We start from the raw sequence: 70,298 nt of genomic DNA, 5'->3' as shown, positions 1-70,298 counted from the left end.
GTCCACTTCTGGTCCCTGGCGGGCGTTTACTGCAGTTTCTCCTTGCCCGCCGTCTCAGTTCTTTTACAGGAGTTTACTGGATGTCGTGGTGGTTCCAGGGATTCTTTCCGGACGATCCTCTTCATGGTTATGATACCTTCGTCAGATTTATACTTCAGATGCTGGATATTTTTTGTTCTGGCTGGATTGCGATCTTCATTTTGCTCTTCTATCGTCATTGTACAGTGATTTCCTGGCCTTATCTTATTTTGACTGCTGGGATTCATACAGTTACTCGGTTTCAGATTAGAGTCGTTTTGACATATTGGATTCTTCAGGGTGACGGCTTAGAGATGAGAATTTCTTCATGGATTCTGCACTCATCTCCCAGTTATCATTTGGTCTTCTTCGGCATGTTGACTCTTAGCGCAGCTCGTATTTGATTAGTTTCTGGCACACTTTTTGTCGTAGTCTAGGGTTATTTTTGCTTAAGTATTTATGTCCCTAGGCTACTTAGTATTTATGTTTTTACTGCTTTAGCCTTTTTGAGGAGGTCTTGGTTAGTCCCCTTACTCTTTTAGGTTTTCTTTCTGCTGTTACTTTTTATTTTGTGGATATATACAGGTAGGGGTCTGCCTAACCCCCCCGCATCCGGCGGTGTTTTCGGGTAAAAAAAAAAAAAAAATAAAATAAAATAAAAACCCTAAACCCGAAACCCGAAACCCTAAACACCAAACCCCGGTAAAAAAAAAAAAAAAAACCCCTAAACCCTAAACCCTAAACCCTAAACCCCTAACCCCTAACCCCTAAACCCTAAACCCTAAAAAAAACATTTGCCCCCAAAAAATTTTCTCTGAAAAAACACACAGTAAAAGGTGAGAAAAAACACACTAAACCCGTCACTATTCACGCCCTACCTGCCGCCATGCCGCCGCCGCCGGATCCCGGCCGGCCAACCACCCCACCTGAACCGCCTCCTCACGGCGACCAACATACTCAAATTTCACAGTCATCGGAGTCCGGCAACCCACCTATTTTTCCGATCGAAATTGTGCCATTTTCGTCCAAAATCATGCCGTCGCCGACCGCTGCTCCTCATGGCGTCGGACACATACCAGTAGACGCGCCTCGACCAGACGAAGGCAATGGTACCAGCCCCGCTCTCAACCACTCGGTATTTTCACCGGAATCGTCTTCTGAGTTGCGCCTGCACTGTTGCTCGCGGCGGCGAGCACTATTCCGCTTCGTCCGGCCGATTCCGGTCACCATTTTCCACAACAAGCCCCGATCTGGAATCGCGAGGTCCAGACGATTCCATTGCCACAGGCCCCGTTGTCAACGGTGTTCCCCTCCTCCGGAAATTTCAGATCTACCGATTTTTCACCCAAAACCCTAGCTGCGTCGGAATGTTTCTCAAATTACTCCGGCGTCGCGGCTCCTTTTCCTAATTCCTCACTACCGTGTACTCATCTATCCATGGGTTCTCCAACCATTCCATCAATTTCAGAAAATTCGCCGCCGATCAAAAACGCCCAAATCGGTGGGTTTCCGTCTACTTCACCGCCGATTTCAGGTACTGTTCCGGCTTATTTTTTCAATTCCTCTGGCCAAGATCTTCGTCCAACCATGGGTCGTGTTTTGCCTCAATCAATTTCTGGATTCCGGCCACCGGTCGGAAACCCCCAAATTCTAGGGCAAAATCGATTTTATTCACATCCTTTGATGCAATCGGACCCCCTGCTGCCCGGTTCTAGTGGATTGAAGACCGGTTCCGTGATCTCCTCGCCGTCGCCGATCTTTGGTACATCTCCGGTGGTCAACTCGCCGGTCAACTCGGGCGGTTCAACTCAGCGAGTTGACCGAGTCAACTCAGCGGTCAACAACTCGGGTATGGCTTCTAAATCTGATTCTCGTGCGACTAAGACGTTTCCGGTGTCATTTAGGGATGCTCTGGCTCCCACTTCGCCTCGCTCGGGGAAGAATGGCTTTGGAGATGTCTTGAATTCTATGGAAGACATGCCCCTGCCCACTTTAAAGAATGGGAAACCGGGTATTTTATTCCCGGATGAGGTAATGTCTTCTCTGACCGAGCCTTTTAAGTTTTCTTTAGTCGGGAAGATTTCTGGTAATAGATCCTTAGTCCCAAACTCGGGTATTTCTGCGGCATTTGCTCGTTTGGGATTGAAGCGATCTTTTGATTTGAGGTTCTTGCCTCGGGGTTTTCTGATCCTGTCTCTTCAGTGTGAAGAGGATTATGCGCTCTTTTGGACGCGTGGGCAGATGATGGTGGGACCTCTGGGGATCCGTTTTTCCAAATGGACCCCGGAATTCAATCTTCAGGAAGAATCTCCTATAGCCCCGGTTTGGGTGCGTTTCCCGGGTTTGCCCATTCACCTGTTTAACAAGAAAAGTCTTTTTGCCCTTGCCAAGATTGTGGGCAACCCGGTGAAAATGGATAACTTTACTGCTGACTCCTCTCGGAGTGCTTTTGCTCGAGTCTGTGTGGAGTTGAATGTCTTGGAACCACCTGTTCAGCAAATTTGGGTGGGCTGGGGTGATCATACCCAGGAGATTGATGTTGTTTATGAGAAAATACCTGGGTATTGCTTGGATTGCAAGATGTTGGGCCATTCGACCAATGTTTGCTATTCCCATGGGAAAAATCCTAGACCTGCTCGATCCAAGCCTGGTGATCGAGATCCTCCTCAGCCAGAAGCCCCTCCTGCTCCGGCACCTCCTCAGGGTTCTGTTCCTGTCATTGTCCCGGCACCTCCTCAGGGTGTGTTTCAGTTGCTCTCCACAGATTCCATAGGACGGCGATTGTTCGCTGGCTGCGACCGCCGTCCGGGTGCTTCAAGCTTAATGTGGATGGGAGCTCGCGTGGTATTTCTGGGGACTCCTCTGCTGGTGGTGTTGTTCGGGATGATTCCGGGAGGGTTGTGCTCTCATTCAGCGAGTTCATCGAAGCTGGGTCTTCTCTTCGGGCTGAGCTTTGGGCGGTTTGGAGGGGTCTTCTCCTTTGTTCTGATCATTCTTTTTTCCCTCTTTGGATCGAGCTTGTTTCTCTGACTTCTATTCAGCTCATTCGTTCCCGTCGATGTTGCTGGGGTCTTGATCACATTGTATCCAGGATTCTGGTCCTTTTGAGGGGGCGGTCTGTTCATATTTCGCATATATTCCGGGAGGGTAATTCGGTGGCGGATGCGTTGGCGGCGAGGGCCCATACCCTTAGGCACTTTACCTTAGAGTTAGGTCCCTCCCTCCCTAGGCACATTTCCATACTTGCACGTTCGGATACCTCCGGACTTCCCTACCTGAGATATAGATGTTCTTAGCTGTTTGCAGCCCTTCCCTTCACTTGGATCCATTTCTTCTGACTTTCTATCTATATATATATATATGTTTATTTTTTCTTTGCAGGTACTGTTCTTTTGGGGGGTTCTCTTCTCCCCCGTCTTGCCAATCTGGTGTGAGTGGGTCCAAACACTCCCACACTACATGTTTGGTCTCCTAGGGATTGGGTGGGCTCTTGCACTTACCCTATTGGTGCTTTTCTTTGGCCCTCTCATATTCCCTGGAGCGCTATTTCTGTTTGTGGCTCTCTTTGGTCCATTTCTGGCTCCTGGCGGGCGCTTACTGCAGGTTCTCCTTGCCCGCCGTATCAGTTCTTTTACAGGAGTTTACTGGATGTCGTGGTGGTTCCAGGGATTATTTCCGGACGATCCTCTTCATTGTTATGATACCTTCGTCAGATTTATACTTCAGATGCTGGATCCTTTTTGTCCTGGCTAGATTGCGATCTTCATTTTGCCCTTTTATCGTCATTGGACAGTGATTTCCTGGCCAGATCTTATGATCACTGCTGGGATTCATACAGTTACCTGGTCTCAGATTAGCGTCGTTCTGACAGACCGGCTTCTTCAGGGTGATGGTTCAGAGATGAGAGCTTCTTCATGGATTCCGCACTCATCTTACAGTTATCATTTGATCTTCTCGGCGTGTTGCCACTTAGCGCTGCTCGTATTTGATTAGTTTCTGGCGCACTTTTTGCCGTAGTCTAGGGTTATTTTGTTTACGTATTTATGTCCCTAGGCTACTTTGTCTTTATGTTTCCACTGCTTTAGCCTTTTCGAGGAGGTCTTGGTGTAGTCCCCCTCCTCTTTTAGGTTTTCTTTCTGTTGTTACTTTTTATTTTGTGGATATATACAGGTAGGGGTCTGCCTAACCCCCCCGCATCCGGCGGTGTTTTCCGGAAAAAAAAAAAAAAAAAAAACCCTAAACCCTAAACCCTAAACCCTAAACCAAAACCATAAAACCATTTGACCCCAAAAAATTTTCTCTGAAAAAAACACACAGTAAAACGTGAGAAAAAACACACTAAAACCGTCACTATTCACGCCCGACCTGCCGCCATGCCGCCGCCGCCGGATCCCGGCCGGCGAACCACCCCACCTGAACCGCCTCCTCACGGCGACCACTCTGTCCAAGTTTCAGTTCAATCGGAGTCCGGTAACCCCTCCGATTTTCCGATCGAAAATACGCCGCTTTTTGTTTCTATTTCGTCGCCGGCGAACACTGCTCCTCCCGGCGCCGGCTGTACTTCCCCTGACTCGGAATTTCCTCAGCTTTCCAATGGTACCCTTGCGCGATCGGTTCTTGTACCACAGCCACCGGAATCTGCATTTTCTTCCTCGCCTACACTCTTCATCGCGCCACCGTCTGGTTTTCTTCAGATTCCGGCGACCTCAGGTAACCTCTTTGCAAATGGAACCCCGATCTTGAATCCCCTCTCCCAGACGATCATTTCGCCTCTGGTATCAGCCCCAACGCCGTTCGCTTGCGACGGCAATTTCAGATCTACGATTTTCAGTCACTGTTCACCGTCTGCGACCGCTTCTTCGCTCAATTACTCCGGCGTCGCTTCTCCTTTCCTTAATTCGTCCATGGCGTTTACTCCCCATGTCATGGGTAACATTTCCATCCCTTCAATTTCTGGAAATAGCTTGGCAATCGGAAATGCCCAAATTCCGATTTCATCTCCTTTTCCGGCGACTTTTCTTCCCGATTTCTTCCCTCCGCCGCCCGGTTCTGCTGGAATGGTCACCGGTTTCAAGTTCTCCGCTGCGTCGCCAGTTCACGGTGGTACTCCGGCAGTTAACTCGCCAGTCAACTCGGGCGAGTCACTCGGTCAACTCAATGGAGTCAACTCTGCAGTCAACTCTCCTGTTCCACCGGCCAGTTCAGGTATGAATTCTGTGGCTTCTTTTCCTGTGTCTTTTCGTGATGTTTTATCACCACCTTCCCCTCGTACGGTGAAGAAAAGCTTCGATGATGTCCTCAATTCGATGGAAGAGATGCCTGCACCGTCTTTGATGGATGGTAAGCCGGGTATCAGATTCCCGGTTGAGGTCATTTCTTCATTGACCGAGCCCTTCAAATATGCTTTGGTTGGAAAAATTTCAGGCAACCGGTCACTAGTTCCTAATTCTATGATTTCTGCGGCTTTTGGTAAATTGGGGCTTGTGCGTTCTTTTGATTTAAAATTTTTGCCCCGGGGTTTTCTTGTTATCTCTCTATCCTGTGAAGAGGACTATGCGCGTATCTGGACGCGTGGGACCATGATGGTGGGACCACTGGGGATCAGATTCTCTAAGTGGACCCCTGAATTTCAATTACAAGAAGAATCCCCCATTGCTCCAGTTTGGATTCGTTTTCCAGGTTTACCCCTGCACTTGTTTGACAAACGCATTCTTTTTGCTTTGGCTAAACTTGTGGGTAAACCGGTGAAAATGGATGACTACACTGCTAATGCTTCACGTGGATCTTTTGCTCGTGTTTGTGTGGAGGTTAATGTCTTAGAGCCTCTCACTAAGCAGGTCTGGGTTGGTTGGGGAGAACATACCCAGGTTCTTGATGTTGTTTATGAGAAAATCCCTACGTATTGCACCGATTGCAAGATGCTGGGACATTCCACTAGTGTTTGTTACTCTCATGGGAAGAACCCTAGGCTTGCTAGGCCTAATCAGGCTTCTTCTAATCCTAAGCAGCCAGTTGCTCCTAAAGTCCAGACACCCCAGGAGGGTGTCACTCCTGCTTTTCCTACGGGACCACAGCCCCAGCTTCAAGAAATAGGCTTCGGTCCCAGACGGAGGAGGAGGAGGCGTCCTGTGCGTCGGGGTCCCCCTGCTGGAGTTACCCCTCCCGACACTGTTGTCCCGCAGGGATTGGTTTCGTCTAATGCTTTTGAAGTCCTATCCCCCTGGCGTAATGAGGCCCAGCGTTTTGACCCTGATGATTTGGTTGGACAAAATTCTGGTTCTGGGCCCCATTTGGGGGAGGTGGGTGTTGATATCACCGGTAGTCCTCCTTTGGAGCTTGATCCCTCCGGGGGTATGGGTTCTCAAGATGTGTGTTCACCCACCGTTGCTGTTTCTCCGTTGGCTTTAGGTGGTATGTCAGCCCAGTCTGGGGCTAAAGTTTTGGAGGAGGAGGATGTCACTCCTTTTGTGGACTGTGCGGAGGTTTTGGGATCTCCGCATGCTGGTATTGACACGGTGTTTTCTGAAACACCCGTGATCTGTTTGGAGAATCATAGTTCTCACTCGATACCTTCTGGCCCTCCGTCCCCTGCCGATGCTTCTTCTTTATTCTCTCACTTGGTTGATAGGCAGGGTTCTCCTGTTGCTGAGAGGGTTGTCTGTGAGAGGCTTGTTGAGGATCTTGACCAGGGTTTTGATAGACATTCTGAACCAGGTGATGGTCGTGCTTCTGAGGACGGCATCCTGGACTCAGATATGCCAGATGTTAAGAAAAAGAGGGGGAGGGATGACCTCCCCGGGTCGCTCCGGAAGCGATCGGGCATTTCTGTTGCCCGTTCATCATGAATTTCCTAATCTGGAATATCCGGGGACTCCGGGGTTCGGAGTCCCAACAGAGGCTTCACGCTTTTGTTAAGGAGAAACAGATTAAGGTTCTGGCTGTTTTGGAGCCGATGATCGATTTAGATCAGAGATTCATGACCCGTCGTCTTGGTTTTTCTCGGGTCATTTCGAATCTTTCTGGTCACATTTGGGTTTTTTTTGCTGCTGATGTGCAGGCTGAGTGTGTTCTTGATCATGCTCAGTTCCTTCACATTAAGGTTTCTGCTCCTTTTTTGCCCACATCTGTTTTTTGTTCTTTTGTTTATGCCAGATGTGATTATATTGAGCGTCGTGATCTCTGGTCTTCCCTGCTTCATGTCAAGCCTGTTCTGGGTCCTTGGCTGGTGGGCGGGGATTTCAATGTTGTTCGTGATGCGTCTGAGTGTTTGGGCACCCGTGGTGGTAGATTGCTACCCATGGAGGAGTTCAACACTTTCATTATGGATTCTGGTTTGTTTGATGCTGGTTTTGAGGGGTCTTCGTTCACTTGGACGAATAAGACCATTTGGAAGCGGTTGGACAGGGTTATGGTCTCCGTTGATTGGGGTGATCATTTCAGCTCCATTCGAGTTGAACATCTTCCCCGTACTGTTTCTGACCACTGTCCGCTTTTGGTCACCGCTCCGATTTTTGCCCGTGGGCCGAGCTCGTTTCGCTTCCAGCGTATGTGGCTTCGGCATCATGGTTTTTTGCAGACCGTTAGGCTCAATTGGTATTTGCCTTGCAGTCAGAGCGGTATGTCGCGCCTTTTTGTCAAGTTGAAGCGTCTTAAGAATAACCTCAAGTGGTGGAATCGGGATGTTTTTGGTAACATCTTTGATAAAATCACCGAGGCTGAGAGTGCAGTTCGTTCTGCTGAGCTTGTTTGTGAGGCCGATCCTTCAGATTCGAATTGGACTGCCCTGTCTGATCGGAATGCGGATCTGGCTCGTGTCACCGCCATGGAGGCGGATTTTTGGAAACAAAAAGCTGCATGCAACTGGCTTGAGGATGGTGAGCGGAACACCAAACCCTTTCATAACATGGTTAAGAAGAAGCGTGTGGCTAATAAGATTTTCCGCATATGGGAAGATGGGGTTTGCCTGACGTCTCCTGAGATGATTCAGCAGTCGGGTGCCTCGTTTTTTCAGCACTTACTCACTGGGGATCCCTTTGTGCTTGATTGTCCCGATTTTTCGGGGTTTCCTTCGGTGATTTCTGATGAGGATAATTCTGGGATTACTACCACCCCCTCCCTTGAGGAGGTGCGTGCGACGGTTTTCTCCATTTCTCCTGATAGTGTGGCAGGCCCTGATGGCTTCTCTTCTGCGTTTTTCCAGCATTGCTGGGAGATCGTTCATCAGGATGTGTTGGATGCGGTTTTGGATTTTTTCCGAGGCTCTCCCCTACCCCAGAGCTTTACTGCCACCACGATTACTTTGATCCCAAAAGTCGAGGGTGCTCGGGCTTGGTCGGATTTCCGTCCGATCAGCCTGTGTAATGTCACGAATAAAATCATTTCTAAGTTGTTGTACTCTCGGTTGCGGGCTGTGGCGGAGAGACTCATTTCTTTGAATCAGAGTGGTTTTGTTCCCGGACGGATGATTTCTGATAACATCCTCCTTGCTCACGAGCTCACTCATAGTCTCACTCTCCCCAATCGTGGTGGTAATGTTATTTTGAAGTTGGATATGGCTAAGGCCTATGATCGGGTCCAATGGCCTTTCCTTTTTGATGTTTTGCGTCATTTTGGTTTCTCTGAGCAGGTTGTGGCTTTGGTCTCGGCCTGTATTTCTCATTGCCATTTCTCCGTTAATATCAATGGCTCTCTCTCGGGGTTTTTCGGCTCTACCAGGGGCCTCCAGCAGGGAGATCCATTGTCTCCCCTTCTCTTCATTTTAGGGGCGGAGTATCTTTCGCGTGGCCTTGACAGACTCTACTTGCGTTATCCTGCTATTAGGTACCGTTCTAGTTGTGATCTTTCGGTTTCCCACCTGGCCTATGCTGATGATATCATTATTTTTGCCAATGGTGGGTCTCGTGGGATGCAGCGTCTTTTAGACTTTCTGCATCACTACGAGAACTGTTCGGGACAGCTCGTGAATGCTGTCAAGAGTTCCCTGATTTTACCTCCGCGATGCTCTGAGCGTCTTCGTTCTAGATTTTTGCGTATCACTGGCTTTGCGGAGGGTCATCTGCCGATTAAGTACCTCGGAGTTCCCTTATTTCGAGGCAATAGGTCGTGTTCTCTTTTTGAGCCCCTCTTACAGGCTGTTAGGAGGCGGCTGGAGGGTTGGGAGATTCGTACTCTTTCTCCGGGGAGCCGCATGACTCTCATTCGTAGCGTGCTCCTCTCGATGCCCATATACTTGTTTCAGGTTGTTCAGCCTCCGTTGGCTGTCATGGAAAAACTTGAGAGAGCCTTTAATGCCTTTCTTTGGGGATCTAGGCCCTTGGAGAAGAAATGGCATTGGGCTCGCTGGTCTCGGGCTTGCCTCCCTGTGGAAGAGGGGGGTCTTGGCTTCCGCAGATTGAAAGATCTTGTGGATAGCTTCTCTATAAAATTCTGGTTTCGGTTCAGGCAGGGATCCTCCCTCTGGGCCAAATTTTTGATGAGGAAATATTGTCTCTTGGCACACCCAGCTTGTGTTTCTTCTCGTGGTCTTATCTCTCCCACTTGGCGGCGTTTGCTCCAGATCAGGCCTCGTGCGGAGAGTGGTATTCGCTGGCGTGTCGGCCATGGAGAGGCTTCTTTTTGGGATGATTGTTGGTTCGGTGATGTCCCCTTGTCCAGGCAGACTGAGGTCTGTGGGGATCGTGGGGCCCGGGTTTCCCATTTTCTTTCGGAGGGAACCTGGGATTTTGACCTTCTTTGTTCAGTTGTGGCTCCTTCTATTGCGGAGCAGATTATGTTGGTCCCGATTCTTTCGGGAGAGGTGGATTCGGCTCGTTGGATCCATAGCTCCGATGGTGCTTTTTCAGTCAAGTCCGCTTGGGAGTTGATCCGTTTGCGCGCCCCGATCTCTGATATAAATCGGCCATGTTGGGGTAGTTGGTTGAGGCCTACGATGTCATTTTTTCTTTGGAGATTTTGGCATCAGTGGCTCCCAGTTGATGATGTGCTTCAGCGCCGTGGCTTTGCGTTAGCGTCTCGCTGTCAGTGTTGTGATATGTCTGAGACATTCACACATGTGTTTATTCGCAGCCCGGTGGCCCGCCATGTTTGGCATTTTTTTGGTGCTGTCTTTGGGGTTCGTATCCCTGACACTGAGGATTTCAGGTTATTCCTTAGTGCGTGGAAGAGAGATCTGGTCTGGGCTCCAGGGGGCCATGTGAGGGAGTTTCTCCCTTTCATTATTTTGTGGTTTCTCTGGACTGCTCGGAATGATGCGAAGCACCGCCAGCTCTCCATTTCTGGAGAGACGGTGAAGTTCCAGATCTTGTCTTACCTGCGCCTCGCCCATTCTGCGCGTACTGTCAAACCCAAGCATTGGGTGGGTTTTTTCCAGGTGGCGCGATCGCTGGGGATTTCAGTTTGCTTATACAGATATCATCGGACGGCGATTGTTCGTTGGCTTCGACCGCCGTCTGGTTGTTTTAAGCTGAATGTGGATGGGAGTTCGAGAGGGAATCCTGGGGATTCCTCGGTTGGCGGCGTCGTTCGTGATCATTCTGGGTGGGTCTTGCTTTCGTTCATTGAGTTCATTGGAGCTGGGTCTACTATCCGGGCGGAACTCTGGGCGGTCTGGAGGGGTCTTATCCTTTGTTCTGATCTTTCTCTTTTCCCTCTTTGGAGCTTGGTTCTTCCTTTTGGCTCTCTTTCTGTATCTATATATATATGTATTTATTTTTCTTGCAGGTCTTCTGTCCTTGGAGGTTGTTCTTTATCTCACTTTTGAGCAGTGCAAGTTGGCCCAGACACTTGCACTTTCCGTGTTTTGTTCCTTCGGATTTGGATGGGTCCCAGTACTGTCTCCGTTGGTGCATTTCTTTGGATTATTTCTGTTTTCCGGCTGGCGCTCACTGCACGCTTCTCCTTGCCCGCCGCTCTCTTACTTTTATGTTCTCTGGTCGACATTTATGGTGGTTCTGGATGTTCTATTTCAGTGGTTTCTCTGGCCCGGAGCCTCATTCATGTCGGGATTTACATAGTTTCTACTATCGTTCCATGCATTGGTGGCTCTGGATGATCTGTTTTGGTTGCTTCTTATTTCAGAGCTACAGTCATGTTTGGATTTCTGATTTTATGTGCTCCGTCAGCTTTCTCCCTCTCCTTAGGTCTTCGAGCTTTACTGACTTGAGCTGGATTATGGTCCTCCTTTTGTGTTTCGACCGTTTTTGCACAGTGACTTTCCAGCTGCTTACTATTTTGACTGCCAGATCGGGTACAGCAGATCGATCTCGGTGTAGGTTATATTCTTCAGTTTGGTATTACACTGGCAGATGGCTCAGAGATGGGTACCATCGGTGGTCTTTTGCACCTATTTCTGAGCCGGATCTCTACTGCTTAGATAGATTTTGTTTTACTTCCATGTATTTAGCGTTGCTTCTTGATCTTCATATGTATTATGTGCTTTACCTAGGGATTAGCTCTTGGCTTATTTATTTGCCACCCTAGATTTTTGTTTTTGTGTGTTGTGTAGTAGCTTTTCGAGAGGTCTTGGTATAGTCCCCCTCTCGTTAGGTTTTATGTTGTATCACTGTTTTGATGATATATACAGGTAGGGGTCTGCCTAACCCCCCCGCTTCCGGCGGTGTTTTTTTTTTTTAAAAAAAAAAAAAAAAAACCCTAAACCCTAAACCCTAAAACCCTAAACCCTAAACCGAAAACCAGACTCATTTGCCCCCAAAAAATTTTCTCTAAAAAACACACAGTAAAAGGTGCGAAAAAACACACTACAATTTGACACTATTCACGTCCAAACCCGCCATGCCGCCGCCGCGGGATCCCGGCCGGAATAATATACCATTAGAACCGCCTCCTCACGCTGATCAACATACTCAAATTTCAGGTCATTCGGAGACCGTTTGCCCCGTCAAATCGCCGATCGAAAATACTGTATTTCCGACTGTTTCTTCGACGTCGCCGGTTTCTCATTTTTTCGGCGATGACTGTCCTCCAATTTGTTCGCCTACTCCTCCCCTTTCTTTTCCGACCCTTGCCGTGACGTCTTGTGCTACCATTTCACCGGAAATTTCGAAAAACCAGTCGCCTCCACTGTTCATCGTCTCCTCCACTGGTTTTTGTCCGATTCCGGCCATCTCTGGTAATCTCGTTTCAAATGGAGCCCCGATCTGGAATCCTCATGTTCAGACGATGATAATGCCTCAGGTTGGAGCCCCAACGCCGTTCTTTAGCGGCGGGAATTTTAGATCTACGTTTCAAGGTCACTATTCACCGTCTGCGATTTCTTCGTCGTCCAATTACTCCGGCGATATGGCTCCGTTCTTCAATTCCTCTTCAGCGTACACTCCTCATGTCATGGGTAATGTTTTCCTTCCGTCAATTTCAGCTAACTCGCCGGAAATCGGAAACGCCCAAATTCCGATTTCCTCCCCTTTTCCGGCTACTGTATTCCCCGATTTCAGCCCTCCGCCGCCCGGTTCTGCTGGTTCCGACACCGGTTTCTTGTTCACTGCATCGTCGCCGGCCCTTGGTGGTGCTCCGATGGGTAAGGACCGAGTCAACTCGGTGGAGTCTCCTAGTCGAGTTCAGTGGGTCAACTCGGCAGTCAACCATGGTGCTTCTGCGGTCAATGTAAGTCCAAAAATTGCTGTTTCACCTCATGTGTCTTTTAAGGATGTTTTGGCTCCCCCGTCTCCTCGTACGATGAAGAATAGCTTTGACGATGTTCTGAACTCGATGGAGGAGATACTCGAGCCTTCTTTTTTGGATGGGAAACCGGGTATTCTATTCCCGGATAAGGTAATTTCCTCCCTTGTTGAGCCATTTAAATTTGCATTGGTGGGTAAAATTTCTGGGAATCGGTCTGTGGTCCCCAATTCGATGATATCTGTTGCCTTTGGCAAAGTGGGTTTGGTCAGACCGTTCAATTTGAAATTTTTACCCCGTGGTTTTATGGTCATTACTCTCTCTTGTGAAGAGGATTACGCCCGCCTTTGGGCGAGGGGTAATGTGATGGTTGGCTCACTTGGTATCCGTTTTTCTAAATGGACACCATAATTCAAGTTTCAGGCGGAGTCGCCTGTTGCCCCAGTTTGGGCTCGACTTCCGGAATTGCCCTTGCATTTATATGAGAAAAAAAGTCTTTGTGCTATTGCCAAGCTCTTGGGTAAGCCTATCAAAGTTGATGACCACACAGCTGAGGTGTCTCGTGGGGCCTTTGCTCGTGTGTGTGTGGAAATTAATGTGTTGGAGCCTCCAGTCAAGCAAATTTGGGTGGGCTGGGGTGATCACACTCAAGAGATTGAGGTTATGTATGAGAGGATCCCGGCATATTGCACTGATTGCAAAATGCTAGGACATGCGACGAGTGTTTGTTACTCGCATGGCAAGAATCCCCGGCCGATCCGGGCTAAGTCTAGTGGTCCAGTCCCTCCGTCACAGACGGTTGCTTCGGGTCAGTCACTCCAGGAGGGTGTCATTTATGGTGATGTCCAGGGATCTCAGGACCCCACTGTTGAGACTTTTGTTGGTCCTAAACGTCGCAGAAGGAGACGGCCAGCGCGTCGTGTCCCACCTGCTGCTGTTCCCCCTCAAGGACAGGCTCCTTCACAGTCCAAGAGTAATTCGAATACTTTTGCTGTCCTTTCTCCTTGGCAGAAGGAGGCGCAGCTTTTTGATTCCAGTGCGTTAGTTGGTTCCACTTCTGAGTTTGGGACCACCTTGGGGGATGTGGGTGTTGATACCACCGGGGGTCCTCCTTTGGAGCACGCCCCTTCTGAGGGTAGGGATACTGCAGGTTTGAGTTCACCCACCGTTGTTGTTTCTCCGTTGTCTTTAGGTGGTGTGTCAGCCTTGTCTGGGGCTAAAGATTTGGAGGAGGAGGATGTCACTCCTTTTGTTGATTGTGCGGAGGTTTTGGGGTCTCCGCATGCTGGCATTGACACGGTATTTTCTGAACCCGTAATTTGTTTGGAGAATCATAGTTCTCACTCGATTCCTTCTTACCCTCCGTCCCCTGCTGATGCGTCTTCTTTGTTCCCTCAGTTGATTGATAGGCAGGGCTCTGCTGTTTCTGAGAGGGTTGTCTGTGAGAGGTTAGGTGAGGATCTTGACCAGAGTTCTGATAGACATTCTGAACCGGGTGATGGCCGTGCGTCTGAGGATGGCGTTCTAGACTTAGATATGCCAGATGTTAAGAAAAAGAGGGGGAGGGATGATCCCCCTGGGTCGCTCAGGAAGCGATTGGGCATTTCTGCTGCCCGTTCCTTATGAATTTCCTAATCTGGAATATCCGGGGACTCCGAGGTTCGGAGTCCCAACAGAGGCTTCATGCTTTTGTTAAGGAGAAACAGATTAAGGTTTTGACTGTTTTGGAGCTGATGATCGATTTAGATCAGAGATTCATGACTCGTCGTCTTGGTTTTTCTCGAGTCATCTCGAATCTTTCTGGTCATATTTGGGTGTTTTTTGCTGCTGATGTGCAGGCTGAGTGTCTTCTTGATCATGCTTAGTTCCTTCACATTAAGCTTTCTGCTCCTTTTTTGCCCACATCTGTTTTTTGTTCCTTTGTATATGCCAGATGTGATTATATTGAGCGTCGTGATCTCTGGTCTTCCCTGCTTCACGTCAAGCCTGTTCTGGGTCCTTGGCTGGTTGGTGGGGATTTCAATGTTGTTCGTGATCCGTCTGAGTGTTTGGGCACCCGTGGTGGTAGGTTACTACCCATGGAGGAGTTCAACACTTTCATTATGGATTTGTTAGAGTAGGTGCCCGTCGAGCCAAGTGTTGGCCGAGTGTTCACAATGAAACTCTATGTATAAGCAGTCTTTATTTTAATAATATTTAAAATTATTACTTTGGCAAATCTTTATCTGTATACCCATGCTAGCTGCATAGATAAAGCCCTTGAATATACAAATAGTAGAAAGAATATGAGATGCTCATATGATGAGTATCATGAAACTCATATTTGTAATACTGTATATTCTAAACGGTTCCTAGTCGATTCAGCCGCCACTAAGAAGGATATAGGCCGCTCGAGTTAGAGACTAGTATCTGCGATGTGAGTACCATGTTTCATTGGTAGGGGACATTGTGATGTCCGAACATGCAGATAGGTGCTCCTGGTAGAGTGCACTGAACAACCCTCCATAAAAGGACTTTCCAAGTAGTTCTCACTTATCGAGTGGAAAAGTCCTGGTTTATGGTTGTACAGAATTAGTCCTTATGACCCGGGACAACATTGAGACTCTATGTGCTAGAATTACACTTTGACTTGTTTACCGACTCTCATGGGGTCATCAGGTGGCAAGGTTGGGTGTTCTGTCGAAATACATAGGAGTCGATGCATTGTAGTCGGGGATTCACCGCTTACCTTTGGGTATGGATATCCTATGTGTTATCATGTGTATGTAGATCGAAATCTCTGGCCAGAGTATGGTTGTAATTATAAAAGGGGTTTCATAGATTACACCATCGATGCAACTACGACATGACACATAGTATCGATTCATTGACAACTCTCGATAAACCAATGGTTGTCGAATCGATCGGGATATATGAGTTGAAGGGACCGTACTGTACGCTAACCATAATTGAATGGTTCTTGCAGGCACTATCATGTGATACCTAGGGAATCACGTAAGCGATGCTGCTAGGCGTTTAACGTGATTGGTTGGGTACTATCAGACTTGAGTTCTGACGTTCTTACTATCAAGGAGTTGATAAGTAAGAATGGAGCAATTGGGGTATGCTCGAATAAGGACATGTTTAGTCCGAATCACATGGAGATGTGAACCCACGGCTAGTTGTATCAATGAACCATTGAGGGCCACACAAGTACTAGCTTTGTAAATCCCGATGAGAAGTAAAAATAGTTCAATGTGTTGAACGGCTTATAAAGGAGTTTATAAGCGTAAGGAAAATTAGAAGTATGACTTCTATAAAGGAGAAAATAGTTCAATGTGTTGAACGACTTATAAATGAGTTTATAAGTGCAAAGAAAAATAGAAGTTTGACTTCTATGAGAGAAATGTAAATTTTGATTTATGGAAGTGTTCCTAAATCAAAATTTGGCCAAGAGAATAATGTATTTGAAAATTGTGATTTTCATAAACATTATAATGGACTAAATTAAATTAATTCAAGTGTTGAATTAATCAAACACTAGTGGGCCTTGTAGAGCCCAAATGATTAAATTAATTCAAGTGTTGGATTAATTAAATAATATTGAGTCTTGTAGAGCTCAATTAAAATAATTATTTAACTAGTGAGACTTGGGTAAATTCAAGTAATGTTTAATTAGTCTCAAATATGTTTGAGATAATTAAATTTAGTCCAAAGTTTTTAATTTGATTAAAAACTATATTATATGCATGCATGGGAGGTGAAGAGTTGGGGAATACTTTTGATTAAAATAATGGTTGGCATGCAACTTTTTGTATCAACTTTTTGCAACCCCAAGACTAGATTCTCCTCCCTCATTCTACAACATACATGGCCGAAACTCATCAACCTATTCTCTCCATTTTTTCTCTTCTTTTGTGTTCTTCAATTTGTTGGAGAAAACACACACTTCTCTTTGAAAAATCCTCACATTTTTCTAGTGCAAATTGTGAGGGGATCTACCTAGTTGGTGGTGGGCCTAATTTGAAGGAAAGATTCAAGAAGAAAGGAGGAGAGCTTGTAGATTCATCTTCCATTCAAGAGCTTTATTGTTCAACAACAAAGTTGGAGCCACAATCAACTTTTTAAAGTTGATAGGTACATTTCTTTAACATCCTATATATGGTTTTGATTTTGTAAATATTACACAAGATTCATTTGGGGTGGCCGAAATTTCCTCCTTAAAATTTCGAATTTTTGCTTCCGTTGCGGCTTCCGGCCACCGTAACCGGTCCGCTTTCAAGTGGTATCCAGCTAAGGTTACGGATTTTGTGTAATATTTACGTAATATTATGTTGAGATCGATTTCTAACCGCTTGAGAAATTTTTTGGTGCATGTATGGTGAAGGCCGAAATTTTTTGAAGAAAAACAAAAAAAAAAAAATGTTTTTCGGGCAGCCCCTCGGCTGCCCGAAAATTTCGGGCAGCATAGGGCAGCCCGAGGGGCTGCCCGAAATGTTCAGTTTTTAAAATAAAAAAAAAAATTTTTTTGTTGTTGACGGAATCCGGCGACGGAGCTCCGGCGACGGCGATGACGGCTAGGGTTTCCTAAAGTGTTTTGGACAATCTTAGTGTCATGGGCCTTGAGATGTTGGGCCATTGGATGGACAACATTATTTGTGAAATTTAAATGGGCCTAAGTATTTTTGGTGAAAAATGGGTTTTGGGCCCTTAAGTTTAAATTTACAATTGTTGCACATATTTTCTCATAAAATAAATAATTGAAGTGAGACTTTAATTATTTATAGTAAATGGTGATTTACAAGAAATTCGATTATAAATAAATTAATTTGAAAGTAGACAAAGGTGTTTGTATACTTTGTTAATTTAATTTATAATTGTGGCGGTTAGTGATTGGATCAAGATATATAATATTGGATCAATTAATTATAGTGATAATTAATTGATGGTGTATGATATGTGATATTATGCATGAAGGATGATCAAAAGCCCAAGCCCAATTTGCTAGGTGTATGCTAGGATATTTGTGTTGAATGATTGTAATAATTATCAATTTATCAAGTGGGCTTGGTTTATGGCCCGTTCCCACCCCATGAGATGTATCCCTATGTGCCATGGATATTTATTTGTAAATATTAGAATAGGGGAAGATCAAGATTGGAAGATGGTGGCCTTGGTGATTATGAAGATCGAAGACATGTAATATTGGATGCTAATGTAATAATTTAGTTGCATTGCATCCCGTGCATTTACCCTAGGATTGGACCTAGGCCCGTGTTTGGCTCACACGGGCCATTAGTTTTGGGGCGATTGATCATCCTTGTATTGTTTTCTATTTATGATATATGCATGATATGTTATAAATAATGAGTATGTGCGTTATTATTATGATAATAACAAAGTTGCATGAATCCGGCAAACATACGATCAAACATGGCGAGCTTTTAAAATAAAATTAATGATGAGACCTTTCAAAATTAAAAACACTCATTTTGAATAAGATTCAAAATTAATATCAAGCCCGAAAAGGGGAATTATAAATTTGTTTATAATTTCCTTGTCTTCCATCGACAATGGGTGCATGATGAACGCTACCCGTACTCGGGGCTCGGCTCATATTATTGGGGGGGCCCTGGGTGCCGGAAAGCTGTGACATCCATTGACATGGTGATGTGAACTACGTGGAACTCCCATGATTTCGGCTCATATTATTGAGGGAACTCATGGCGACCGTCCATTAAGGTTCAATATCGATGGGTTAGGCTTGACACGTAAAGATGAACGACGTCATATTATTGGGTCCTAATCAAACGTGAGACAAAAGTTTACGTTAAGGGTTGCATTGTGATGCAATTGGAAACTACCTTTTAGGTTTTGTGATTGGCTGATATTATTCGGGATCATAATTCGCTAATTGGACCTTACGTACCTACTGAGGAAAGGAGTTTCCCGTTTTTACTAGAGGGTAGTGAAAGATGTCAAAACAGTGGGAGCAAATATTTATGAAGTATAAGTCCAAACTTCATATCTTACTAAATATTTAAAATAGTCATCAACATTTATCTGTTTTTACTTTTCAGTACAAATCGACAATGTCTTCGATGCGCAATTCGATATCTATAATACTCGACAAACACATATTAACTGGACCTAATTACCTCACTTGGCTAAGAAATTTGAAAATAGTCTTAAATTCGGAAAGGGTAACATATACACTAACTCAGTCGCCCCCTGTTGAGGCTCCGACTGACTGCAATCCTGAGGAATTGCAGGCTTACAAGGAATGGTGTGACCATGACTTGATAGCCAGGTGTTATATGCTGACTTCTATGAACGATGAGCTACAGAGGCGTTTAGAGGGTGCAAAGAGTGCTGCTGACATTCATTTGCATCTCAAAGAGCTCTTTGGAGAGCAAACGCGTCCTCTTAGGCATGCTACCGTCAAGGAGCTGATCACTTTGCGCATGCGAGAGGGGACCTCGGTCCATGAGCATGGCCTAAAGGTGATCGGGCTCGTGGACAAGCTCGTTGGCATGGATCTGATCCTGCCTTCGGAGTTGACCACCGACATGTTGCTGTTATCGTTGCCTAGCTCATTTGATCCTTTTGTGGTGAACTTCAACATGAACAAGATGGAACCGACCCTTGAGGAGTTGGTGAACATGCTTGTTACGTTTGAATCCACCATCAAGAAAGAGAAGTTGGTTCTTTATGTGGGTTCTTCATCTGGTACGAAGATTGATCCACATGGGAAGGGAAAGAAGAGTTCTTTCCAACGTCCCGAGAAGAACGTGCCCTTGTTGAGGCAATCTCCGAACCCTGTTGAGGCAGCCAGACCAGTTAAGGCTGACAAGACTAATGATGTATGTCATCACTGCAAGAAGCCTGGACATTGGAGGCGTAATTGCAAAGAATATCTTGCCCAGAAGTGTTCTGGAAACGGTATGTTCTAAATTTAAGTAAACATTTCAATTAACTCTACTTCTTGGGTATTAGATACCGATTGTGACTCACATCTCTGTAATGGGTTACAGGTGATGGGAAGAAGTAGGAAACTTAAAGAAGGTGTGACCTTCTTGAGGATGGGCAATGGAGCAAGAGTTGCTGCCAAGGCCATTAAGGATGTTTACTTATTATTGAACAATAGTTTAAGTTAATTTTATGAGATGTTTTGTTTGTACCTAATTTTGTAAAACATTGTTTCCATTTCTATTGTGATAAAAATGGATATTCTTGTTTATTTAGCAAAGGTGTTTGCAACATTTACAAGAATGAATGTTTAATTGGTACTTGAGAACTTGAAAAACGATCTCTATAACTTAAAAGTAAAAGATATTCTACTAAATGTCCATTCAAAGGCAGATACCATATGAGATATGGATGGGTAAGCCTCCCAAATATTCTTATCTTAGAATATGGGGAGCCCTGCTTATGTGAAGCAGGTAGTGGGAGATAAATTGGATTGTTGATCCATTTTATGTTACTTTGTGGGATATCCAAGGAATTAAGTTGGATATCATTTCTATCATCCCCAAGAAACAAAAGTGTTTGTTTCTAGGAATGCAACCCTTTTGGGAAAAGGATTTTCTATTGGATAGAAAAAGGGAGATGATAGAACTCGAAGAGGTTCGAGAGAAACCCACAATTATGGAACCCACACCCGATGAGCCAAGAGAGGAGATACAAGCTCCTAGCAGATACGAGAAAGTCTCGAGACCACCTATGAGGTATGGTCAGCTTCTTGAAGAAGGCCATGATGAGCCTAACCATGGATGTGATCCATGGACCTTCAAGGAAGCGTTATCTGATGCCAATTCATCCAAGTGACTTGAAGAAATGGAATCTGAGTTGAATTCCATGCATTCGAACCAAGTGTAGGATCTTGTGGATCCACCTGAGGGAACTGTTCCCATAGGGACTTGGGGCGGATGGGAAGGTATTGACTTTCAAGGCGCGATTGGTGGCAAAAGGATGTACTCAAAGACAAGGAGTTGACTTTGAGGAAACCTTTTCCCAGTCGTAATGTTCAAGTCCATAAGGATTTTGCTAGCCATAGCTGCATGGTATGACTATGAGATATGGCAGATGGATGTTAAGACAGTCTTTCTTAATGGGGATTTTAAGAAAGTGATTTACATGTCTCAACCTGAAGGGTTTACATCTATCGGAAGTGAGCATATGGTATGTAAACTTCAGAGATCTATTTATGATCTAAAGCAGGCATCAAGGAGTTGGAACCTCAGATTCGATAATACAATCAAAGAGTTTGATTTACTAAGAATCATGAGGAACCCTGTGTGTATAAGAAGGTCAGTGGGAGTGTTGTGACATTCCTGGTGCTTTATGTTGATGACATTCTACTCATTGGGAATGATGTAGGAATGTTGCAATCAACTAAGATATGGTTAACGAGTAAGTTCTCGATGCAGGACTTGGGAGAAGCATCTTTTGTATTGGGATACAGATCTATAGAGATAAATCGAAAAGATGGCTTGGTCTCACCCAGTCCACATACATGATACCTTCGTGAAGCGGTTCTCGATGGATGCGTCCTTGAGAGGACATCTACCAATGTGTCATGGCGTGTCCCTATCCAAGTCTGTCTCCTGAGACTGATGCAGAGATAGTGACGATGACACGCATTCCGTATGCTTCGGCAATTGGTAACATCATGTATGGGATGATATCTACACGTCCTGACGTGGCGTTTTCACTATGTGTAGTGAAAAGATATCAATCGAACCCCGGTCTTCCACAACTAGAAAGCTGTGAAAGACATCCTCAAGTTGTTGAGAAGGACCAATAAGTTGTTCTTGGTCTATGGGGTAGAGAACTGAAATTGGAAGGCTATACCGACTCTAGCTTCCAAAGCGATATCGATAACTCGAAGTCAACCTCTAGTTTTGTATTCATGCTCAACGGTGCTGCTGTCTCTTGGAAGAGTTCCAAGCAAGACAATGTTACGGATTCCAGCACAGAGGCCGAATACATTGCTGCATCAGATGCAGCAAGAGAGGCTGTTTGGATAAGGAATTTCGTCTAAGAGTTGGACGTCATTCCTAATGGAGTAGCTCCTGTCCCGGTGTTGTGTGACAACACGGGAGCTGTAGCTCAAGCAAAGGAGCCTAGGTCTCATCAGAAATCCAAACTCGTATTGAGAAAGTACCACATCCTCGGAGAGATTGTGGAAAGAAGAGTAGTGTCTATTGACAAAGTCGGCTCCGCAGATTATGTTGTTGATCCACTAGCTAAGCCTTTACCTGGACCATTATTCGACAAGCATCGCGAATCAATGGGTTTTAAGCATATGGGTAGTTGGCTCTAGTGCAAGTGGGAGATTGTTAGAGTAGGTGCCCGTCGAGCCAAGTGTTGGCCGAGTGTTCACAATGAAACTCTATGTATAAGCAGTCTTTATTATAATAATATTTAAAATTATTACTTTGGCAAATCTTTATCTGTATACCCATGCTAGCTGCATAGATAAAGCCCTTGAATATACAAATAGTAGAAAGAATATGAGATGCTCATATGATGAGTATCATGAAACTCATATTTGTAATACTGTATATTCTAAACGGTTCCTAGTCGATTCAGCCGCCACTAAGAAGGATATAGGCCGCTCGAGTTAGAAACTAGTATCTGCGATGTGAGTACCATGTTTCATTGGTAGGGGACATTGTGATGTCCGAACATGCAGATAGGTGCTCCTGGTAGAGTGCACTGAACAACCCTCCATAAAAGGACTTTCCAAGTGGTTCTCACTTATCGAGTGGAAAAGTCCTGGTTTATGGTTGTACAGAATTAGTCCTTATGACCCGGGACAACATTGAGACTCTATGTGCTAGAATTACACTTTGACTTGTTTACCGACTCTCATGGGGTCATCAGGTGGCAAGGTTGGGTGTTCTGTCGAAACACATAGGAGTCGATGCATTGTAGTCGGGGATTCACCGCTTACCTTTGGGTATGGATATCCTATGTGTTATCATGTGTATGTAGATCGAAATCTCTGGCCAGAGTATGGTTGTAATTATGGAAGGGGTTTCATAGATTACACCATCGATGCAACTACGACATGACACATAGTATCGATTCATTGACAACTCTCGATAAACCAATGGTTGTCGAATAGATCGGGATATATGAGTTGAAGGGACCGTACTGTACGCTAACCATAATTGAATGGTTCTTGCAGGCACTATCATGTGATACCTAGGGAATCACGTAAGCGATGCTGCTAGGCGTTTAACGTGATTGGTTGGGTACTATCAGACTTGAGTTCTGACGTTCTTACTATCAAGGAGTTGATAAGTAAGAATGGAGCAATTGGGGTATGCTCGAATAAGGACATGTTTAGTCCGAATCACATGGAGATGTGAACCCACGGCTAGTTCTATCAATGAACCATTGAGGGCCACACAAGTACTAGCTTTGTAAATCCCGATGAGAAGTAAAAATAGTTCAATGTGTTGAACGGCTTATAAAGGAGTTTATAAGCGTAAAGAAAATTAGAAGTATGACTTCTATAAAGGAGAAAATAGTTCAATGTGTTGAACGACTTATAAATGAGTTTATAAGTGCAAAGAAAAATAGAAGTTTGACTTCTATGAGAGAAATGTAAATTTTGATTTATGGAAGTGTTCCTAAATCAAAATTTGGCCAAGAGAATAATGTATTTGAAAATTGTGATTTTCATAAACATTATAATGGACTAAATTAAATTAATTCAAGTGTTGAATTAATCAAACACTAGTGGGCCTTGTAGAGCCCAAATGATTAAATTAAATTCAAGTGTTGGATTAATTAAATAATATTGAGTCTTGTAGAGCTCAATTAAAATAATTATTTAACTAGTGGGACTTGGGTAAATTCAAGTAATGTTTAATTAGTCTCAAATATGTTTGAGATAATTAAATTTAGTCCAAAGTTTTTAATTTGATTAAAAACTATATTATATGCATGCATGGGAGGTGAAGAGTTGGGGAATACTTTTGATTAAAATAATGGTTGGCATGCAACTTTTTGTATCAACTTTTTGCAACCCCAAGACTAGATTCTCCTCCCTCATTCTACAACATACATGGCCGAAACTCATCAACCTATTCTCTCCATTTTTTCTCTTCTTTTGTGTTCTTCAATTTGTTGGAGAAAACACACACTTCTCTTTGAAAAATTCTCACATTTTTCTAGTGCAAATTGTGAGGGGATCTACCTAGTTGGTGGTGGGCCTAATTTGAAGGAAAGATTCAAGAAGAAAGGAGGAGAGCTTGTAGATTCATCTTCCATTCAAGAGCTTTGTTGTTCAACAACAAAGTTGGAGCCACAATCAACTTTTTAAAGTTGATAGGTACATTTCTTTAACATCCTATGTATGGTTTTGATTTTGTAAATATTACACAAGATTCATTTGGGGTGGCCGAAATTTCCTCCTTAAAATTTCGAATTTTTGCTTCCGTTGCGGCTTCCGGCCACCGTAACCGGTCCGCTTTCAGGATTCTGGTTTGATTGATGCTGGTTTTGAGGGGTCTTCGTTCACTTGGACGAATAAGACCATTTGGAAGCGGTTGGACAGGGTTCTGGTTTCCGTTGATTGGGGTGATCATTTCAGCTCCATTCGAGTTGAACATCTTCCCCGTACTGTTTCTGACCACTGTCCGCTTTTGGTTACCGCTCCGGTTTTTGCCCGTGGGCCGAGCTCGTTTCGCTTCCAGCGTATGTGGCTTCGGCATCATGGTTTTTTGCAGACTGTTAGGCTCAATTGGAATTTGCCTTGCAGTCTGATTGGTATGTCGCGTCTTTTTGTCAAGTTGAAACGTCTCAAGAATCACCTCAAGTGGTGGAATCGGGATGTTTTTGGTAACATCTTTGATAAAATCACCGAGGCTGAGAGTGCAGTTCGTTCTGCTGAGCTTGTCTGTGAGGCCGATCCTTCTGATGCGAATTGGACTGTCCTGTCTGATCGTAATGCAGATCTGGCTCGTGTCACCGCCATGGAGGCGGATTTTTGGAAACAGAAAGCTGCATGCAACTGGCTAGAGGATGGTGAGCGGAACACCAAACTCTTTCATAACATGGTTAAGAAGAAGCGTGTGGCTAATAAGATATTCCGCATATGGGAGGATGGGGTTTGCCTGTCGTCTCCTGAGTTGATTCAGCAGTCGGGTGCCTCGTTTTTTCAGCACTTACTCACTGGAGATCCCTTTGTGCTTGATTGTCCTGATTTTTCTGGGTTTCCTTCGGTGATCTCTGATGAAGATAATTATGGGATTACTGCTACCCCCTCCCTTGAGGAGGTGCGTGCGACAGTTTTCTCCATTTCCCCTGACAGTGTGGCAGGCCCTGATGGCTTCTCTTCGGCGTTTTTCCAGCATTGCTGGGAGATCGTTCATCAGGATGTGTTGGATGCAGTTTTGGATTTTTTCCGAGGCTCTCCCCTGCCTCAGAGCTTTACTGCTACCACGATTACTTTGATCCCAAAAGTCGAGGGTCCTCGGGCTTGGTCGGATTTCCGTCCGATCAGCCTGTGTAATGTCACGAACAAAATCATTTCTAAGTTGTTGTACTCTCGTTTGCGGGCTGTGGCGGAGAGACTTATTTCTTTGAATCAGAGTGGTTTTGTTCCAGGACGGATGATTTCTGATAATATCCTCCTTGCCCAGGAGCTCACTCATAGTCTCACTCTTCCCACTCGTGGTGGTAATGTTATTTTGAAGTTGGATATGGCCAAGGCCTATGATCGGGTCCAATGGCCTTTCCTTTTTGCTGTTTTGCGCCATTTTGGTTTCTCTGAGCAGGTTGTGGCGTTGGTCTCGGCCTGTATTTCTCATTGTCATTTCTCCGTTAATATCAATGGCTCTCTTTCGGGGTTCTTCGGCTCTACCAGGGGCCTCAGGCAGGGAGATCCATTGTCCCCCCTTCTCTTCATCTTAGGGGCGGAGTATCTTTCGCGTGGCCTTGACAGACTCTACTTGCGTCATCCTGATATGAGGTACCGTTCTAGTTGTGATCTTTTGATTTCCCACCTGGCTTATGCTGATGATATTATTATTTTTGCCAATGGTGGGTCTCGTGGGATGCAGCGTCTTTTAGACTTTCTGCATCACTATGAGAATTGTTCGGGACAGCTGGTGAATGCTGTCAAGAGTTCCCTGATTTTACCTCCGCGATGCTCTGAGCGCCTTCGCTCTAGACTTTTGCGTATCACTGGCTTTGCGGAGGGTCATCTGCCGATCACGTACCTCGGAGTTCCTTTATTTCGGGGCAATAGGACGTGTTCTCATTTTGAGCCCCTCTTACAGTCTGTTAGGAGGCGGCTGGAGGGTTGGGAGATTCGTACTCTTTCTCCGGGGAGCCGCATGACCCTCATACGTAGCGTGCTCCTCTCGATGCCCATATATTTGTTTCAGGTTGTTCAGCCTCCTTTGGCTGTGATGGAGAAACTTGAGAGAGCCTTTAATGCCTTTCTTTGGGGGTCTAGGCCCTTGGAGAAGAAATGGCATTGGGCTCGCTGGTCTCGGGCTTGCCTCCCTGTGGAAGAGGGGGGTCTTGGCTTCCGCAGATTGAAAGATCTCGTGGATAGCTTCTCTTTAAAACTGTGGTTTCGGTTCAGGCAGGGATCTTCCCTCTGGGCCAAATTCTTGATGAGGAAATATTGTCTCTTGGCACACCCAGCTTGTGTTTCTTCTAGTGGTTTTATATCTCCCACTTGGCGGCGTTTGCTTCAGATCCGGCCTCGTGCGGAGAGTGGTATTCGCTGGCGTGTTGGCCATGGAGAGATTTCATTTTGGGACGATTGTCTGTTCAGGGATGTTCCCCTGTCCAGTCAGACTGAGGTCTGTGGGGATCGTGGAGCCCGGGTTTCCCATTTTCTTTCTGAGGGTGCCTGGGATTTTGATCTCCTATGTTCAGTAGTTGCTCCTTCTATTGCGGAGCAGATTGTGTTGGTCCCGATTCTTTCGGGAGAGTTGGATTCGCCTCGTTGGATCCATAGCTCCGATGGAGTTTTTTCTGTCAAGTCCGCTTGGGAGTTGATTCGCTTTCGCGCCCCGATCTCTGATATTAATCGCCCCTGTTGGGGTCGTTGGTTGAGGCCTACGATGTCATTCTTTCTTTGGAGATTTCTGCATCACTGGCTCCCAGTTGATGAGGTGCTTCAGCGCCGTGGCTTTGCGTTAGCTTCTCGTTGTCAGTGTTGTGACATGTCTGAGACTTTCACGCATGTGTTTATTCGCAGCCCGGTGGCTCGCCCTGTTTGGCATTTTTTTGGTGCGATCTTTGGGGTTCGTATCCCTGACACTGAGGATTTCAGGTTATTCCTTAGTGCGTGGAAGAGGGATCTGGTCTGGGCTCCAGGGGGCCACGTGAGGGAGTTTCTCCCTTTCATTATTTTGTGGTTTCTCTAGACTGCTCGGAATGATGCGAAGCACCGCCAGCTCTCCATTTCTGGAGAGACGGTGAAGTTCCAGATCTTGTCTTACCTGCGCCTTGCCCACTCTGCGCGTACTGTCAAACCCAAGCATTGGGTGGGTTTTTTCCAGGTGGCGCGATCTCTGGGGATTTCGGTTTTCTTATTCAGATATCATCGGACGGCGATTGTTCGTTGGCTTCGGCCGCCGTCTGGTTGTTTTAAGCTTAATGTGGATGGGAGTTCGAGAGGGAATCCAGGGGATTCTTCGGCTGGTGGCGTCGTTCGTGATCATTCTGGGCGGGTCTTGCTATCGTTCAGTGAGTTCATTGGAGCTGGGTCTACTATACGGGCGGAACTTTGGGCGGTCTGGAGGGGTCTTATTCTTTGTTCTGATCTTTCTCTATTCCCTCTTTGGATCGAGGTTGATTCTCAGATTTCTATTCAGATCCTCCGTTCTCGTCAGTGTCGTTGGGGGTTGGATCACATTGTGTCTAGAATTTTGGTTCTCTTGAGGGGGCGTATGGTTCATATCTCGCATATATACCGGGAGGGTAATTCGGTGGCGGATGCTTTGGCGGCTAGGGCTCATGAACTTCGGCAGTTTACCGTAGAGTTAGGTCCTTCCTTACCCAGCCACATCTCCATCCTTGCCCGTTCGGATCGTTCAGGGCTTCCATACATCCGATCCAGATATTCTTAGCCATTTGCAGCCCCTTCTTCTTTTTGGCTCTACTTCTTTATCTATATATATGTATGTTTTTATTTTTCTTGCAGGTTGTTTGTTCTTGGTGGTTGTTTCTTATCTCTCTTTTGAGCTGTGCAAGTTGGCCCAGACACTTGCACTCTCTTCATTTTGTTCCTTTGGATTAGGGTGGTTCCAAGCACTTCCTCCGTCGGTGTTTTTCTGTGGACCATTCTTGTTATCCGGCAGGCGATCACTGCAGGCTTCTCCTTGCCCGCCGCTTTCTTACTTTTATGCTCTCTTGCCGATTGTTATGGTGGCTCTGGATATTTCATTTCGGTGATCTCTTTGGCCCAGAGCCTCATTCATGTCGGGATTTATCGGTGCTTTGGTGGCTCTGGATGTTCTCTATTGGATCCATCTTTTTTCAGAGTTACCGTCATGCTTGGGTTTCTGATTATATGAGCTCCGTCAGATTTCCCCTTCTCCTTGGGTCTTGGAGCTTTTCTGACTCGAGCTGGATTACGGTCCTCTTTTTGTGTTTTGACCGTTTTTGCACAGTGACTTTCCAGCTGCATACTCTTTTGACTGCTAGATCGTGTACAGCAGACCGACCTTGGATTAGGATGTATTCTTCAGTTTGGCATTACACTGGCAGATGGCTCAGAGATGGGTACCATCGATGGTCTTTTGCACTTACTTCTGAGCCGGATCTCTACTGCTTAGATAGGTTACGATGTATTTTCATGTATTTAGCGTTGTTTCTTGTTGTTCATCTGTATTACGCGCTTTTCTTAGGGATTAGTTTTTGGCTCATATTTTTGCCACCCTAGACTTTGTCTTTTGTATGTTGTGTGGTAGCTTTTCGAGAGGTCTTGGTATAGTCCCCCTCTCGTTAGGTTTTCTGTTGTATCTCTGTTTTGATGTTATATACAGGTAGGGGTCTGCCTAACCCCCCCGCATCCGGCGGTGTTTATTTTAAAAAAAAAAAAAAAAACCCTAAACCCTAAACCCTAAACCCTAAACCCTAAACCCGAAACCCCAAACCCTAAACCCTAAACCCTAAATCCTCACTTCATGGCGGTCATAACGCCTCAATCAATTGAACAATCCCCGTTCGCCGGCGCCGGGAATTTTAGATCTGAGAATTTCCAGGCGGGTTCATCTTTTCCGTCATCTTCTCAGGTTAATTTCTCCACCGTTTCAAATCCTTTTCTCAATTACTCTTCAGGGTCCCTTCGTCCAAGCCTGGGTCGTGTTTTGCCGTCTTCAATTTTGGGTTTCCGGCCACCGATCGGAAACCCCTCTTTTCTAGGGCAAAATCGTAGTCCATCATCTTCTTTGGCTCAATCGAACCCTCCAATGCCCGAGTCTGCTCAAATTGGTACCGGTTCTGGACTCCTCTCACCGTCGCCGATCCATGGTGGTGCTCCGGGAGGTAACTCACTAGTCAACTCGGTCGAGTCAAACCGCCGGGTGGAACGAGTTGACTCGGCAGTCAACCCTTGTGCTGAACCGGTCAAAACAGGTACGCGTGTTCCTACTCCTCTTACTGTGTCATTTCGCGATATCCTGACTCCACCGTCCCCTCGGACGGCCAAGAAAAGCTTTGATGAGTTGCACAATTCAATGGATGACATTCCTGTGCCGATTCTTCGGAATGGAAAACCGGGTATCCTTTTCCCGGATGAGGTTATTTCTTCTCTGGCAGAACCTTTCGAATTTGCTCTGGTTGGAAAAATTTCAGGTAATCGATCTCTAGTTCCAAATTCTGGTATTTCTGCGGCTTTTGCTAAATTGGGACTAGTTAGATCTTTTGACTTAAAGTTCATGCCTCGGGGTTTTCTTGTTCTCACACTTGCTTGTGAAGAAGACTATGCGTTCTTTTGGACTAAGGGGGTTATGCAGGTGGGACCTCTGTCGATCCGCTTCTCTAAGTGGACGCCAGAGTTTAATCTTCAGGAGGAGTCACCCATTGCTCCTGTTTGGATCCGCTTCCCGGGTCTTCCCCTTCATTTGTTTTCTAAGCAAAGTCTATTTGCTTTGGCCAAAATTGTGGGGAAACCGGTGAAGATGGATGACCATACTGCTGACTCTACTCGGGGTGCTTTTGCCCGAGTCTGTGTTGAAATTAATGTGTTGGAAACACCAGTCAAAGAAATTTGGGTGGGTTGGGGTGATCATGCTCAAGAAATTGAAGTCATTTATGAGCGAATCCCCGGATACTGCACGGATTGCAAAATGCTGGGTCATTCGACCAGTGTTTGTTATTCCCATGGCAAGAACCCAAAACCCGTTCGTCCCAAGCCTGCTGACCGTGCTCCTCGTCAGTCTCCCACTTCTACAGAGCCTGCCCCATCAGGGGGTGTTGCCCCACCAGGGGGTGTTGCTCCTGGTTTTAATTTGGGGGCCCAGCCTCAGCTTCAGAAAACTGGCACGGGTCCCCGACGTAGAGGGAGAAAGAGGCCAGTTCGGCAGGTTCTTCCAAGAAAGAATCCTCTTGAGTTGAATCCTTTTGAGGTGCTCTCGCATGGGCAGGATGAGGAGATTGATCCTGTTGGATTAGATTGTGTTGATTTGGACCCTCCATGTGGTAATCTGAAGGATGCCGGTGTTGGGTCTTCTGGAAAGGAACAATTGGAGTATGTTCTTGTTGAGGGTGTGACCCTCAGTGATGAGGTTATTGATGGAGGGGTCCAGTTGGGTGATTGCGTGGACGGTATTGGGGTACCGTCTACTTCTGAGTTGCCTGTGTTTGGTTCTCTGGGGCCTTGCACTTTGAATCACAGTAGTCATTCCATCCCCTCTGTTCCTTTGTCTCCTGATGATGCTTCCTCTGCGGTTGAGGAATTGGTTGCTAGGCAGGGACCTTCTGTCAGTGAGTTGGTCTTCCGGCTGGAATCTGCTGGAGATTCTGATCACGAATTTGATCGGCATTCCGAGTCGGGTGATGGTTGTAGGTCTGAAAGTCGTATTCTGGATGCTGATATGGGAGATGTTAAGAAAAGGAAGGAGAATGCTTTTCATAGGTCGCGTAAAAAGCGACAGGGCGGTTCTGGTGCCCATTCTCCATGAATTTTCTCATATGGAATGTCAGGGGGCTCCGGAGCTCGGAGTCTCAACAAAGGCTTCATGCCCATGTTAAAGAAAAGAGAGTCAAGATCTTGGCTATTTTGGAACCCATGATTGATCTGGATGTTCGGTTTATGACTCGTCGTTTTGGTTTTTCTCGAGTTATATCGAACTCCTCGGGTCATATCTGGGTTTTCTTTGCTGAGGATGTGATGGTTGAGTGTCTCCTTGATCACACTCAATTCCTTCACTTCCGGGTTTCTGCTAGTTTTTTGCCGACCACTGTTTTTTGCTCCTTTGTTTATGCTAAGTGTGACTACATTGAGCGCAGACAGCTCTGGACTTCTTTGCTTCAGGTTAAGCCTGATCAGGGTCCTTGGCTTGTTGGTGGCGACTTTAATGTAGTTAGAAATTCGTCTGAGTGTTTGGGTTCTTCTGGTGGGCGGTTACTTCCCATGGAAGAATTTAATCATTTTATTTTGGATTCTGGGTTAGTGGATGCTGGTTTTGAGGGGTCTTCGTTCACGTGGACGAACAAGACCATTTGGAAGCGTCTTGATCGGGTTTTTGTGTCTGTTGATTGGGGTGACCATTTTCATTCTATTCGTGTGGAGCACCTCATTCGTACAGTCTCTGATCATTGTCCTCTTTTTGTGTCAGTCCCGGTTTTTGCTAGTGGGCCGACTTCTTTTCGCTTTCAGAGCATGTGGCTCAGGCACCATGGTTTTTTGCAGACGGTGCGGCTTAATTGGAATTTGCCGTGTCATTTGAACGGCATGCACCGTCTTTTTGTGAAATTGAAGCGCCTGAAGAGCCATCTGAAGTGGTGGAACAAGGGTGTTTTTGGTGATCTTTTTGCCAAACTTGCGGAGGCGGAGCAGGCTGTCCGGGTTGCTGAGGCAGTTTGTGAGGCTGATCCTTCGGATTTGCATTGGACTACTTTGTCCAATTGCAATGCCGATCTTGCTCGAGTTACCGCCATGGAGGCGGATTTTTGGCGGCAAAAAGCCGTTTGTAGGTGGTTAGAGGATGGTGAGAGGAACACCAAACTCTTCCACAATATGGTCAAGAAAAAACGGGTGGCTAATAAAATTTTCCGTATTTGGGATAATGGCTCTTGCCTTACTTCCCCTGATCTTATTCAGCAGTCTGGGGCCGCCTTTTTTCAAAACCTGCTTACTGGGGATCCTTTTGTGCTTTCTTGCCCAGATTTTTCTGACTTCCCCTTGGTGATCTCGGATTTGGAGAACGCCAATATTGCTGCCCCCCCTTCTTTGGAGGAGGTGTGGGCGACTGTTTTCTCCATACATCGTGATAGTGTGGCGGGGCCTGATGGTTTCTCTTCGGCCTTCTTTCAGCATTGCTGGGAGATTGTCCATCAGGATGTTTTGGATGCGGTTCTTGATTTCTTTCGGGGTAGTCCCATGCCACAGGGGTTCACTGCCACCACGATCACATTGATTCCCAAAGTCATGGGTGCTCAGGCTTGGTCGGACTTTCGTCCTATCAGCTTGTGTAATGTGACCAATAAGATAATTTCAAAACTTTTGTATTCTCGATTGAAGGTGGTGGCGGAGAGGCTTGTTTCGTGGAATCAGAGTGGCTTTGTTCCAGGGAGGGTGATTTCGGATAATATCCTCCTTGCTCAAGAGCTTACTCATAGTCTTTCTCTCCCCACCCGTGGTGGCAATGTCATTTTGAAATTGGATATGGCCAAAGCCTATGATAGGGTCCAATGGTCTTTTCTGTTGGATGTTTTGAGGCATTATGGCTTTTCAGAGCAGGTTGTGTCGATGATATCTGCCTGCATTTCTCATTGCCAATTTTCAGTTAATATCAATGGTTCACTCACCGGATTCTTTGGATCCACTAGGGGTCTCCGGCAGGGCGACCCTTTGTCCCCACTTCTTTTCATTCTAGGGGCTGAGTACCTTTCGCGTGGTCTTGATCGTCTTTATCGTCAGTATCCTGCGATTAGGTACCGATCTGGTTGTGATCTCCCTATTTCCCACCTGGCTTATGCTGATGATATCATTATTTTTGCCACTGGTGGGACTCGTGAGATGAACAGTCTCATGGATTTTTTGCATCACTATGAAAACTGCTCGGGGCAGTTGGTGAATGCATTTAAGAGCGTCATTATTTTGCCTCCGAGGTGTTCTGGTCATACTCGTTCCCGTCTCCTTCGCATCACTGGGTTTGGGGAGGGTCATTTTCCTATCAAATACCTCGGAGTTCCTTTGTTTCGTGGGAATAGAGTTTGCTATCTTTTTGATCCCCTGGTGCAGATGGTGAGTAAGAAGTTGGAGGGTTGGGAGCTTAAAACTCTTTCCCCGGGGAGTCGTATGACCCTCCTTAGGAGTGTTCTCCTTTCGGTTCCCATTTACATGTTCCAGGTAGTCCAGCCACCTCTGGCAGTTATGGAGAGGCTCGAGAATGTTTTCAATGGTTTCTTGTGGGGGTCCAGATCCTTGGATAAGAAATGGAATTGGGCGAGGTGGTCTCGTGCATGTCTTCCTGTCTCTGAAGGGGGTCTTGGATTTCGCAGGCTCAAAGATATTGTGGAAAGCTTCTCCATTAAATTATGGTTTCGTTTTCGTCAAGGTTCATCCCTATGGGCCAAATTCATGATGAGAAAATACTGCCAGTTGGTGCATCCAGCTTGTGTTTCATCTGCTGGGTTCATTTCTCCCACTTGGCGTCGTTTGCTTAAGATTAGGCCTCGTGCTGAATCTGGCATTCGATGGAGACTTGGGATGGGAGATGTTAATTTTTGGGATGATACCTGGTGTGGTGATGTTCCATTATCTAGTCAGTTACCGGTTCGGGGGGATCGGGGTGTCCGTGTTTCTCACTTTATTTCAGATGGGGTTTGGGATTTTGATTTTCTCTGTTCAGTTGTTCCTCCCTCTGTTGCTGAGACTATTGCTCTGGTCCCTATTGCATTGGGTGAGCCCGATTTGGCCATTTGGGTGCATAGTTCTGACGGTGTTTTTTCGCTGAAATCCGCTTGGGAGCTTGTCCGCCTGAGAGACCAAGTTTCTGATATATTCACTCCTTGCTGGGGCAGTTGGCTGAGGCCTACTATGTCTTTCTTCCTATGGAGGTTTTGGCATCAATGGCTTCCAGTTGACGATGTTCTCCAGCGTCGTGGTTTCGAGTTGGCGTCTAAATGTCAGTGTTGTGAGATGCCTGAGACATTCACGCACATTTTCATTGACAGCCCTATTGCCTGATCTGTATGGCATTTTTTTGGGGCTGTTTTTCGTGTCCGTATTCCCCTTACTAGTGATTTCAGACTCTTCCTCAGTGCTTGGAAGAGGCATCCGGGGTGGACACCTAGAGGCCACGTGAAGGAGTTTTTGCCTTTCATTGTTTTATGGTTTCTCTGGACAGCTAGGAATGATGCGAAACACCGTCATTTGCACATTTCTGGGGAGACTGTTAAGTCTCAGGTTTTGTCCTATTTACGTCTCGCTCACGCTGCGTCTACTGTTAAGCCCATGCACTGGCGTGGTGTTTTGCATGCTGTGAGGTCGCTGGGGTTTTTTGTTGATTTGCGCAGGGTTCATAAAATGGCGATTGTCCGTTGGTTGAGACAGCCGGTTGGGTGCTTCAAACTGAATGTGGATGGGAGTTCGAGAGGTAGTCCTGGAGCTTCTACTGTTGGTGGTGTTGTTCGTGACTCCTCTGGTCAGGTGCTGGTTTCTTTCAGTGAGTTCATTGGAGTTGGGACCAATATCCGGGCAGAACTTTGGGCTATTTGGAGGGGTCTTCTCATTTCTTCTGATCTTCATTTCTTCCCTCTTTGGATTGAGACTGACTCTCGTATATCTCTTCTTATACTTCGCTCCCGCCGGTGTACTTGGGGTCTTGAGCATATTGTTACACGGATTCTTTTGCTGATGAGGGGGCGTTCAGTTCATCTATCGCATATTTACCGGGAAGGGAATTCAGTGGCGGATGCCTTGGCGGCGAGGGCTCATTTACTCAGGAATTATACCTTAGAGTTAGGTCCTTCACTACCTAGAGATATCTCCATCCTTACCCGTTCGGATCGTTCCGGGCTCCCTTACCTCAGATATAGATACTCTTAGCCATTTGTGCCCTTTCCTCTTTTTGGATCTCTTTCTATATCACATCTGTTTGGAGGTTTATATATATATATATATATATATATATATCTATGTATTTTATTGCAGGTTTATTGCTCTGGTAGTTTGTTTGTCATTCTCATTTGCTCTGTGCTAGTGGGCCCAGAGACTGGAACATGATGTGTTTGTCCGGGGTTCTCCTTGCCCGCTGCTTCAGTTCTTGCATAGGTATTTGCTGGAGGTTGTGGTGGTTCAGGGGTTCTTTCTGGATGACCCTCTGCATTGTTGCGACTTTAGTCAGACTTATACTTCATGGGCTTTATCACTTTATTCGCTTGCTTTGTATGGTGGATCTTTTTTGTTCTGGCTGGATTGCGATCTACTTTTTGTTCTTTGATCGCCATTGTACAGTGACTTCCAGGCCAGGTCTTCTTTTGACTGGTGGGCTTCATCTCGTTATCAGATTCGATTTACCAGGGTGATAGCTTCCGGGATCCTCTGGTTTTCATGCCATGTTCGTCAGACTCCTACTTTATGGGATCGAGCTCTCCGTTCTTTTGATTCAGATGCTGGATATCTTGTGTTCTGGCGGGATTGCGATCTATATCTTGCTCAGTGATCTCCATTGTATAGTGACTTCCTGGCCATAATTTCTTTTGACTAGTGGGTTTGGCACAGTTGTCAGCTACCAGATTATATTTACATTGCCAGATTGGATTCTACAGGATGATAGCTCCGAGATGAACGTGTTTGCATGGACTCTGCGATCATCTCGCCGTTATCATTTTGTCATCTTTCGCATGTGGTTCATAGAGCTTCTCGTGTTTTATTAGTTGTTGTCGCTTATTTGGTAGTCTTCTAGGGTTCGTTTTGTTTTTGTAATTTCTTCCCTAGGTTGCTTTGTTTTTATGTTTCTACTGCTTTAGCCTTTTTGAGGAGGTTTTGGTTTTCTCCACCTTCTCTTTTAGGTTTTTTATTCTGTATTCTGTATTTTGTTACTGTTGATTTTGTGGATATGTACAGGTAGGGGTCCGCCTAACCCCCCCGCATCCGACGGTGTTTTCCGGAAAAAAAAAAAAAAAAAAAACCCTAAACCCTAAACCCTAAACCCTGAACCCCGAACCCTAAACCCTAAACCCTAAACCCTAAACCCCGAACCCCGAACCCCCAAACCCCGAACCCCTAACCCCGAAACCCAAACCCCGAAACCCTAAACCCTAAACCCTAAACCCTAAACCCAAAACCCTAAACCAAACCAAACCAAAAAACCCCCAAAAAATTTTCTCTGGAAAAACACACACTAAAAGGTGCGAAAAAACACACTAAATTCGTCACTATTCACGCCTCTCTGCCGCCATGCTTCCGCCGCCGGATCCCGGCCGGCCACCACCACCATCTGAATCGCCTCAACCTGCCGACCAACATACTCAAATATCGCAGCCATCGGAGTCCGGCAACACCACCAATTTCCGGCTTGAAAAATCGCCATTTCCGTCCAAAATCGCGTCGTCGCCGTCCGCTGTTTCTCCCGGCGCCGCACATACACCATCTGACTCACCTCGAGCAGACGGTTCCATTGGTACCAGCCCCACTCACAACAAGTCAGTATATTCACCGGAATCGGCGTGCAAAGTTCCGCCGCTACTGTTCACAAAATCGCCGGTGCTTCATTCTTCGATTCCGGCTGATTCATCTATTGTCTGTCAAATCCAAGACCCGATCTGTGATCCTCACTTCATGGCGGTCATAACGCCTCAATCAATTGAACAATCCCCGTTCGCCGGCGCCGGGAATTTTAGATCTGAGAATTTCCAGGCGGGTTCATCTTTTCTGTCATCTTCTCAGGTTAATTTCTCCACCGTTTCAAATCCTTTTCTCAATTACTCTTCAGGGTCCCTTCGTCCAAGCCTGGGTCGTGTTTTGCCGTCTTCAATTTCGGGTTTCCGGCCACCGATCGGAAACCCCTCTTTTCTAGGGCAAAATCGTAGTCCATCATCTTCTTTGGCTCAATCGAACCCTCCAATGCCCGAGTCTGCTCAAATTGGTACCGGTTCTGGACTCCTCTCACCGTCGCCGATCCATGGTGGTGCTCCGGGAGGTAACTCACTAGTCAACTCGGTCGAGTCAAACCGCCGGGTGGAACGAGTTGACTCGGCAGTCAACCCTTGTGCTGAACCGGTCAAAACAGGTACGCGTGTTCCTACTCCTCTTACTGTGTCATTTCGCGATATCCTGACTCCACCGTCCCCTCGGACGGCCAAGAAAAGCTTTGATGAGTTGCACAATTCAATGGATGACATTCCTGTGCCGATTCTTCGGAATGGAAAACCGGGTATCCTTTTCCCGGATGAGGTTATTTCTTCTCTGGCAGAACCTTTCGAATTTGCTCTGGTTGGAAAAATTTCAGGTAATCGATCTCTAGTTCCAAATTCTGGTATTTCTGCGGCTTTTGCTAAATTGGGACTAGTTAGATCTTTTGACTTAAAGTTCATGCCTCGGGGTTTTCTTGTTCTCACACTTGCTTGTGAAGAAGACTATGCGTTCTTTTGGACTAAGGGGGTTATGCAGGTGGGACCTCTATCGATCCGCTTCTCTAAGTGGACGCCAGAGTTTAATCTTCAGGAGGAGTCACCCATTGCTCCTGTTTGGATCCGCTTCCCGGGTCTTCCCCTTCATTTGTTTTCTAAGCAAAGTCTATTTGCTTTGGCCAAAATTGTGGGGAAACCGGTGAAGATGGATGACCATACTGCTGACTCTACTCGGGGTGCTTTTGCCCGAGTCTGTGTTGAAATTAATGTGTTGGAAACACCAGTCAAAGAAATTTGGGTGGGTTGGGGTGATCATGCTCAAGAAATTGAAGTCATTTATGAGCGAATCCCCGGATACTGCACGGATTGCAAAATGCTGGGTCATTCGACCAGTGTTTGTTATTCCCATGGCAAGAACCCAAAACCCGTTCGTCCCAAGCCTGCTGACCGTGCTCCTCGTCAGTCTCCCACTTCTACAGAGCCTGCCCCATCAGGGGGTGTTGCCCCACCAGGGGGTGTTGCTCCTGGTTTTAATTTGGGGGCCCAGCCTCAGCTTCAGAAAACTGGCACGGGTCCCCGACGTAGAGGGAGAAAGAGGCCAGTTCGGCAGGTTCTTCCAAGAAAGAATCCTCTTGAGTTGAATCCTTTTGAGGTGCTCTCGCATGGGCAGGATGAGGAGATTGATCCTGTTGGATTAGATTGTGTTGATTTGGACCCTCCATGTGGTAATCTGGAGGATGCCGGTGTTGGGTCTTCTGGAAAGGAACAATTGGAGTATGTTCTTGTTGAGGGTGTGACCCTCAGTGATGAGGTTATTGATGGAGGGGTCCAGTTGGGTGATTGCGTGGACGGTATTGGGGTACCGTCTACTTCTGAGTTGCCTGTGTTTGGTTCTCTGGGGCCTTGCACTTTGAATCACAGTAGTCATTCCATCCCCTCTGTTCCTTTGTCTCCTGATGATGCTTCCTCTGCGGTTGAGGAATTGGTTGCTAGGCAGGGACCTTCTGTCAGTGAGTTGGTCTTCCGGCTGGAATCTGCTGGAGATTCTGATCACGAATTTGATCGGCATTCCGAGTCGGGTGATGGTTGTAGGTCTGAAAGTCGTATTCTGGATGCTGATATGGGAGATGTTAAGAAAAGGAAGGAGAATGCTTTTCATAGGTCGCGTAAAAAGCGACAGGGCGGTTCTGGTGCCCATTCTCCATGAATTTTCTCATATGGAATGTCAGGGTGCTCCGGAGCTCGGAGTCTCAACAAAGGCTTCATGCCCATGTTAAAGAAAAGAGAGTCAAGATCTTGGCTATTTTGGAACCCATGATTGATCTGGATGTTCGGTTTATGACTCGTCGTTTTGGTTTTTCTCGAGTTATATCGAACTCCTCGGGTCATATCTGGGTTTTCTTTGCTGAGGATGTGATGGTTGAGTGTCTCCTTGATCACACTCTATTCCTTCACTTCCGGGTTTCTGCTAGTTTTTTTGCCGACCACTGTTTCTGCTAGTTTTTTGCCGACCTCTTTTTGTGTCAGTCCCGGTTTTTGCTAGTGGGCCGACTTCTTTTCGCTTTCAGAGCATGTGGCTCAGGCACCATGGTTTTTTGCAGACGGTGCGGCTTAATTGGAATTTGCCGTGTCATTTGAACGGCATGCACCGTCTTTTTGTGAAATTGAAGCGCCTGAAGAGCCATCTGAAGTGGTGGAACAAGGGTGTTTTTGGTGATCTTTTTGCCAAACTTGCGGAGGCGGAGCAGGCTGTCTGGGTTGCTGAGGCAGTTTGCGAGGCTGATCCTTCGGATTTGCGTTGGACTACTTTGTCCAATTGCAATGCCGATCTTGCTCGAGTTACCGCCATGGAGGCGGATTTTTGGCGGCAAAAAGCCGCTTGTAGGTGGTTAGAGGATGGTGAGAGGAACACCAAACTCTTCCACAATATTGTCAAGAAAAAACGGGTGGCTAATAAAATTTTCCGTATTTGGGATAATGGCTCTTGCCTTACTTCCCCTGATCTTATTCAGCAGTCTGGGGCCGCCTTTTTTCAAAACCTGCTTACTGGGGATCCTTTTGTGCTTTCTTGCCCAGATTTTTCTGACTTCCCCTTGGTGATCTCGGATTTGGAGAACGCCAATATTGCTGCCCCCCCTTCTTTGGAGGAGGTGCGGGCGACTGTTTTCTCCATACATCGTGATAGTGTGGCGGGGCCTGATGGTTTCTCTTCGGCCTTCTTTCAGCATTGCTGGGAGATTGTCCATCAGGATGTTTTGGATGTGGTTCTTGATTTCTTTCGGGGTAGTCCCATGCCACAGGGGTTCACTGCCACCACGATCACATTGATTCCCAAAGTCATGGGTGCTCAGGCTTGGTCGGACTTTCGTCCTATCAGATTGTGTAATGTGACCAATAAGATAATTTCAAAACTTTTGTTTTCTCGATTGAAGGTGGTGGCGGAGAGGCTTGTTTCGTGGAATCAGAGTGGCTTTGTTCCAGGGAGGGTGATTTCGGATAATATCCTCCTTGCTCAAGAGCTTACTCATAGTTTTTTGCTCCCCACCCGTGGTGGCAATGTCATTTTGAAATTGGATATGGCCAAAGCCTATGATAGGGTCCAATGGTCTTTTCTGTTGGATGTTTTGAGGCATTATGGCTTTTCAGAGCAGGTTGTGTCGATGATATCTGCCTGCATTTCTCATTGCCAATTTTCAGTTAATATCAATGGTTCACTCACCGGATTCTTTGGATCCACTAGGGGTCTCCGGCAGGGCGACCCTTTGTCCCCACTTCTTTTCATTCTAGGGGCTGAGTACCTTTCGCGTGGTCTTGATCGTCTTTATCGTCAGTATCCTGCGATTAGGTACCGATCTGGTTGTGATCTCCCTATTTCCCACCTGGCTTATGCTGATGATATCATTATTTTTGCCACTGGTGGGACTCGTGAGATGAACAGTCTCATGGATTTTTTGCATCACTATGAAAACTGCTCGGGGCAGTTGGTGAATGCATTTAAGAGCGTCATTATTTTGCCTCCGAGGTGTTCTGGTCGTACTCGTTCCCGTCTCCTTCGCATCACTGGGTTTGGGGAGGGTCATTTTCCTATCAAATACCTCGGAGTTCCTTTGTTTCGTGGGAATAGAGTTTGCTCTCTTTTTGATCCCCTGGTGCAGATGGTGAGTAAGAAGTTGGAGGGTTGGGAGCTTAAAACTCTTTCCCCGGGGAGTCGTATGACCCTCCTTAGGAGTGTTCTCCTTTCGGTTCCCATTTACATGTTCCAGGTAGTCCAGCCACCTCTGGCAGTTATGGAGAGGCTCGAGAATGTTTTCAATGGTTTCTTGTGGGGGTCCAGATCCTTGGATAAGAAATGGCATTGGGCGAGGTGCTCTCGTGCATGTCTTCCTGTCTCTGAAGGGGGTCTTGGATTTCGCAGGCTCAAAGATATTGTGGAAAGCTTCTCCATTAAATTATGATTTCGTTTTCGTCAAGGTTCATCCCTATGGGCCAAATTCATGATGAGAAAATACTGCCAGTTGGTGCATCCAGCTTGTGTTTCATCTGCTGGGTTCATTTCTCCCACTTGGCGTCGTTTGCTTAAGATTAGGCCTCGTGCTGAATCTGGCATTCGATGGATACTTGGGATGGGAGATGTTAATTTTTGGGATGATACCTGGTGTGGTGATGTTCCATTATCTAGTCAGTTACCGGTTCGGGGGGATCGGGGTGTCCGTGTTTCTCACTTTATTTCAGATGGGGTTTGGGATTTTGATTTTCTCTGTTCAGTTGTTCCTCCCTCTGTTGCTGAGACTATTGCTCTGGTCCCTATTGCATTGGGTGAGCACGATTTGGCCATTTGGGTGCATAGTTCTGACGGTGTTTTTTCGCTGAAATCCGCTTGGGAGCTTGTCCGCCTGAGAGACCAAGTTTCTGATATATTCACTCCTTGCTGGGGCAGTTGGCTGAGGCCTACTATGTCTTTCTTCCTATAGAGGTTTTGGCATCAATGGCTTCCAGTTGACGATGTTCTCCAGCGTCGTGGTTTCGAGTTGGCGTCTAAATGTCAGTGTTGTGAGATGCCTGAGACATTCACGCACATTTTCATTGACAGCCCTATTGCCTGATCTGTATGGCATTTTTTTGGGGCTGTTTTTCGTGTCCGTATTCCCCTTACTAGTGATTTCAGACTCTTCCTCAGTGCTTGGAAGAGGCATCCGGGGTGGACACCTAGAGGCCACGTGAAGGAGTTTTTGCCTTTCATTGTTTTATGGTTTCTCTGGACAGCTAGGAATGATGCGAAACACCGTCATTTGCACATTTCTGGGGAGACTGTTAAGTCTCAGGTTTTGTCCTATTTACGTCTCGCTCACGCTGCGTCTACTGTTAAGCCCATGCACTGGCGTGGTGTTTTGCATGCTGCGAGGTCGCTGGGGTTTTTTGTTGATTTGCGCAGGGTTCATAAAATGGCGATTGTCCGTTGGTTGAGACCGCCGGTTGGGTGCTTCAAACTGAATGTGGATGGGAGTTCGAGAGGTAGTCCTGGAGCTTCTACTGTTGGTGGTGTTGTTCGTGACTCCTCTGGTCAGGTGCTGGTTTCTTTCAGTGAGTTCATTGGAGTTGGGACCAATATCCGGGCAGAACTTTGGGCTATTTGGAGGGGTCTTCTCATTTCTTCTGATCTTCATTTCTTCCCTCTTTGGATTGAGACTGACTCTCGTATATCTCTTCTTATACTTCGCTCCCGCCGGTGTACTTGGGGTCTTGAGCATATTGTTACACGGATTCTTTTGCTGATGAGGGGGCGTTCAGTTCATCTATCGCATATTTACCGGGAAGGGAATTCAGTGGCGGATGCCTTGGCGGCGAGGGCTCATTTACTCAGGAATTATACCTTAGAGTTAGGTCCTTCACTACCTAGAGATATCTCCATCCTTGCCCGTTCGGATCGTTCCGGGCTCCCTTACCTCAGATATAGATACTCTTAGCCATTTGTGCCCTTTCCTCTTTTTGGATCTCTTTCTATATCACATCTGTTTGGAGGTTTATATATATATATATATATATATATATATATATATATATATATCTATGTATTTTATTGCAGGTTTATTGCTCTGGGAGTTTGTTTGTCATTCTCATTTGCTCTGTGCTAGTGGGCCCAGACACTGGAACATGATGTGTTTGTCCGGGGTTCTCCTTGCCCGCTGCTTCAGTTCTTGCATAGGTATTTGCTGGAGGTTGTGGTGGTTCAGGGGTTCTTTCTGGATGACCCTCTGCATTGTTGCGACTTTAGTCAGACTTATACTTCATGGGCTTTATCACTTTATTCGCTTGCTTTGGATGGTGGATCTTTTTTGTTCTGGCTGGATTGCGATCTACTTTTTGTTCTTTGATCGCCATTGTACAGTGACTTCCAGGCCAGGTCTTCTTTTGACTGGTGGGCTTCATCTCGTTATCAGATTCGATTTACCAGGGTGATAGCTTCCGGGATCCTCTGGTTTTCATGCCATGTTCGTCAGACTCCTACTTTATGGGATCGAGCTCTCCGTTCTTTTGATTCAGATGCTGGATATCTTGTGTTCTGGCGGGATTGCGATCTATATCTTGTTCAGTGATCTCCATTGTATAGTGACTTCCTGGCCAGAATTTCTTTTGACTAGTGGGTTTGGTACAGTTGTCAGCTACCAGATTATATTTACATTGCCAGATTGGATTCTACAGGATGATAGCTCCGGGATGAACGTGCTTGCATGGACTCTGCGATCATCTCGCCGTTATCATTTTGTCATCTTTCGCATGTGGTTCATAGAGCTTCTCGTGTTTTATTAGTTGTTGTCGCTTATTTGGTAGTCTTCTAGGGTTCGTTTTGCTTTTGTAATTCCTTCCCTAGGTTGCTTTGTTTTTATGTTCCTACTGCTTTAGCCTTTTTGAGGAGGTTTTGGTTTTCTCCACCTTCTCTTTTAGGTTTTTTATTCTGTATTCTGTATTTTGTTACTGTTGATTTTGTGGATATGTACAGGTAGGGGTCCGCCTAACCCCCCCGCATCCGGCGGTGTTTTCCGGAAAAAAAAAAAAAAAGACCCTAAACCCTAAACCCTAAACCCTAAACCCTAAAACCCGAACCCGAAACCCCAAACCCAAACCCTGAACCCGAAACCCCAAACCCCAAACCCCAAACCCGAAACCCTAAACCCTAAACCCCCGCATCCGGCGGTGTTTACCGGTGAAAAAAAAAAAAACCCTAAACCCTAAACCCTAAACCCCAAAACCCTAAACCCTAAACCCTAACCCCCGCATCCGGCGGTGTTTTCCGGTAAAAAAAAAAAAAAAAAACCCTAAACCCTAAACCCTAAACCCCCGCATCCGGCGGTGTTTTCCGGTAAAAAAAAAAAAAAAACCCTAAACCCTACACCCTAAACCCTAAACCCTAAACCTAACCGAACCCCATTTGACCCCAAAAAATTTTCTCTCAAAAAACACACAGTAAAAGGTGCGAAAAAACACACTAAAATTCGACACTATTCACGCCCGAGCCACTCCATGCCGCCGTCGCCGGATCCCGGCCGGCCAACCACACCATCTGAACCGCCTCATCACGGCGACCAACATATCCAAAAATCAGATCATTCCATGCCCGATTGCCTCCCCAAATCGCCGACTGAAATATCGAAAATTCCGGCCATTTTCTCGCCGACTTCATCCACTGTTCCGATCGACGAACAAAATATACCACTAGATTCGCCTCTTCAAGGCGACCTTTGTGCTAAAAAATCAGGTCGATCGGATACCATTTTCCCCTCCGAATTTTAGCTCCAAAGTCGCGACGCCACTGTTCACTGCGTCGCCTTTCACGTTTCAGTCTACGGCGTCCGATTCCGGTAACCTTTGTTCAAACGGGACCCCGATCTGGAAAGCCCACTCACAGACGATTCCAATGACACCGGAATTAGCCCGAACGGTGTTCTCCTCCGGCGTTAATTTTAGATCTACGATTCCCGCCTTGGACGCGCAGCTCACGTCCCATTCTTCTTCTGATTCCGGCGACGTCCGGACGATATTTTTCAATCAAACTTCACCAATTGATCGTCTGGACATGGGTAAGAGTCCTATATCTTCAATTTCTGAAAAATCGATCGTGATCGGAAACGCCCAAATATCAATTTCCCCTCAATTTCCGGCTACTGTTCATTCCGATTTGACCCCTCCGCCGTCCGGTTCTGCTCCGGTTGGTACCGGTTCTGTGCTCATCACGCCGGCGCCGTCCCATGGTGATAATTTTGCCAGAAAGTCAACGGTCAACGGTCAATGGTCAACGGTCAACAACTCGGGTATGGCTTCTAAATCTGACTCTCGTGCGAAAAAGACGTTTCCAGTCTCATTTAGGGATGCTCTGGCTCCTACTTCCCCTCGTTCGGGGAAGAATGACTTTGGAGATGTCGTCAATGCTATGGAAGAAATGCCCCCACCGACTTTTAAGGATGGGAAACCGGGTATTTTCTTCCCGGATGAGGTAATGTCTTCTTTGACCGAGCCTTTTAAGTTTTCTTTAGTTGGGAAGATTTCTGGTAATAGATCCTTAGTCCCAAACTCGGAAATTTCTGCGGCCTTTGCTCGTTTGGGATTGAAGCGATCTTTGATTTGAGGTTTTTGCCTCGGGGTTTTCTGATCCTCTCACTTCATTGTGAGGAGGATAATGCGTTTTTTTGGACGCGTGGGCAGATGATGGTGGGACCTCTCGGGATCCGTTTCTCCAAATGGACCCCGGAATTCAATCTACAGGAAGAATCTCCCATCGCCCCTGTTTGGGTGCGTCTCCCGGGTTTGCCCATTCACCTGTTTAACAAGAAAAGTCTTTTTGCCCTTGCTAAGATTTTGGGCAACCCGGTGAAAATGGATGACTTTACTGCTGAATCATCTCGAGGCGCTTTTGCTCGAGTCTGTGTGGAGTTGAATGTGTTGGAACCACCCATTAAGCAAATTTGGGTGGGCTGGGGTGATCATACCCAGGAGATTGATGTTATTTATGAGAAAATCCCTGGGTATTGCTTGGATTGCAAGATGTTGGGTCATTCGACCGACGTTTGCTATTCTCATGGCAAAAATCCTAAACCTGCTCGATCCAAGCCTGATGATCGAGGGCCTCCTCAGCCGGAGGCGCCTCCTGCTCATGCACCACCTGAGGGTGCAGCCTCTGTCATTGTCCCGGGACCACAGCCCCAGCTTCATGTCAATGGCCATGGTCCCCGGCGTAGACAAATACGGAGGCCTGTTCGTCAGGCTCTCCCGAGGGATGATCCCCTTGCTTCGAACTCTTTTGGAGTTCTTTCACATTTGCAGGAGACAGAGGTTGGCTCTGAGGAGCTTGGATTAGGTGTTCTTGATCCCTCTGTCGGTTTGAGTTCTCATCAGGAGGCCCCTTCTTCTGACCGCCCTGCGGTCACGGTGGCTGAGGACGATGAGAGTGTTCCTTTTGTGGACTGCGTGGATGACCTTGGATCTCCACGCCCGGATGTCGTGACTGTGTTTGTCCCCCGGAGGTTTGTATTGAAAATCATAGTAGCCACTCGATCCCATCTTTTCCTGCATCCCCTGCTGATGCCATTTCTATGCTGGACGAGTTGATTGCTCGACAGGGACCCCCTATTCTTGACATGATTCCCAGTCACTTGTCGGCTGATGATCCTGATCAGGATTTTGATCGACATTCTGTGTCTGGAGTTAGTTGTGGGTCTGAGTGTAGTATTCTGGACACTAACATGTCCAATCCCAGAAAAAGACCTCAGGACGATGGTCGGCGATCGCGTAAAAAGCGATTGGATCCTTCTTCCACCCGTTCCCCATGAATTGTTTAATCTGGAATATCCGGGGACTTCGAGGTTCGGAGTCCCAGCAGAGGCTTCATGCCTTTGTGAAGGAGAAGCAGATTAAGGTTTTGGCTGTTTTGGAGCCCTTGATTGATCTGGATCCAAGATTCATGACTCGCCGTTTGGGGTTTTCTGGAGTCATTTCTAATCTCTCCGGTCATATCTGGGTATTTTTTGCTGCTGATGTGAGGGCGGAGTGTGTCTTTGATCATGCTCAGTTCCTTCACATCAGAGTCTCTGCCTCTTTCTTGCCGACAGAGATATTTTGTTCTTTTGTCTATGCTAGATTTGATTATGTTCAGCGTAGGGATCTTTGGGCTTCTTTGCTGTTGGTTAAGCCTGTTTTGGGTCCCTGTCTGGTTGGGGGCGACTTTAATGTCGTCAGGGATGCGTCTGAGTGCTTGGGCTCCCGTGGTGGTAGGTTGCTACCCATGGAGGAGTTCAACACTTTTATTCTTGATTCTGGCCTGATCGATGCTGGTTTTGAGGGGTCTTCGTTCACTTGGACGAATAAGACCATTTGGAAGCGGTTGGACAGGATCTTGGTTTCTGTTGATTGGGGAGATCATTTCAGCTCGATTCGAGTTGAACATCTCGCTCGTACTGTCTCGGATCACTGTCCGCTTTTGGTCACCGCTCCTGTTTTTGCCCGTGGGCCGAGCTCGTTTCGCTTCCAGCGTATGTGGGTTAGGCACCATGGTTTTTTGCAGACTGTGAGGCTTAATTAGAATCTGCCTTGCAGTCTGAGCGGCATGCCTCGGCTTTTTGCCAAGATGAAGCGTCTCAAGCATCACCTCCGGTGGTGGAATCGGGATGTTTTTGGTAACATCTTTGATAGACTCACTGAGGCTGAGAGGGCTGTTCGTTCAGCCGAGGATGTCTGTGAGGCCGACCCTTCTGATGCGAATTGGACTTCACTGTCCGATCGCAATGAGGATCTGGCCCGTATCACCGCCATGGAGGCGGATTTTTGGAAACAGAAAGCAGCTTGCCATTGGCTTGAGGATGGCGAGCGGAACACCAGACTCTTCCATAACATGGTGAGGAAAAAGCGCGTGGCAAATAAAATTTTCCGCATTTGGGAGAATGGGGTCTGCCTGACGTCTCAGGATTTGATTCAGCAGTCAGGAGCCTTGTTTTTCCAGGATCTTCTTACCGGGGAGCCCTCTGCGCTCGCTTGCCCTGATTTTTCGGGTTTTCCCTCGGTTATCTCTGCCGTGGAGAATGATGGTTTTGCTGCGATTCCCTCTTTGGAAGAGGTCCGCGCGACCGTCTTCTCCATTCACCCTGATAGCGTTGCTGGCCCTGATGGCTTCTCTTCGGCGTTCTTTCAGCATTGCTGGGAGATTGTCCATCATGATGTTTTTGGTGTTGTTCTTGATTTTTTCTAGGGATCTCCTATGCCTCAGGGTTTTACCGCCACCACGATCACCCTAATTCCCAAAGTCGAGGGTGCTCGCACCAGGTCGGACTTCCGTCCGATCAGTCTGTGCAATGTCACGAACAAAATCATCTCGAAGCTGTTGTACTCTCGGTTGAGGGATGTGGTGGAGAGACTTGTTTCCCCGAATCAGAGTGGCTTCGTTCCGGGTCGGATGATCTCGGATAATATTCTCCTTGCCCAGGAGCTCACTCACAGCATTACTCTCCCCACTCGTGGTGGTAATGTGATCTTGAAGTTGGATATGGCCAAGGCTTATGATAGGGTTCAGTGGCAGTTCTTATTTGACGTTCTGAGACATTTTGGTTTTTCAGAGCGTGTTGTGGCTTTGGTCTCGGCCTGTATTTCCCATTGTCATTTCTCTGTGAACATCAATGGTTCTCTATCGGGGTTTTTTGGTTCCACCAGGGGCCTCCGGCAGGGCGATCCATTATCTCCCCTTCTCTTCATTTTGGGGGCGGAGTATCTTTCTCGTGGCCTAGACCGCCTCTACCTGCAGCATCCTGCGCTCAGTGGTGGGTCTCGTGGTATGCAGCGCCTTGTAGACTTTCTGCATCACTACGAGAACTGTTCGGGGCAGCGCGTGAATGCTGCCAAGAGTTCTGCTATTTTGCCTCCGAGGTGCTCTGGGCGCCTCCGCTCCCAGCTTTTGCGCATCACTGGGTTCGCCGAGGGTCATCTGCCCCTCAAGTACCTCGGAGTTCCCCTTTATCGGGGTAATCGCACATGCTCCCTTTTTGAGCCCCTCCTACAGTCTGTTCGTAGGAAGTTAGAGGGTTGGGAGATTCGGACCCTCTCTCCGGGTAGCCGCATGACCCTGATACGCAGCGTGCTCCTCTCCATGCCGATTTATCTGTTTCAGGTGGTTCATCCACCTCTGGCTGTCATGGAGAAGCTTGAGCGGGCCTTCAATTCCTTCCTCTGGGGGTCGAGGCCCTTGGAAAGGAAGTGGCACTGGGCCCGGTGGTCCCGGGCTTGCCTCCCCGTGCTTGAGGGGGGCCTTGGATTCCGCAGATTGAAAGATCTCGTGGAATGTTTTTCTATTAAATTATGGTTCAGATTTCGGCAGGGCTCCTCTCTATGGGCGAGATTCCTTCTACGGAAGTATTGCCGGCTGGATGCTCCTGCCTGTGTCCCCGCCCGTGCTTCTATTTCCCCCATTTGGCGCCGTCTCCTCAGGATCCGCCCTCGCGCGGAGCCTGGCATTCGCTGGCGAGTTGGTCTCGGAGATGTTTCCTTTTGGGATGACACTTGGTTTGGGGACGTTCCTTCGTCCTCCCGGTGTGTGGTCCGCGGGGGCCGTGATGTTCGGATCTCTCATTTTCTGTCTGAGGGGTCCTGGGATTTTGATCGCCTTTGTGCGGTTCTTGCTCCTTCGGTTGCCGAGGAGATTGTTTTGATTCCTGTTCTTTCGGGAGCCCCTGATCTGGCACGTTGGATCCATAGCTCCGATGGTGCCTTCTTTGTGAGATCTGCTTGGGAGCTGATCCGTCAGCGTGCTCCGTCTTCAGATATATTCCGCCCGTGTTGGGGGAGTTGGTTGAGGCCTACCATGTCGTTCTTCCTTTGGAGGTTCTGGCATAAGTGGCTCCCAGTTGATGAGGTGCTCCAGCGCCGGGGTTTTGCGTTAGCCTCGAGATGTCAGTGTTGTGATATGGCTGAGACATTCACACACATATTCATTCGCAGCCCGGTTGCTCGGTCTGTCTGGCACTTCTTTGGCGCCGTGTTTTGGGTTCGTATTCCCGACACTGAGGATTTCAGTTTGTTCCTCAGTGCGTGGAAGAGAGATTTGGTCTGGTCCCGGGGGGGCCATGTGCGGGAGTTTCTCCCCTGCATCGTACTGTGGTTCCTCTGGACTGCACGGAACGATGCTAAGCACCGTCATCTCCATGTTTCTGGGGAGACGGTGAAGTATCAGATTTTGTATTACCTGCGTCTTGCCCACTCTGCGCGTACTGTCAAGCCCAGACACTGGCTGGGTGTGTTTCATGTGGCGAGATTGCTGGGTATTTCGGTTGCTCTCCACAGATTCCATAGGACGGCGATTGTTCGCTGGCTGCGACCGCCGTCTGGGTGTTTCAAGCTTAATGTGGATGGGAGCTCGCGTGGTATATCTGGGGACTCCTCTGCTGGTGGCGTTGTTCGGGATGATTCCGGGTGGGTTGTGCTCTCATTCAGCGAGTTCATTGGAGCTGGGTCTTCTCTCTGGGCTGAGCTTTGGGCGGTTTGGAGGGGTCTTCTCCTTTGTTCTGATCATTCTTTTTTCCCTCTTTGGATCGAGCTTGATTCTCTGACTTCTATTCAGCTCATTCGTTCCCGTCGATGTTGCTGGGGTCTTGACCACATTGTATCCAGGATTCTGGTCCTTCTGAGGGGGCGGTCTGTTCATATTTCGCATATATACCGGGAGGGTAATTCGGTGGCAGATGCATTGGCGGCGAGGGCCCATACCCTTAGGCACTTTACCTTAGAGTTAGGTCCCTCCCTCCCTAGGCACATTTCCATACTTGCACGTTCGGATACCTCCGGACTTCCCTACCTCAGATATAGATGTTCTTAGCTGTTTGCAGCCCTTTCCTTCACTTGGACCCATTTCTTCGGTCTTTCTATATGTATATGTATATTTTTTCTTTGCAGGTACTGTTCTTTTGGGGGTTTCTCTTTTCCCCCGTTTTGCCAGTCTGGTGTGAGTGGGCCCAGACACTCGCACACTACATGTGTAGTCTCCTCGGGATTGGGTGGGCTCTTGCACTTACCCTATTGGTGCTTTTCTTTGGCCCTCTCATTTTCCCTGGAGCGCTATTTCTGTTTGTGCTTCTCTTGGGTCCTTTCCTGGACCCCGGCGGGCGTTCACTGCAGGCTTCTCCTTGCCCGACGACTTCTCTCTTTTACTTGCCGACTGTTGTGATGGCTCTGGATGATCTTTTTCATTGGTTTCTATGGCCCAGGGTTACCTTCATGTTGGGGCTTCTATGTTATATATTTTGCTGCGGGCATTGGTGGCTCTGGATGTTCTCTATTGGTTGTTTCTTTTATCCGAGTCACAGTCATGCGATTCATGCTTTCATTTCTGATATTATGAGCTTAGGCCGTCGTCATTCTCTTCTTCGGTCAAGGAGCTTCTATGGTTTGAGCTGGATTGCGGTCTTAATTTGGTGCTTCGACTGTTATTGTATTGGGACTTTCCAGCTGATTACTCTCTTCACAGCGGGATCCTGCACAGTTGATCGATCTCGTATTCAGATGTTCTTTTCAGTTTGGTATTACATTGACATACAGCTCAGATATGGGTATCATCAGTGGTCTTTTGCACCTACTTTTGAGCTGGATCATTACTGTTTACATATGTTTCGATTTGTTTTCATGTTTCTAGTGCTGCCCTTAGGTGTTCTGTTTTATTATGCATCTCACTTAGGGATTTGCTTTTGGCTCGTGTATTTGCCCCCCTAGGTCTTTGTTTTTTATGTTCTGTATGACTAGCCTTTAGAGAGCTTTGGTTTCATCCTCCTCTCTTAAGGTGTTATCTTGTATTGTTGTTTTGATGTTATATACAGGTAGGGGTCTGCCTAACCCCCCCGCTTCTGGCGGTGTTTTATTAAAAAAAAAAAAACCCTAAACCCTAAACCCGAAACCCTAAACCCTAAAAAAAACCCTTTTGCCCCCAAAAAATTTTTTCTGAAAAAACACACAGTCAAGGTGAGAAAAAACACACTAAATCAGTCACTATTCACTGCCCAAACCGCCGCCATGCCTCCGCCGCCGGATCCCGGCCGGCCACCACCATCATCTGAACCACCGTCCCACGGCGACCAGCCCTGCAAAATTTCAGGTCCATCGGAGTCCGTTTGCCCGTCCTTTTCTCCGATCGAAATTCCGGCCAGTTTTTCATCTTCTTCGCCGGCGGCAACCACCGCTCCTCTTGGTGCCAGCCATATGTCATTCTCTTCGTCTCAACCTCCTCTTTCTTTTCCACCACCTGCGCGACCGGATAGTTCTCCCGTTCCGGCGCATTTTCCGTCCAAAGCTGCGCAGGTACTGTTCACTGCGCAGCCGTCCGTTCTTTCTCCGATTCAGGCCGATTCAGGCAACCTCTGTGCAAATGAGCCCCCGATCTGGAATGCCCACCCCCAGACGAAGACAATGGCATCGGATTCGGCTCCAACGGTGTTCTCTTCTGGAGGCAATTTCAGATCTACGTTTCCGAGCCACTGTTCACTCGCTGCGAGTTCTTCATTGTCCAATTACTCCGTCGTTGTAGCACCGATTTTCAATTCATCTTCAGCGTATACTCCCCATGTTATGGGTAAGATTGTGGCATCTTCAATTTCTCCAAATTCGCCGGCAATCGGAAACGCCCAAATTCCGATTTCTTCACCATTTCCGGCGAATTTGTTTCCCCGTTGGCTTTAGGTGGTGTGTCAGCCCAGTCTAGGGCTAAAGGCTTGGACGAGGAGGATGTCACTCCTTTTGTAGATTGTGCGGAGGTTTTGGGGTCTCCGCACGCTGGTATTGGCTCGGTGTTTTCTGAACCCGTGACTGTGTTTGTCCCCCTGGAGGTTTGTATTGAAAATCATAGCAGCCACTCGATCCCATCTTTTCCTGCATCCCCTGCTGATGCAACTTCTATGCTGGACGAGTTGATTGCTCGACAGGGACCCCCTATTCTTGAAATGATTCCCAGTCACATGTCGGCTGATGATCCTGATCAGGATTTTGATCGACATTCTGTGTCTGGAGTTAGTTGTGGGTCTGAGTGTAGTATTCTGGACACTGACATGTCCAATCCCAGAAAAAGACCTCAGGATGATGGTCGGCGATCGCGTAAAAAGCGATTGGATCCTTCTTCCACCCGTTCCCCATGAATTGTTTAATCTGGAATATCCGGGGACTTCGCGGTTCGGAGTCCCAGCAGAGGCTTCATGCCTTTGTGAAGGAGAAACAGATTAAGGTTTTGGCTGTTTTGGAGCCCTTGATTGATCTGGATCCGAGATTCATGACTCGCCGTTTGGGGTTTTCTGGAGTCATCTCTAATCTCTCCGGTCATATCTGGGTATTTTTTGCTGCTGATGTGAGGGCGGAGTGTGTTTTTGATCATGCTCAGTTCCTTCACATCAGAGTCTCTGCCTCTTTCTTGCCGACAGAGATATTTTGTTCTTTTGTCTATGCTAGATGTGATTATGTTCAGCGTAGGGATCTTTGGGCTTCTTTGCTTTTGGTTAAGCCTGTTTTGGGTCCCTGGCTGGTTGGGGGCGACTTTAATGTTGTCAGGGATGCGTCTGAGTGCTTGGGCTCCCGTGGTGGTAGGTTGCTACCCATGGAGGAGTTCAACACTTTTATTCTTGATTCTGGCTTGATCGATGCTGGTTTTGAGGGGTCTTCGTTCACTTGGACGAATAAGACCATTTGGAAGCGGTTGGACAGGGTCTTGGTTTCTGTTGATTGGGGAGATCATTTCAGCTCGATTCGGGTTGAACATCTCGCTCGTACTGTTTCGGATCACTGTCCGCTTTTGGTTACCGCCCCTGTTTTTGCCCGTGGGCCGAGCTCGTTTCGCTTCCAGCGTATGTGGGATAGGCACCATGGTTTTTTGCAGACTGTGAGGCTTAATTGGAATCAGCCTTGCAGTCTGAGCGGCATGCCTCGGCTTTTTGCCAAGATGAAGCGTCTCAAGCATCACCTTCGGTGGTGGAATCGGTATGTTTTTGGTAACATCTTTGATAGACTCACTGAGGCTGAGAGGGCTGTTCGTTCAGCTGAGGATGTTTGTGAGGCCGACCCTTCTGACGCGAATTGGACTTCCCTGTCCGATCGCAATGAGGATCTGGCTCGTATCACCGCCATGGAGGCGGATTTTTGGAAACAGAAAGCGGCTTGCCATTGGCTTGAGGATGGTGAGCGGAACACCAGACTCTTCCATAATATGGTGAGGAAAAAGCGCGTGGCGAATAAAATTTTCCGCATATGGGAGAATGGGGTTTGTCTGACGTCTCAGGATTTGATTCAGCAGTCGGGAGCCTTGTTTTTCCAGGATCTTCTTACCGAGGGAGCCCTCTGCGCTCGATTGCCCTGATTTTTCGGGTTTTTCCTCGGTTATCTCTGCCGTGGAGAATGATGGTATTGCTGCGATTCCCTCTTTGGAGGAGGTCCGCGCGACCGTCTTCTCCATTCACCCTGATAGCGTTGCTGGCCCTGATGGCTTTTCCTCGGCGTTCTTTCAGCATTGCTGGGAGATTGTCCATCAGGATGTTTTTGGTGCTGTTCTTGATTTTTTCCAGGGTTCTCCTATGCCTCAGGGCTTTACCGCCACCACGATCACTCTTATTCCCAAAGTCGAGGGTGCACGCGCCTGGTCGGACTTCCGTCCGATCAGCCTGTGCAATGTCACGAACAAAATCATCTCTAAGCTGTTGTACTCTCGGTTGAGGGATGTGGTGGAGAGACTTGTTTCCCCGAATCAGAGTGGCTTCGTTCCGGGTCGGATGATCTCCGATAATATTCTCCTTGCCCAGGAGCTCACTCACAGCATTACTCTCCCCACTCGTGGTGGTAATGTCATATTGAAGTTGGATATGGCCAAGGCCTATGATCGGGTCCAGTGGCATTTCCTCTTTGACGTTTTGAGACATTTTGGTTTTTCAGAGCGTGTCGTGGCTTTGGTTTCGGCCTGTATTTCCCATTGTCATTTCTCCGTGAACATCAATGGTTCGCTATCGGGGTTTTTTGGTTCCACCAGAGGCCTCCGGCAGGGCGATCCATTGTCTCCCCTTCTCTTCGTTTTGGGGGCGGAGTATCTTTCTCGTGGCCTTGACCGCCTCTACCTGCAGCATCCTGCGCTCAGGTACCGTTCTGATTGTGATATTTTGATTTCCCATCTGGCTTACGCTGATGATGTCATTATTTTTGCCTGTGGTGGGACACGTGGTATGCAGCGCCTTGTTGATTTTCTGCATCACTACGAGAACTGTTCGGGGCAGCGGGTGAATGCTGCCAAGAGTTCTTTGATTTTGCCTCCGAGGTGCTCTGGGCGCCTCCGCTCCCGGCTTTTGCGCATCACTGGGTTCGCCGAGGGTCATCTGCCCCTCAAGTACCTCGGAGTTCCCCTTTATCGGAGTAATCGCACATGCTCCCTTTTTGAGCCCCTCCTACAGTCTGTTCGTAGGAAGTTAGAGGGTTGGGAGATTCGGACCCTTTCCCCGGGGAGCCGCATGACCCTGATACGTAGCGTGCTCCTCTCCATGCCGATTTATCTGTTTCAGGTGGTTCAGCCACCTCTGGCTGTCATGGAGAAGCTTGAGCGGGCCTTCAATGCCTTCCTCTGGGGGTCGAGACCCTTGGAAAGGAAGTGGCACTGGGCCCGGTGGTCCCGGGCTTGCCTCCCCGTGCTTGAGGGGGGACTCGGATTCCGCAGATTGAAAGATCTCGTGGAATGTTTCTCTATCAAATTATGGTTTAGATTTCGGCAGGGCTCTTCTTTATGGGCGAGATTCCTTTTCCGAAAGTATTGCCGGCTGGATGCTCCTGCCTGTGTCCCCGCCCGTGTTTCTATTTCCCCCATTTGGCGTCGTCTCCTCAGGATTCGCCCTCGCGCGGAGCCTGGCATTCGCTGGCGAGTTGGTCTCGGAGATGTTTCCTTTTGGGATGACACTTGGTTTGGGGACGTTCCTTTGTCCTCCCGGTGTGTGGTCCGCGGGGGCCGTGATGTTCGGGTCTCTCATTTTCTTTCTGAGGGGCCCTGGGATTTTGATCGCCTCTGTGCGGTTGTTGCTCCTTCGGTTGCCGAGGAGATTGTTTTGATTCCTGTTCTTTCGGGTGACCCTGATCTGGCACGATGGATCCATAGCTCCGATGGTGCTTTCTCTGTGAGATCTGCTTGGGAGCTGATCCGTCAGCGTGCTCCGTCTTCTGATATATTCCGCCCGTGTTGGGGGAGCTGGTTGAGGCCTACCATGTCGTTCTTCCTCTGGAGATTCTGGCATCAATGGCTCCCAGTTGATGAGGTGCTCCAGCGCCGGGGTTTTGCGTTAGCCTCGAGATGTCAGTGTTGTGATATGTCTGAGACACTCACACACATATTCATTCGCAGCCCGGTTGCTCGGTCTGTCTGGCACTTCTTTGGCGCCGTGTTTCGGGTTCGTATTCCCGACACTGAGGATTTCAGTTTGTTCCTCAGTGCGTGGAAGAGAGATTTGGTCTGGTCCCGGGGGGGCCATGTGCGGGAGTTTCTTCCCTGCATTGTCCTGTGGTTCCTCTGGACTGCGCGGAACGATGCTAAGCACCGTCATCTTCCTATCTCTGGGGAGACGGTGAAGTTTCAGATTTTGTCTTACTTGCGTCTCGCCCACTCTGCGCGTACTGTCAAGCCCAGACATTGGCTGGGTGTGTTTCATGTGGCGAGATTGCTGGGTATTTCGGTTGCTCTCCACAGATTTCATAGGACGGCGATTGTTCGCTGGCTGCGGCCGCCGTCCGGGTGCTTCAAGCTTAATGTGGATGGGAGCTCGCGTGGTATATCTGGGGACTCCTCTGCTGGTGGCGTTGTTCGGGATGATTCCGGGAGGGTCGTGCTCTCATTCAGCGAGTTCATCGGAGCTGGGTCTTCTCTCCGGGCTGAGCTTTGGGCGGTTTGGAGGGGTCTTCTCCTTTGTTCGGATCATTCTTTCTTCCCTCTTTGGATCGAGCTTGATTCTCTGACTTCTATTCAGCTCATTCGTTCCCGTCGATGTTGCTGGGGTCTTGATCACATTATATCCAGGATTGTTGTCCTTTTGAGGGGGCGGTCTGTTCATATTTCGCATATATTTCGGGAGGGTAATTCGGTGGCGGATGCGTTGGCGGCGAGGGCACATACCCTTAGGCACTTTACCTTAGAGTTAGGTCCCTCCCTCCCTAGGCACATTTCCATACTTGCACGTTCGGATACCTCCGGACTCCCCTACCTGAGATATCGATGTTCTTAGCCGCTTGCAGCCCATCCCTTCTTTTGGACCCATTTCTTCGATATTTCTATATGTATATGTATATTTTTTCTTTGCAGGTACTGTTACTTAGGGGGTTTATCTTTTCCCCCGTTTTGCCAGTCTGGTGTGAGTGGGCCCAGACACTCGCACACTACATGTTTGGTCTCCTCGGGATTGGGTGGGCTCTCGCACTTACCCTCTTGGTGCTCTTCTTTGGCCCTCTCATATTCCCTGGAGCGCTATTTCTGTTTGGGCCTCTCTTTGGTCCACTTCTGGTCCCTGGCGGGCGTTTACTGCAGTTTCTCCTTGCCCGCCGTCTCAGCTCTTTTACAGGAGTTTACTGGATGTCGTGGTGGTTCCAGGGATTCTTTCCGGACGATCCTCTTCATGGTTATGATACCTTCGTCAGATTTATACTTCAGATGCTGGATATTTTTTGTTCTGGCTGGATTGCGATCTTCATTTTGCTCTTCTATCGTCATTGTACAGTGATTTCCTGGCCTTATCTTATTTTGACTGCTGGGATTCATACAGTTACTCGGTTTCAGATTAGAGTCGTTTTGACATATTGGATTCTTCAGGGTGATGGCTTAGAGATGAGAATTTCTTCATGGATTCTGCACTCATCTCCCAGTTATCATTTGGTCTTCTTCGGCGTGTTGACTCTTAGCGCAGCTCGTATTTGATTAGTTTCTGGCGCACTTTTTGTCGTAGTCTAGGGTTATTTTTGCTTATGTATTTATGTCCCTAGGCTACTTGGTATTTATGTTTCTACTGCTTTAGCCTTTTTGAGGAGGTCTTGGTTTTGTCCCCCTCCTCTTTTAGGTTTTCTTTCTGCTGATACTTTTTATTTTGTGGATATATACAGGTAGGGGTCTGCCTAACCCCCCCGCATCCGGCGGTGTTTTCCGGAAAAAAAAAAAAAAAAAAAAAAAAACCCTAAACCCTAAACCCTAAACCCTAAACCAAAACACCATTTGCCCCCAAAAAATTTTCTCTGAAAAACACACAGTAAAACGTGAGAAAAAACACACTAAAACCGTCACTATTCACGCCCTACCTGCCGCCATGCCGCCGCCGCCGGATCCCGGCCGGCGAACCACCCCACCTGAACCGCCTCCTCACGGCGACCACCCTGTCCAAGTTTCAGTCCAATCGGAGTCCGGTAACCCCTCCAAATCGCCGATTGAAATCGCGCCATTTCCGTCCAAAATCACGTCGTCGCCGTGCACTGTTCCTCCCGGCGCCGACTACCTACCATCTGACTCGCCTCGAGCAGACGAGTCCATTCGTACCAGCCCCACTCTCAACCACTCAGTATTTACGCCGGAATCTTCTTCTGAAACTTCGCCTGCACTGTTCATCGCGGCGGCGGGAACTCTTCCGCTCCGTCCGGCCGATTCCGGTCATCTTTTTCCACAACAAGCCCTGATCTGGAATCGCGACAGTGAGACGATTCCATTGCCACAGGCCCCGTTCCCAACCGTGTTCTCCTCCGGCGGCAATTTTAGATCTACCGATTTCCACCCTCAAACCCTAGCTGCGTCGATGTTCTCAAATTACTCCGGCGTGGCTGTTCTGGCTAATTCCTCACTACCGTATATATCATCTATCCATGGGTTCTACAACCATTCCATCAATTTCAGAAAATTCGCCCCGTCGATCAAAAACCCCCAAATCGGTGAGATTCGTTCACTTCACCGCCGATTTCAGGTGTAGTGTTCCGGCGAATATTTTCAATTCCTCTTACAACATGATCGCCAGTCATTTGGGTCGGTTTTGCCTCAATCAATTTCTTCGGTTTCGGCCACCGTCGGAACCCCCCAATTTTCTAGGGCAAAATCGAATTTACTTCATCCTTTGAATGCAATCGGCCCCTCTGCCGCCCGGTTCTAGTGGATTGAGACGGGTTCCGTGATCTCCTCGCGTCGCCGATCTTTGGTACATCTCCGTTGGTCCACATCGGTGGTCAACCGGCAGGGTCAAACTCAACGAGTTGACCGAGTCAAACTCAGACGGTCAACAACTCGGGTATGGCTTCTAAATCTGATTCTCGGGCGACAAAGACGTTTCCGGTGTCATTTAGGGATGCTCTGGCTCCTACTTCCCCTCGCTCGGGGAAGAATGGCTTTGGAGATGTCGTGAATGCTATGGAAGAAATGCCCCCACCGACTCTTAAGGATGGGAAACCGGGTATTTTTTTCCCGGATGAGGTAATGTCTTCCCTGACCGAGCCTTTTAAGTTTTCTTTAGTTGGGAAGATATCTGGTAATAGATCCTTAGTCCCAAACTCGGAAATTTCTAAGGCATTTGCTCGTTTGGGATTGAAGCGATCTTTTGATTTGAGGTTTTTGCCTCGGGGTTTTCTGATCCTCTCACTTCATTGTGAGGAGGATTATGCGTTTTTTTGGACGCGTGGGCAGATGATGGTGGGACCTCTCGGGATCCGTTTCTCCAAATGGACCCCGGAATTCAATCTACAGGAAGAATCTCCCATCGCCCCTGTTTGGGTGCGTCTCCCGGGTTTGCCCATTCACCTGTTTAACAAGAAAAGTCTTTTTGCCCTTGCTAAGATTTTGGGCAACCCGGTGAAAATGGATGACTTTACTGCTGACTCCTCTCGGAGCGCTTTTGCTCGAGTCTGTGTGGAGTTGAATGTGTTGGAACCACCCGTTAAGCAAATTTGGGTGGGTTGGGGTGATCATACCCAGGAGATTGATGTTGTGTATGAGAAAATACCTGGGTATTGCTTGGATTGCAAGATGTTGGGTCATTCGACCGACGTTTGCTATTCTCATGGTAAAAATCCTAAACCTGCTCGATCCAAGCCTGCTGATCGAGGATCCTCCTCAGCCAGAGGCGCCTCCTGCTCCGGCACCTCCTCAGGGTGCAGTTCCTGTCATTGTCCCGGGACCACAGCCCCAGCTTCATGTCAATGGCCATGGTCCCCGACGTAGACAGAGACGGAGGCCTGTTCGTCAGGCTCTCCCGAGGGATGATCCTCTTGCGTCGAACTCTTTTGGAGTTCTTTCCCATTTGCAGGAGACAGAGGTCGGCTCTGAGGAGCTTGGATTAGGTGTTCCTGATCCCTCTGTCGGTTTGAGTTCTCATCAGGAGGCCCCTATTCTGACCGCCCTGAGGTCACGGTGGCTGAGGACGATGAGAGTGTTCCTTTTGTGGACTGCGTGGATGACCTTGGATCTCCACGCCCGGATGTGGTGACTGTGTTTGTCCCCCCGGAGGTTTGTATTGAAAATCATAGCAGTCACTCGGTCCCATCTTTTCCTGCATCCCCTGCTGATGCCACTTCTATGCTGGACGAGTTGATTGCTCGACAGGGACCCCCTATTCTTGAGATGATCCCCAGTCACATGTCGGCTGATGATCCTGATCAGGATTTTGATCGACATTCTGTGTCTGGAGTTAGCTGTGGGTCCGAGTGTAGTATTCTGGACACTGACATGTCCAACCCCAGAAAAAGACCTCAGGATGATGGTCGGCGATCGCATAAAAAGCGATCGGGTCCTTCTTCCACCCGTTCCCCATGAATTGTTTAATCTGGAATATCCGGGGACTTCGAGGTTCGGAGTCCCAGCAGAGGCTTCATGCCTTTGTGAAGGAGAAACAGATTAAGGTTTTGGCTGTTTTGGAGCCCATGATTGATCTGGATCCGAGATTCATGACTCGCCGTTTGGGGTTTTCTGGAGTCATCTCTAATCTCTCCGGTCATATCTGGGTATTTTTTGCTGCTGATGTGAGGGCGGAGTGTGTTTTTGATCATGCTCAGTTCCTTCACATCAGAGTCTCTGCCTCTTTCTTGCCGACAGAGATATTTTGTTCTTTTGTCTATGCTAGATGTGATTATGTTCAGCGTAGGGATCTTTGGGCTTCTTTGCTTTTGGTTAAGCCTGTTTTGGGTCCCTGGCTGGTTGGGGGCGACTTTAATGTCGTCAGGGATGCGTCTGAGTGCTTGGGCTCCCGTGGTGGTAGGTTGCTACCCATGGAGGAGTTCAACACTTTTATTCTTGATTCTGGCTTGATCGATGCTGGTTTTGAGGGGTCTTCGTTCACTTGGACGAATAAGACCATTTGGAAGCGGTTGGACAGGGTCTTGGTTTCTGTTGATTGGGGAGATCATTTCAGCTCGATTCGGGTTGAACATCTCGCTCGTACTGTCTCGGATCACTGTCCGCTTTTGGTTACCGCTCCTGTTTTTGCCCGTGGGCCGAGCTCGTTTCGCTTCCAGCGTATGTGGGTTAGGCACCATGGTTTTTTGCAGACTGTGAGGCTTAATTGGAATCTGCCTTGCAGTCTGAGCGGCATGCCTCGGCTTTTTGCCAAGATGAAGCGTCTCAAGCATCACCTCCGGTGGTGGAATCGGGATGTTTTTGGTAACATCTTTGATAGACTCACTGAGGCTGAGAGGGCTGTTCGTTCAGCTGAGGATGTCTGTGAGGCCGACCCTTCTGACGCGAATTGGACTTCCCTGTCCGATCGCAATGAGGATCTGGCTCGTATCACCGCCATGGAGGCGGATTTTTGGAAACAGAAAGCGGCTTGCCATTGGCTTGAGGATGGTGAGCGGAACACCAGACTCTTCCATAATATGGTGAGGAAAAAGCGCGTGGCGAATAAAATTTTCCGCATATGGGAGAATGGGGTTTGCCTGACGTCTCAGGATTTGATTCAGCAGTCGGGAGCCTTGTTTTTCCAGGATCTTCTTACCGGGGAGCCCTCTGCGCTCGATTGCCCTGATTTTTCGGGTTTTTCCTCGGTTATCTCTGCTGTGGAGAATGATGGTATTGCTGCGATTCCCTCTTTGGAGGAGGTCCGCGCGACCGTCTTCTCCATTCACCCTGATAGCTGTTGCTGGCCCTGATGGCTTTTCTTCGGCGTTCTTTCAGCATTGCTGGGAGATTGTCCATCAGGATGTTTTTGGTGCTGTTCTTGATTTTTTCCAGGGTTCTCCTATGCCTCAGGGCTTTACCGCCACCACGATCACTCTTATTCCCAAAGTCGAGGGTGCACGCGCCTGGTCGGACTTCCGTCCGATCAGTCTGTGCAATGTCACGAACAAAATCATCTCTAAGCTGTTGTACTCTCGGTTGAGGGATGTGGTGGAGAGACTTGTTTCCCCGAATCAGAGTGGCTTCGTTCCGGGTCGGATGATCTCGATAATATTCTCCTTGCCCAGGAGCTCACTCACAGCATTACTCTCCCCACTCGTGGTGGTAATGTCATCTTGAAGTTGGATATGGCCAAGGCCTATGATAGGGTCCAGTGGCATTTCCTCTTCGACGTTTTGAGACATTTTGGTTTTTCAGAGCGTGTTGTGGCTTTGGTCTCGGCCTGTATTTCCCATTGTCATTTCTCCGTGAACATCAATGGCTCTCTCTCGGGGTTTTTTGGTTCCACCAGAGGCCTCCGGCAGGGCGATCCATTGTCTCCCCTTCTCTTCGTTTTGGGGGCGGAGTATCTCTCTCGTGGCCTTGACCGACTCTACCTGCAGCATCCTGCGCTCAGGTACCGTTCTGATTGTGATATTTTGATTTCCCATCTGGCTACGCTGATGATGTCATTATTTTTGCCAGTGGTGGGACTCGTGGTATGCAGCGCCTTGTCGATTTTCTGCATCACTACGAGAACTGTTCGGGGCAGCGTGTGAATGCTGCCAAGAGTTCCTTTGATTTTGCCTCCGAGGTGCTCTGGGCGCTCCGCTCCGGCTTTTGCGCATCACCGGGTTCGCCGAGGGTCATCTGCCCCTCAAGTACCTCGGAGTTCCCCTTTATCGGGGTAATCGCACTTGCTCCCTTTTTGAGCCCCTCCTACAGTCTGTTCGTAGGAAGTTAGAGGGTTGGGAGATTCGGACCCTCTCCCCGGGTAGCCGCATGACCCTGATTCGTAGCGTGCTCCTCTCCATGCCGATTATCTGTTTCAGGTGGTTCAGCCACCTCTGGCTGTCATGGAGAAGCTTGAGCGGGCCTTCAACGCCTTCCTCTGGGGGTCGAGACCCTTGGAAAGGAAGTGGCACTGGGCCCGGTGGTCCCGGGCTTGCCTCCCCGTTCTTGAGGGGGGCCTTGGATTCCGCAGATTGAAAGATCTCGTGGAATGTTTCTCTATTAAATTATGGTTCAGATTTCGGCAGGGATCCTCTCTTTGGGCGAGATTCCTTCTACGGAAGTATTGCCGGCTGGATGCTCCTGCCTGTGTCCCCGCCCGTGCTTCTATTTCCCCCATTTGGCGTCGTCTCCTCAGGATCCGCCCTCGCGCGGAGCCTGGCATTCGCTGGCGAGTTGGTCTCGGAGATGTTTCCTTTTGGGATGACACTTGGTTTGGGGACGTTCCTTTGTCCTCCCGGTGTGTGGTCCGCGGGGGCCGTGATGTTCGGGTCTCTCATTTTCTGTCTGAGGGGTCCTGGGATTTTGATCGCCTCTGTGCGGTTGTTGCTCCTTCGGTTGCCGAGGAGATTGTTTTGATTCCTGTTCTTTCGGGTGACCCTGATCTGGCACGATGGATCCATAGCTCCGATGGTGCTTTCTCTGTGAGATCTGCTTGGGAGCTGATCCGTCAGCGTGCTCCGTCTTCTGATATATTCCGCCCGTGTTGGGGGAGCTGGTTGAGGCCTACCATGTCGTTCTTCCTCTGGAGATTCTGGCATCAATGGCTCCCAGTTGATGAGGTGCTCCAGCGCCGGGGTTTTGCGTTAGCCTCGAGATGTCAGTGTTGTGATATGTCTGAGACATTCACACACATATTCATTCGCAGCCCGGTTGCTCGGTCTGTCTGGCACTTCTTTGGCGCCGTGTTTCGGGTTCGTATTCCCGACACTGAGGATTTCAGTTTGTTCCTCAGTGCGTGGAAGAGAGATTTGGTCTGGTCCCGGGGGGGCCATGTGCGGGAGTTTCTTCCCTGCATTGTCCTGTGGTTCCTCTGGACTGCGCGGAACGATGCTAAGCACCGTCATCTTCCCTATCTCTGGGGAGACGGTGAAGTTTCAGATTTTGTCTTACCTGCGTCTCGCCCACTCTGCGCGTACTGTCAAGCCCAGACATTGGCTGGGTGTGTTTCATGTGGCGAGATTGCTGGGTATTTCGGTTGCTCTCCACAGATTTCATAGGACGGCGATTGTTCGCTGGCTGCGGCCGCCGTCCGGGTGCTTCAAGCTTAATGTGGATGGGAGCTCGCGTGGTATATCTGGGGGACTCCTCTGCTGGTGGCGTTGTTCGGGATGATTCCGGAGGGTCGTGCTCTCATTCAGCGAGTTCATCGGAGCTGGGTCTTCTCTCGGGCTGAGCTTTGAGCGGTTTGGAGGGGTCTTCTCCTTTGTTCGGATCATTCTTTCTTCCCTCTTTGGATTCGAGCTTGATTCTCTGACTTCTATTCAGCTCATTCGTTCCCGTCGATGTTGATGGGGTCTTGATCACATTATATCCAGGATTGCTTGTCCTTTTGAGGGGGCGGTCTGTTCATATTTCGCATATATTAGGGAGGGTAATTCGGTGGCGGATGCGTTGGCGGCGAGGGCACATACCCTTAGGCACTTTTACCTTAGAGTTAGGTCCCTCCTCCCTAGGCACATTTCCATACTGCACGTTCGGATACCTCCGGACTCCCCTACCTGAGATATCGATGTTCTTAGCAGCTTGCAGCCCATCCCTTCTTTTGGACCCATTTCTTCGATATTTCTATATGTATATGTATATTTTTTCTTTGCAGGTATGTTACTTAGGGGGTTTATCTTTTCCCCCGTGTTGCCAGTCTGGTGTGAGTGGGCCCAGACACTCGCACACTACATGTTTGGTCTCCTCGGGATTGGGTGGGCTCTCGCACTTACCCTCTTGGTGCTCTTCTTTGGCCCTCTCTTATCCCTGGAGCGCTATTTCTGTTTGGGCCACTCTTTGGTCCACTTCTGGTCCCTGGCGGGCGTTTACTGCAGTTTCTTCTTGCCCGCCGTCTCAGCTCTTTTACAGGAGTTTACTGGATGTCGTGGTGGTTCAAGGGATTCTTTCCGGACGATCCTCTCATGGTTATGATACCTTCGTCAGATTTATACTTCAGATGCTGGATCTTTTTTGTTCTGGCTGGATTGCGATCTTCATTTTGCTCTTCTATCGTCATTGTACAGTGATTTCCTGGCCTTATCTTATTTTGACTGCTGGGATTCATACAGTTACTCGGTTTCAGATTAGAGTCGTTTTGACATATTGGATTCTTCAGGGTGATGGCTTAGAGATGAGAATTTCTTCATGGATTTCTGCCACTCATCTCCCAGTTATCATTTAGGTCTTCTTCGGCCGTGTTGACTCTTAGCCGCAGCTCGGTATTTGATTAGTTTCTTGGCGCCACTTTTTGTCGTAGTCTAGGGTTATTTTCTGCTTATGTATTTTATGTCCCTCAGGCTACTTGGGTATTTATGTTTTTACTGCTTTAGCCTTTTTGAGGAGTTCTTGGTTTAGTTCCCCCTCCTCTTTTAGGTTTTCTTTCTTGCTGTTACTTTTTATTTGTGGATATATTACAGGTAGGGGTCTGCCTAACCCCCCCCGTATCCGGCGGTGTTTTCCGTTTGGTTTAATTTAAAAAAAAAAAAAAAAAAAAAACCCTAAACCCTAAACCCTAAAACCCCGAAACCCGAACGCCGAACGCCCAATTTGCCCCCCAAAAAATTTTCTCTGAAAAAACACACAGTAAAAATGTGAGAAAAAACACACTAAAACCGTTCACTATTCACGCCCACCTGCCGCCATGCCGCCGCAGCCGGACTCCCGGCCGGCCACCACCCACATCTGAACCGCCGTCCCCTGCCGACCACCATACTAAAATTTCTCAGCCATCGGAGTCCGGTAAGCCGTCCATTTCACCGTTCGAAATATCGCCTTTTCCGTCCAAATCTTCGTCGGCGCCGCTCGTTGCTCCTCCCGGCGCCGGAGTGCTATCACTTGACTCGCCTTTCCCAGGCGGTTCCAATGGTACCAGCCTCACACTCAACACCACCGTAAATCCACCGGAATCGCTGCTTGAAGTGTCGCAGCCACTATTCACGATCGTGCCGGAGATTGTTTCTTCGATTCCGGCCGATTCAAGCCGCCTCGGTTTCATCCAAGCCCCGATCTGTGATGCCCATGCACAGACGATTCCGATGGTACCATTTTCAGCTTCAACGTCGTTCACCTCCGACCACAATTTCAGATCTACTCTTTCGGTCCCGGACGCGCGATTTCCGTCAATTTCTTCGTCGATTTCCGGCGCCGATACGGCGTATTTCTTCAATTCCTCTGGCCCTCCTCTTCGTCCAGCCATGGGTAGGATATTGCCAGGATCAATTTCCGGCTTCCGGCCACCGGTCGGAAACCCCCAATTTGTAGGGCAAAATCGATTTTCATCGTCTTCTTCAGTTCAATTCACCCCTCCAATGGCCGGTTCTGTCAAGTTTGGTCCCGGTTCTGGACTCCCCTCGACGTCGGCGTCTCACGGTGGTGCTCAGGCCGGTGCGTTGAAAGTCAACCCAGGAAAGTCAACGGTTCGAGTTGACCGAGTGACTCGATAGTCAAACCCGGTGTGATGCTGCGGTCACCTCAGGTACGCGTGTTCCTCACTCCTCTTACTGTGTCCGTTTCCGCGATGCGTTGGGCCCCGCCGTCCCCATCGCACGACTAAAAAAAGCTTTGAGGAGTTCGCATAACTCAATGATGATATACCTGTGCCGACTCTTCGGGAATGGCCAAACCGGGTATTCTATTCCCGGAAGGAGAGGTGATGTCTTCTCTGGCTGAACTTTTAAATTTGCTCTGGTTGGCAAAGATTTCAGGGAATCGATCTTCTAGTTCCAAATTCTGGTATTTCTGCGGCTTTTCCTAAATTGGGCTAGTTTAGGATCTTTTGATTTAAAGTTCATGCCACGGGGCTTTCTTGTTCTCACCCTTGCTTGTGAAGAAGACTATGCGTTTTTTTGGACCAAGGGGGTTATGCAGGTGGGACCTCTGTCGGTTCGCTTCTCTAAGTGGACGCCAGAGTTTAATCTTCAGGAGGAGTCACCCATTGCCCCTGTTTGGATCCGTTTCCCGGGTCTTCCCCTTCATTTGTTTTCTAAGCAAAGTCTCTTTGCTTTGGCTAAAATTGTGGGAAAACCGGTGAAAATGGATGATCATACTGCAGATTCTACTCGGGGTGCGTTTGCTCGAGTATGTGTTGAAATTAATGTGTTGGAACCGCTAGTCAAAGAAGTTTGGGTGGGTTGGGGTGATCATGCTCAAGAAATTGAAGTCATTTATGAGCGCATCCCCGGGTACTGCACGGATTGCAAAATGCTGGGTCATTCGACCAGTGTTTGTTATTCCCATGGCAAAAACCCAAAACCCGTTCGTCCTAAGCCTGCTGACCGTGCTACTGGTCAGTCTCCCATTTCTACAGAGCCTGCCCCACCAGGGGGTGTTGCTCCTGCTTTTAATTTGGGGACCCAGCCTCAGCTTCAGAAAATTGGCACGGGTCCCCGACGTAGAGGGAGAAGGAGGCCAGTTCGGCAGGTTCTTCCCAGGAAGAATCCTCTTGAGTTGAATCCTTTTGAGGTGCTCTCGCATGAGCAGGATGCGGAGCCTGATCCTGTTGGATTACATTGTGTTGATACGGATCCTCCATGTGGTAATCTGGAGGATGTTGGTGTTGGGACTTCTGGCAAGGATCAATTGGAGTCTGTTCTTGTTGAGGGTGTGATCCTCAGTGATGAGGTTATTGATGGAGGGTTACAGTTGGGTGATTGCGTGGATGGTACTGGGGTACCGTCTACTTCTGAGTTGCCTGTGTTTGGTTCTCTGGGGCCTTGCACTTTGAATCACAGTAGTCATTCCATCCCCTCTGTTCCTTTGTCTCCTGATGATGCTTCCTCTGCGGTTGAGGAATTGGTTGCTAGACAGGGACCTTCTGTCAGTGAGTTGGTCTTCCGGCTGGAATCTGCTGGAGATTCTGATCACGAATTTGATCGGCATTCCGAGTCAGGGTGATGGTTGTAGGTCTGAAAGTCGTATTCTGGATGCTGATATGGGAGATGTTAAGAAAAGGAAGGAGAATGCTTTTCATAGGTCGCGTAAAAAGCGACAGGGCGGTTCTGGTGCCCATTCTCCATGAATTTTCTCATATGGAATGTCAGGGGGCTCCGGAGCTCGGAGTCTCAACAAAGGCTTCATGCCCATGTTAAAGAAAAGAGAGTCAAGATCTTGGCTATTTTGGAACCCATGATTGATCTGGATGTTCGGTTTATGACTCGTCGTTTGGTTTTTCTCGAGTTATATCGAACTCCTCGGGTCATATCTGGGTTTTCTTTGCTGAGGATGTGATGGTTGAGTGTCTCCTTGATCACACTCAATTCCTTCACTTCCGGGTTTCTGCTAGTTTTTTGCCGACCACTGTTTTTTGCTCCTTTGTTTATGCTAAGTGTGATTACATTGAGCGCAGACAGCTCTGGACTTCTTTGCTTCAGGTTAAGCCTGATCAGGGTCCTTGGCTTGTTGGTGGCGACTTTAATGTAGTTAGAAATTCGTCTGAGTGTTTGGGCTCTTTTGGTGGGCGGTTACTTCCCATGGAAGAATTTAATCATTTTATTTTGGATTCTGGGTTAGTGGATGCTGGTTTTGAGGGGTCTTCGTTCACGTGGACGAACAAGACCATTTGGAAGCGTCTTGATCGGGTTTTTGTGTCTGTTGATTGGGGTGACCATTTTCATTCTATTCGTGTGGAGCACCTCATTCGTACAGTCTCTGATCATTGTCCTCTTTTTGTGTCAGTCCCGGCTTTTGCTAGTGGGCCGACTTCTTTTCGCTTTCAGAGCATGTGGCTCAGGCACCATGGTTTTTTGCAGACGGTGCGGCTTAATTGGAATTTGCCGTGTCATTTGAACGGCATGCACCGTCTTTTTGTGAAATTGAAGCGCCTGAAGAGCCATCTGAAGTGGTGGAACAAGGGTGTTTTTGGTGATCTTTTTGCCAAACTTACGGAGGCGGAGCAGGCTGTCCGGGTTGCTGAGGCAGTTTGCGAGGCTGATCCTTTGGATTTGCATTGGACTACTTTGTCCAATTGCAATGTCGATCTTGCTCGAGTTACCGCCATGGAGGCGGATTTTTGGCGGCAAAAAGCCGCTTGTAGGTGGTTAGAGGATGGTGAGAGGAACACCAAACTCTTCCACAATATGGTCAAGAAAAAACGGGTGGCTAATAAAATTTTCCGTATTTGGGATAATGGCTCTTGCCTTACTCCCCCTGATCTTATTCAGCAGTCTGGGGCCGCCTTTTTTCAAAACCTGCTTACTGAGGATCCTTTTGTGCTTTCTTGCCCAGATTTTTCTGACTTCCCCTTGGTGATCTCGGATTTGGAGAACGCCAATATTGCTGCCCCCCCTTCTTTGGAGGAGGTGCGGGCGACTGTTTTCTCCATACATCGTGATAGTGTGGCGGGGCCTGATGGTTTCTCTTCGGCCTTCTTTCAGCATTGCTGGGAGATTGTCCATCAGGATGTTTTGGATGCGGTTCTTGATTTCTTTCGGGGTAGTCCCATGCCACAGGGGTTTACTGCCACCACGATCACATTGATTCCCAAAGTCATGGGTGCTCAGGCTTGGTCGGACTTTCGTCCTATCAGCTTATGTAATGTGACCAATAAGATAATTTCAAAACTTTTGTATTCTCGATTGAAGGTGGTGGCGGAGAGGCTTGTTTCGTGGAATCAGAGTGGCTTTGTTCCAGGGAGGGTGATTTCGGATAATATCCTCCTTGCTCAAGAGCTTACTCATAGTCTTTCTCTCCCCACCCGTGGTGGCAATGTCATTTTGAAATTGGATATGGCCAAAGCCTATGATAGGGTCCAATGGTCTTTTCTGTTGGATGTTTTGAGGCATTATGGCTTTTCAGAGCAGGTTGTGTCGATGATATCTGCCTGCATTTCTCATTGCCAATTTTCAGTTAATATCAATGGTTCACTCACCGGATTCTTTGGATCCACTAGGGGTCTCCGGCAGGGCGACCCTTTGTCCCCACTTCTTTTCATTCTAGGGGCTGAGTACCTTTCGCGTGGTCTTGATCGTATTTATCGTCAGTTTCCTGCGATTAGGTACCGATCTGGTTGTGATCTCCCTGTTTCCCACCTGGCTTATGCTGATGATATTATTATTTTTGCCACTGGTGGGACTCGTGAGATGAACAGTCTCATGGATTTTTTGCATCACTATGAAAACTGCTCGGGGCAGTTGGTGAATGCATTTAAGAGCGCCATTATTTTGCCTCCGAGGTGTTCTGGTCGTACTCGTTCCCGTCTCCTTCGTATCACTGGGTTTGGGGAGGGTCATCTTCCTATCAAATACCTCGGAGTTCCTTTGTTTCGTGGGAATAGAGTTTGCTCTCTTTTTGATCCCCTTGTGCAGATGGTGAGTAAGAAGTTGGAGGGTTGGGAGCTTAAAACGCTTTCCCCGGGGAGTCGTATGACACTTCTTAGGAGTGTTCTTCTTTCGGTTCCCCTTTACATGTTCCACGTGAAAGGGATCGATATACGGTGTTCAAAATCGCAACGGAAGCACAAAAGTGTTTTCAAAACATGAAAACCGAAATTTTGGTATAAATTTTTTTTTTTTTTTTAAATTTAACACCATGTACTAGTTGTGCA

At 47.7% G+C, this 70,298-nt stretch overlaps 3 protein-coding genes across 3 annotated transcripts; all 3 read left to right on the top strand.

The window, feature by feature from the left end:
- Nucleotides 1–14,273: 14,273 nt before the first annotated feature.
- On the top strand, nucleotides 14,274–28,062 carry LOC140820709 (uncharacterized). The gene is made up of 5 exons (XM_073181030.1): nucleotides 14,274–14,494; nucleotides 14,585–14,657; nucleotides 24,123–26,969; nucleotides 27,033–27,654; nucleotides 27,812–28,062. Exons 1-5 carry the CDS (start codon nucleotides 14,274–14,276, stop codon nucleotides 28,060–28,062), a joined length of 4,014 nt encoding a protein of 1,337 aa, XP_073037131.1.
- Nucleotides 28,063–46,231: 18,169 nt separating this feature from the next.
- On the top strand, nucleotides 46,232–46,984 carry LOC140820708 (uncharacterized). Its single transcript, XM_073181028.1, has one exon. The coding sequence runs from the start codon at nucleotides 46,232–46,234 to the stop codon at nucleotides 46,982–46,984; it is 753 nt and encodes a 250-aa protein (XP_073037129.1).
- Nucleotides 46,985–52,558: 5,574 nt separating this feature from the next.
- Nucleotides 52,559–57,343, top strand: LOC140820707 (uncharacterized). The gene is made up of 3 exons (XM_073181027.1): nucleotides 52,559–53,685; nucleotides 53,729–56,540; nucleotides 56,735–57,343. Exons 1-3 carry the CDS (start codon nucleotides 52,559–52,561, stop codon nucleotides 57,341–57,343), a joined length of 4,548 nt encoding a protein of 1,515 aa, XP_073037128.1.
- Nucleotides 57,344–70,298: the final 12,955 nt, after the last annotated feature.

The sequence above is a fragment of the Primulina eburnea genome, unplaced genomic scaffold (assembly GCF_022965805.1).
Source record: "Primulina eburnea isolate SZY01 unplaced genomic scaffold, ASM2296580v1 ctg1404_ERROPOS370979, whole genome shotgun sequence".
In the NCBI taxonomy this organism is placed as follows: domain Eukaryota; kingdom Viridiplantae; phylum Streptophyta; class Magnoliopsida; order Lamiales; family Gesneriaceae; genus Primulina; species Primulina eburnea.
Note: the sequence above shows the minus strand (reverse complement) of the source record. Positions and strands in the feature narration are given on the sequence as shown.

Excerpts from the sequence above, each read along its gene's own strand:
- LOC140820709 (XM_073181030.1), top strand. The coding sequence starts at position 14,274 with ATGAATTTCCTAATCTGGAATATCCGGGGACTCCGAGGTTCGGAGTCC. Across the intron at positions 14,658-24,122 it reads CTGTTCTGGGTCCTTGGCTG|GATTCTGGTTTGATTGATGC; the intron begins GTTGGTGGGGAT and ends GTCCGCTTTCAG. Across the intron at positions 27,655-27,811 it reads GCAGTTTACCGTAGAGTTAG|GTTGTTTGTTCTTGGTGGTT; the intron begins GTCCTTCCTTAC and ends TTTTTCTTGCAG.
- LOC140820707 (XM_073181027.1), top strand. The coding sequence starts at position 52,559 with ATGAATTGTTTAATCTGGAATATCCGGGGACTTCGCGGTTCGGAGTCC. Across the intron at positions 53,686-53,728 it reads GAGAATGGGGTTTGTCTGAC|GATCTTCTTACCGAGGGAGC; the intron begins GTCTCAGGATTT and ends TTGTTTTTCCAG. Across the intron at positions 56,541-56,734 it reads CGGATGCGTTGGCGGCGAGG|GTACTGTTACTTAGGGGGTT; the intron begins GCACATACCCTT and ends TTTTCTTTGCAG.
- LOC140820708 (XM_073181028.1), top strand. The coding sequence starts at position 46,232 with ATGAATTGTTTAATCTGGAATATCCGGGGACTTCGAGGTTCGGAGTCC.